General features: G+C 44.0%; 2 protein-coding genes and 2 non-coding genes across 4 annotated transcripts; all 4 read right to left on the reverse strand.

The window, feature by feature from the left end:
* Positions 1–28,076: 28,076 nt before the first annotated feature.
* RASL11A (RAS like family 11 member A) lies at positions 28,077–30,515 on the reverse strand. Its single transcript, XM_061170754.1, has 4 exons — positions 30,315–30,515; positions 29,888–29,944; positions 29,710–29,789; positions 28,077–28,774 (listed from the first exon to the last, which is right to left on the reverse strand). Exons 1-4 carry the CDS (start codon positions 30,436–30,438, stop codon positions 28,307–28,309), a joined length of 729 nt encoding a protein of 242 aa, XP_061026737.1. The 5' UTR covers positions 30,439–30,515; the 3' UTR covers positions 28,077–28,306.
* Positions 30,516–41,840: 11,325 nt separating this feature from the next.
* RPL21 (ribosomal protein L21) lies at positions 41,841–44,086 on the reverse strand. The gene is made up of 5 exons (XM_061170996.1): positions 44,002–44,086; positions 43,637–43,698; positions 42,756–42,868; positions 42,078–42,228; positions 41,841–41,967 (listed from the first exon to the last, which is right to left on the reverse strand). The coding sequence occupies exons 1-5, from the start codon at positions 44,066–44,068 to the stop codon at positions 41,878–41,880; spliced, it is 483 nt and encodes a 160-aa protein (XP_061026979.1). The 5' UTR covers positions 44,069–44,086; the 3' UTR covers positions 41,841–41,877.
* Positions 42,585–42,711, reverse strand: LOC133076721 (small nucleolar RNA SNORA27). The gene has a single exon (XR_009697607.1). It is a non-coding gene; the product is annotated as a small nucleolar RNA SNORA27 (small nucleolar RNA).
* On the reverse strand, positions 42,974–43,044 carry LOC133076715 (small nucleolar RNA SNORD102). The gene has a single exon (XR_009697602.1). It is a non-coding gene; the product is annotated as a small nucleolar RNA SNORD102 (small nucleolar RNA).
* Positions 44,087–68,885: the final 24,799 nt, after the last annotated feature.

Raw genomic sequence — 68,885 nt, forward strand, 5'->3', positions numbered from 1 at the left:
TTATGTTATTATTTAAATAAATATTTCAATAAGACTAAAAAGAAAAGATAAATTCACTCCTGGAGTTTCTTCATGAGAGAGGAGAGGATAGAAAAACATAGGTTAAGGAGCTTTTAGTACTTATTTAAAGTTGAATGGGAATATATGTAATATGTACTTGAAGATGTGACTTCTTCTAAAACTTCAACTAAACTGATGTGATTACTAGGTTTCTACCTGTTTACGATGGTGATGATGTTACTTTGGCTAAGGAAAGTGATCACTATCTAAATTCTCCTCCTCCCAGAAAGTCTAACTCAAATTGTTTCTCCTGCACAAAGTCTTTCTAAACTAACGCAACCTATGCCGATTGTTCCCTCTCCCAGATTTCCACCTGCTCTTGTCCTGTTTCACCCTGTGAATCCTTAGTCACCTACTAGATTATTTAAATAGCTTGCACTTTTGCACCCTCTTCCCCCAAAGCCAGGATTGGGTTTGATTGGGATGCCCAGCCCTGATTCTCCCAGCATATCTGTTCCTATCTCACATATCCATCCATACTGTGAGTGCTTTGAGGGCAGAGGCCATGGCTAAGCACCTTAGTATTTCCAGTGCCCTGCATAGGGCCTGGTCCATAAATATTTGACAAGTGAGCAATCACTTTCCTCCCATCCCTACTATGGTCCAGCACACAAGGCAAAGGCATGGAAGAGTTTCCCCTTTAAAGTTTCCTTGTTGAATGGATCAAGTTACCTGGAATCAGGAGATTTGAGTGATAAAATCTCTCTTTCTGTCTCTGCCTCTTCTCATTTTCTCTTCACCCTTGGAACTCAGCCATCATATTGGCATGAATCTCAGGCCACACAGAGAGGCCACAAGTACAGTCTCCAGCAGATGGCCATAGCCAAAACGCCAGTCAACAGCCAGCATCAACCACCAGACGTGTGTATAAGTGAGCTTTCAGACGATCAGCCTTTGTCTTTCAGCTGAGACCCCAGACATGCCCACTATTCCCTGTCCAAATTCCTGACCCACAGAATCTGTGAGCATAATAAATAGTTGTTTTATGGCACCACTTTCTGGGGAAATAGGATACACAGCCACACTAAATGGAACATTTTATTTGCTTTTCATCCTTCTCTACTTCTCTACTTCTCATCCTTCTCTACTTCATCTAAAAATAGGAGTACCTCAGGTAGGATTACCAAATAAGTTACAGGATGTCCAATAAAATCTGAATTTCAGATAAACAGCAAATGATTTTTTAAATTATAAGTATGTCCCAAATTTTTCATGGAACATACCCAAAAAAAGTATTTATTGTTTATCTGAAATTCAAATTTAACTGGGCATCTTCTATTTTATTCGCTAAATCTAGTAACCCTAACCTCAAGTTTCCACCTTAGATCCTTCTCTATCTACACTCACTACTTAAGTGAGTTTATCCAGTCCAGTCCACATCCTGACAACTCTCAAATTTATATTTCCATTCACAACTCTGCACTAGCCTCACACTGAGACATCCAGCTCCCTACTTGATAATTGCGCTTTCGTAAGCTCATAGGCATCTCAACCTAACAGAATTGTTGATTGCAACCTCTACCCGCCCACCCAGTCTTCAGCCACTCTATCTTCCTCATCTCAGTGAAAGACACCGATATCAACCCAGGTGTTCAAGCCCTGAGCTGAGAGTCAGCCTTGATTCCTCCCTGTCATGGACTCTGTACCCAATCAATCAACATATTTCCAACCTGTCTGTGTCTCCATATGTCCACTACATCCCCTCTGGATCAAGCCCCTCTGGATTCCCTCTGGATCAAGCCATACTCTTCTCTCTCTTGAATAACTTTCCTGGCTACTAAGTGACCTTCCTGTTTCCCTCTTGCTTCTCTGTAACTCTCCAGAATGCAATCTGTACACAGTAGCCAGAAAGATCTTTTAAAAGACAGATCATGTAACTCACCTACTTGTAACTCTCCAATTGACCCTCACTGCACTAAAAATAAAATGCAAATATCCTCCAAGACCCTTCCTGATGTAGTTTGTATATCACTCTTTCAGCAGTTCACTGACCTTTCTGCTCCTCAAACATGCTAAGCTTCTTCCTCCCTTAAGACCCTTGGAATGTTAAAGGTCTGCCTAAAGGTCTGCCCATGGCCACTCACCCTTGTTATTTGTACCTCAGATCTCACATCACTTCCTCATTAGGCCTCCTCCCCCGCCTCCCCTGACTCACTCCCCTCTGGTGGCCGTCTGCCTGAGGTATTTCCACACCGATGCAACCCCTCCTATGCCCCCTTTCTGTTTTGCCTGAACATCCTTTACTGTCTTTTCACTTTCGACCTTTCTTCTTTGAAAATAGCACAGAGCCAGATTCTGTTAATTTCTCATTAGTATTAATTTGTTAATCTGCTCATTAGTATATAATTTAATATATGGTTTAACTGCCCGCATTTATTGCGATAGCTCATTACAGGGAGTTATTTCTACCAGATAAATCTTAGTTTTCTATCTATCATGCATTTTTCATGCTTCTTTTTGCTCATTTCCTACCTGCTGTGTATTTTTTTATTCTCTTAGTTTCTTCTTTTAGTTTGAAAATTAAACACTTTATTATCTTAGAGGTTACCATTAAAACTCTAAACTGTGTGTACTCAACAAAAACCTGGAATTAATATATTACTCTTCCCAGAGAACAAAGCAAGACTCTCATAATCCTTGCATGCTACACACCACCAGTCATGCTAATAATGTGTATTTTTTTTTTTTTTTTTTTGGCTGCATTGGGTCTTTGTTGCTACGCACGGGCTTTCTCTAGTTGCTGCGAGCAGGGGCTACTCTTCGTTGCAGTGCGCGGGCTTCTCATTGCGGTGGTCTCTCTTGTTGCAGAGCATGGGCTCTAGGCGTGCGGGCTTCAGTAGTTGTGGCACGCAGGCTCCGTAGTTGTGGCTCGTGGGCTCTAGAACACAGGCTCAGTAGTTGTGGCACATGGGCTTAGTTGCTCCGCGGCATGTGGGATCTTCCTGGACCAGGGCTCCAACCCGTATCCCCTGCATTGGCAGGCGGATTCGTAACCACTGGGCCACCACGGAAGCCCATGATGTGTATTATTTAATTCCAACTTATTAAAATCCCTTGAATTTGCTTTCTTGTGTTTTACAGCTAGTGCTACTTTGGATTTTCCAACATGCTGACTAGTTTCTTTGCTTGTCTTCACTTTTTGTCTCCAACTCATTCCTTCCGGTCCTGTTTTCTTCTGCTGAAAAATATCCTTCAGTCGCTCTTCCAGTGAGGTTTTGTGAGAGGTAAGCTCTCTTGGTCTCTATGACTAAAATGTTTTTATTGCACCTTAGATCTTGGGTATAATTTGTGGGTAAGGAATTCTTTTCCCTCAGCAGTTTGGAGGTGTCATTCAGGTAGCTGCTGTCATCTGTTACTGCCAAGTCCACTGTCAGTCAAAGTATCATTGCTTTTTAGGCACATGACTTTCTAGTGGTTTTGAAGATTTTCTCTAGGCTGCTGATGTTCTGTTGTTCTATTCTGCTGTGTCTGTGTGAGGACATATTTGTATCTATTCTGCTTAAGATTTGGTGTGTCCCTTCAATCTAAATGCTCACCTTTTGTTTTTCTTTTTATTACTGTGACTCTATCCTACATTCAAAGGAGTGCATGGACTGTACATGTACAGATGTAAGCGCAGTAAAATAAACACCTGTGAATCCACCAACGAACTTAGGAGACAGAGCTTCACCAATGTCTCAGAAGCCCTTGTGTGCCCTACCCTGACCACACTCCCTTCCTCCCTCCAAGAGGCACCTGTACACCTAACTTTTATATCAATAATTCCCTTGTTTTTCTTGAAAGGTCTACCACAATTGTATGAGTTTCTACCCAACACGTTGTTTAATTTTGCCTATTATTCCACTCTATATTACTAGAATCATATATTCTCTGTACTTCTGTGACTTACTGTTGTCATTCAGCATTATGCTTTTTGAGATACATTCTTGTTAATACATGCAGCTGTAGTTCACTTATTTTAAATTACTGTAGAGTATTCCATTATATAAATATACCAGGAAATAAATATTTATGGAGTGAACAGATATGTGAATAAATAAATTTACCATTACACACAGCCCCATTCTGACGACTGAATTTTGCTCTGAACATCAATTTTTGAAGGAGGCAAAGATTTCTTAAACAAAACACAAGAACTTTGATAATAAAGGAAAAAAATGAGTTGAGCTGGAAAATAGTAAAATGAAGACACCTACTCATCAAAAGACATTATTAGCAGAGTAAAAATAGAACCTGCATATTGGAAGAAGCATTTGCAATACATGCTCAACAAAGGACTCACATTTTGAATAGGGAAAAAAAAAAAAACTCCTTCAAATTGATAAGAAAAAGAATATTCAGTAGAAATAATGAACAAAAGACTTGAATGGAACTTGACAAAAGGGGGTATCCAAATGGCCAATAAACATCTGAAAAGTACTCAACTTCATTAGTCACCAGGGAAATGCAAACTAAGAAGATAATGTGATGCCATAATACACCTACCAAAACAGCTAAAATGAAAAACACTAAATATTGCAAGGATATAGCGCAACTCAGACTCCCACATACTTCTGGTGGGGCTGTAAATTTGCAAAACCATTTTGGAAAACCGAACATAAACTGAATGAAAGCTTAACATATGTTTACTCTACAATCCAGCGATTCTACTACTAGGTAGAGACTCAACAAAAATGTAAACTTATTACTTTCAATGCAATCTTAATCAGAGTGCCAGAAGGTTATTTTGTGGTATCAACAAACCAATTCTAAAGTTTATATGGAGAGGCAAAAGACCTAGAATAGCTGACACGATGTTTAAGGAGAACAACAAAATTGGAGGATTGACACTATCCAGCTTTAAGACTTACTATAAAGCTACAGTAATCAAAATACTGTGCTATTGGTGAAAGGACAGACAAATAGATCAGTGGAACAAAATGGAGAGCCCAGAGACCCACACAACTATAGTCAACTGACCTTTGAAAAAGGAGCAAAGGCAATTCAATGGAGAAAAGATAGTCTTTTCAACAAATGGTGCTGGAACAACTGGACATCCACATGTAAAACAAACAAACAAACAAAGAATCTAAACCCAGACCTTATACCCTTCACAAAAATTATCTCAAAATGGATCATATACCTAAATGTAAAATGCGAAACTATGAAACTTCTAGAAGATAGCAAAGGAGAGAATCTAGATGACCTTGGGTTTGGCAGTGACTTACAATAGATACAACACCAAAGGCATAATCCATGAAAGAAAAGAATTGGTAAATTGAACTTCATTAAAATTTAAAACTTCTGCTCTATGAAAGATGAGAGGATAAGCCATAAACTTGGAGGAAATAATTGCAAAACACATGTCTAATAAAGAACTGATATCCAAAGTATGCAAAGAACTCTTAAAACTAAATGATAAGAAAACAAAAAACCTGAATTTAAATTGAGCAGAAGGGAATTCCCTGGAGGTCCAGTGATTAGCACTTGGCACTTTTGCTGCCAGGGGCCCGGGTTTGATCCCTGGTGGGGGAACTATCCCACAAGCCACGCGGCTGGCCAAAAAAAAATTGAGCAAAAGATCTGCACGGACACCTCACCAAAGAAGATATATAGATGGCAAATAAACATACCAAAATACGATCAACATCACAGTCATTAGGGACTTGCAAATTAAAACAACAATGAAATATCACTGCATACTATTAGAATGCCTAAAACCTAAACCACTGACAACACCAAATGCTCGCGAGGATGTGGAGCAACAGGAACTCTCACTCATTGCCGATGAGAATGCAAAATGGTAACAGCAACTTTGGAAGACAGTTTGGTGATTTCCTATAAAACTAAACATACTCTACTACAAGATCCAGCGATTTCACTCTTTGGTATTTACTCAAAGGAGTTGAAAACTACGTCCACACAAAAACCTGCACACAGATGCTTATAGCAGCTTTATTCATAATTGCCAAAACTTAGAAGCAACCAAGATGCCCCTCAGTAGGTGAATGAATAAACTGTGGTCCATCCAGACATTTATTCAGCGATAAAAAGAAATGAGCTATCAGCCATGAAAAGATATGGAGGAACCTTAAATGCATATTGTTAAGTAAAAGAAGCCAATGTGATACTCTGGAAAAGGCAAAACTCTAGAGACAGTGTTGCCAGGGGTTAGGAGGGAGTGAGGGACAAACAAGCAGAGCATGGAGATTTTTAAAGCAGTGAAACTATTCTGTATGATACTATAATGATGGATATGTGTCATTATACTTTCTTAAAATACCCATAGAATGTACAACACCAAGAGTGAACCCTAACGTAATGGGCTTTGGCTGATAACAGGGACATGTAACATCATCATCATCATAACAAATGTACCACTCAGTGCAAGACGTGATCCTGGGGAGGCTCTGTGGGCTGGGGGGGGGGAGGCAGGAAGCACATGGGAACTCTCTGTACTTTCTGCTCAACTTTACTGTGAACCTCTAACTGCTCTAAAAATAAACGTTATAGTATATGAGCCTATAAAACTGTTCAAGTAGATGAGCCTGTAAAAACTGTTCAAGTATATGAGTCTGTAAAACTTCATTTGTTTAAATCATCCGCGATGATTTATCCTTATCCCAAGATTGACCTGGAAAATTGCCTTAAATTGGTGTTATCCTCTTGTAAACCTCCAAAAAGACCCTACAGACTACAGCTTTTTGTGAGTGATAAATGGGAAAAGGCAGACCTTCCTGCCCAGCCTGTGTTTAAGATGAACAATGAATGATAAAAAATGATAACATGGAGTGATAAAAAGGGAAATCATTTTGTTAAGGAAGATCTTGGGTGCAGTGGCAGATCTGACAGCTAGAACTACTGCTATGCAATTCAGTTCTCATTCGTTTCTAAATTTCTTTCCCTTTTTTTTTTCTCTCTCTCTCCCTGCAAGATGTTTAAAAGCGTTCCAATAGCAACAAAAAGGCTTTTAAATAATTCAAGCGTAATGCTACTTGTGCCTCTTTGAGAGTCATCCCATTGTCATCTGTGTCTGTCTTCGTTACCTCTGGAAAGACAAACATCATTCAGGGACCAGACCCAGGCTCAGTAAGCTCCAAAGAGGAACAGCCACATGCCTGAAGTTATCAGAGAAAGAAAATGCAGAGAGGGGGCCTAACACTGGCCACCAGTGTATAGATTTGAGGTTTGAATCTACTACTCACTTCCCTGGCATTTCCCCAAGCTGGCCCTTTGAATAAATGCTAAGTCCAGATAAATGTCAGCTAACGTGCTACCCATGCCCGATGGCCACATGAGATTCAGTAAGCACTGTTAACCAGGAGACAAAAGAGAAGCATCCTTTCTATCCAAAATCACTTTTTAAAACAATTATAATTTTGTCATCAACCTGCCAAGCATTGATATTTTTGATATGTCTTTTAAAGTTATTTAGGATTTAGAGCTAATTGTAACGAAAATCTCACAAATACTTGGATAATAAATTCCAACAATCATCTGTATTTTCTTTGCCTAAACCTGGTTTTCCCCTGATGAATGAATAGAACGCATCTTTCTGACTCACCTACGACCCCGCAGGGGCCAAAGCTTGCCCCAGCTCTGGTTAATATCCTGACTCAGTGATCACACTGCAGCCAAAATGACTGGAAATGCACAAATGATCTAAAAAAACACTTTAGTGGCCTCCCATTTTGTGCTCTTACAGCAGCGCCCTTGTAAGCCCTGCAAGAAGTAGGTTGAAGTGGGTGTTTGGTAGCCAACAACGGCATCTGCCCCATGAGGGATGCAACAGGACAGAAGGCAGAGACTTCCTACAAGTCTCTTGGCTTAGTATTGCAGAAGCCCAGGCTTTTAAAGGCTTCTAGAGGATTCCATAGACAGACATAATGCCATCGTCAGAAGCATGCATGTTGTATCTTTATAATGAGAAGAGGATTTGGGGTGTACAAAAGATCTTTTGCAGAAGTTGGGAAGTGGTGAAAATCGGGCTTTCCTTTATTCCTAGGTCAGAGCGAGAGTCTCTTGGGCTGGAAGAGGGTAGAGGGGAGCCCGGCTGCAGACCCGGAGGGGAAAGGCCAGGCCATCTTCAGGAAGAGCACTCTCCAGCCTGGCCAGACGCTCCAGAGGCCTGGCCGGCCAGGCTGTCCACAATGATGACCATCTCAGCAGTAACCAGCAAGGACGGGTCATTGGTGATCAGGTGACCCCAGCCCTCAACTCCCTTTTATCTTCCCGTCCCTGTCGGCAAAACCACACAATGCCTAACATGCAGCTAACATTCAGAGGTATGTTTTGAATGAATAAAGAAAAAGAAACACTCTGCCACAGTGAGTTTTTATAATGGACACTTTTCTACCAAATTACCTTAAACTTCTTTGTCTCATCTGATACACAAACACAAATCTCTACTAATAAATACAAACTGGCCCACTTAGTAATTTCCTCTGTTCTCCTGCAGGTTTCAGATCCAGCGCTGTAGCTAAAACCATCTTCTAAGAGGCTCTGGCCCTATCCTGTTAAGTAACGTTATATTTAAGCAGATGTATTTTATAATGGTTTTAAAACCAAGTGTTTTCTGCGCACACGAAGAGAAAAAGACATTCGACCTTAATTATCGGGGCTCCGGGTCCCAGGGTCTGGTCAGCAGAGGGGGATGGAGCAGAGAAAACCCCCCTCCACCCCCGCCCCGCGACATGTGGCTGGAGTGTCGGCGGGTCCCCCGCGACCACCCCGGCTCCGACACTGGCAGCTACCGGTGGGCAGTTACGGGGTTTTAGCCCCGTTAACAGGCTGGAGGAAAGATGCACCACGCCCGTCACAGGTCTGCCCTGACCCAGTGTCTCCACAGATGACTACCCTGCTCTCTTCCCTGTCACAGCCTCGCCTGCTGCTCTGCCCTCCGGTGCTGCGCGGTCATTTAAGGCGATTAGCAGGGCATCTGACCCACCCGGAAGATCACAGCGAGTATTGTCAGCCAGAAGCCCCATCAGCACTGCCAGCAGCTCCCGCTCTACTGGGAGGGCTTGTGATTCATTAGGGAGGATGTCCAGCCTGCCTTAAGGAACTGGGAGTTTGTGTGTTTGCTCTGCTTCCCGTTGCACAGAAAACAGGGGCCGTGCCCTGCTGCCCTAGCCCCCAGACCCCACCTGGCACACAGGCAGGCCTTCCCTTCCCTAGAAGAGGAGGCCCAGTGCTTCACCACTGCACTCGTGTTACTACCCGAGTCATCATTTGGTCCATCCCGCTTCTCCCTCCAATATGAGGACAGAAAAAGTGATGTCAGGCTGCAGCCCAGAGAGCCTTCCTCGGAAGGGGCAAGGGGTGGGCAGTGTTCCTTCCCAACCCCTCCCAGTCAAGCAGTCCTCACACTCCTCCCCATCAGTCACAGATTCCTTCCGGAATTCCTCCAGGCTGGGGCAAGACCCAGCAGTGTTCCCCAAGCAGGGGTGCTAAGAAACTACAGGGCTTATTTAAAAGGCCAAACCCTAAGCTCCCAAGAATGGCTGTGCCTTCCTGGGACTTCCTCGGCGGTCCAGTGGTTAGGACTCCGTGCTTCCACTGCAGGGGGCATAGGTTCGACCCCTCGTTGGGGAACTAAGATCCCATGTGCTTCGAGGTGCAGGAAAAAAAAAAAAAAAGGTTGTGCCTTCCTGAGGTAGAGACAGCTAGCTGCCACCCAATACCCCTTCTATTTTTCCTTAGTGACAGAAGTGCAGTATCACGAGGGGTGCCAAAGACACCCAGAGTAAAGACTACATTTCCCAGCTTCCCTTCTAGCTATGTGTGTCCATGTGACTAGTGAGATACAAATGCAAGTACTGGGTAGGACTCTGGGAAGATTAATAAATGAAAGCTAGGTCATCTGGGATGCTGCTTCCTGCTGCCTGTAACTTAGATAGCTGGTGCTCCAGCAGTCATCCCGGACCACAAGGAGGACCCTGAGGATGAGAGCTACACACTAGCTAGAAGGGCAGAGAGATGACAGATTCCTCGGTCTCAGACGGCCATGGAACTACCATGCCAGCCCAACGTAGCCTACCCTGGACTTTTTTTTTTTAATTAACAGACTTTGTTTTTGAACAGTTTTACGTTTACAGAAAAACTGAGAGGAAAGTTCAGAGAGCCACACCCCCAATGGTTTCCTTTACTCTTAACATCTTGCATTGGTGTGGTATATTTGTCGGCATCAATGAACTGATACTGGTAACATTATTATTAACTAAAGTCCACAGTTTACATCAGGATTCATTCTTTATGTTGTACATACTGTAAGTTTTGACAAATGATAATGACAGGTATCCACCATTACAGCATCATACACAATGGTTTCACCACCCTAAAAATTCCCTGTGCTCTACCTATTTATCCCTCCCTCCCCCACCCCCTGGTATCCATGACAACCACTGATCTTTTTACTGTCTCCATAGTTTTGCCTTTTCCAGAATGCCATATGCTTAGTATCATACAGTATGGAGCCTTTTCAGACTGGCTTCTTTCACTTAGCAATATGTGTATGAGTTTCCTCTGTACCTTTTTTTGTGGCTTGAAAGCTCATTTTTTTAAATTGCTGAATAATATTCCATTGTCTGGATGTACCACAGTTTATTTATCCATTTACCTACTTGAAGATATTGGGTTGCTTCCAAGTTTGGGGATTTCTTTAATATGAGAGGAAACTTCTTTTTTATTTAAGCCACTGTCATTTTGGAGTTTCTATTACCTGTAGCCGCAAGTACTCCTAACTGACATGCTTCCCTTCAAGAAAGACTGTCAACAAGGCCAACTGAGCCTCTATCTACCCTCCCAGCTGGGTCCTCCCCCTGGTGTGCTGTGTCTTCTGCTGCCCCAGCTCTGCCTGGGGGAGGAGGGAGGAAATGGATAAACTCAGAATCCCAGGTCAATAGAAACTTATAGGGAGGGAGTTTTGTGGGGAGGGGACTTCGCAAAAATCCCGTGATGAAACAGCAGGTTCTGCTTACCTCTCCTGGGGCAAGGGCTTCACTAAATCACAACCAGGACAAAAAATGACTGATTTTCGGGCTTCCCTGGTGGCGCAGTGGTTAAGAACCTGCCTGCCAACACAGGGGACACGGGTTCAAACCCTGGTCCAGGAAGATCCCACATGCCGCGGAGCAGCTAAGCCCGTGCGCCACCACTACTGAGCCCGCATGCCACAAGTACTGAGCCCGCGTGCCACAACTACTGAAGCCCGTGCGCCTAGAGTCCGTGCTCCGCAACAAGAGAAGCCACCGCAATGAGAAGCCCGCTCGCCGCAACTAGAGAAAGCCCGTGTGCAGCAACAAAGACCCAATGCAGCCAAAAATAAATAAATAAAATAAATAAATCTATAAAAAAAAAAAAAAAAGATGCTCTCTCTGCCTTTACCCTCTCTCAGGTCAGCCTGCATAGGTTCAGCTCATCAGCCTCCAGGGTGGGGTCTGTCCATACCCCTGTTGTCTGCAGTGGGAGACAGCGGCAGACAAGGTAGGAGAGCACACACGTGCGCGCGCGCGCGCACACACACACACACACACACACACACACACTCACACGCTTTGGAGTTCCTGCTTCTGTGCTGTGCTGATGCCTCGGTGTCCATCAGCTGCTTTTGCTGCCCTTCAACATCGTTTTCAACTCTGCTGCGATCCACAGCCTTCACTGGACCTCAGCGCCAATTACAATTCATTTTCAGCTATGTTTGTGGTACATTTTGTGTAATACTTCCCTTTGTGTGACGTGTTTTGCTGCTATTTTCCCCAGACACTTTTAGCACTGTTGAAATTGCTCCTTTGTGAAACTAAATAGCCAAAATTAAATTACTTGAGGTGCTCCTCCCACAGGCACTGATCTGGGGCTGAAGAAGATGTTTTGCCCATGTATCACTGTGTGTCTTGTCAGTTTGCACCGGAACAGTGACACCCTGACCCAAACCAGCTGGGAGCTTGTACACAACATTTCGTTTCATGCACTTTACTGAATCCTAACATGGGTCACTAAATGCCCCTTGGCAATCCAATGGGAAGACTGTCTACTGGGTCAAAGTCCTCAAGGGACTGAGTCAAGAGGTATGACTATTCCTTGGGTGAATTTAGTTTGTTCAAAAGGCTGTTTGAACATTGTTAACACTTGAACATTTTGGAACTGCTTACCCAGCAGAGTAAAAAGAAGAACCCAATTCTATAACTGTACAAAAAATACTACCCGCAGGGCCTACAATAAGATCTTTGGTTTGAATTCAAATTCAAAATTTAGCCTCAATAGCTGTGTTTTTCTTGCTAAACTACTTGACATTGTCAAATGAATCCATATTCCAGGGGGAAAAGACTCAAATCAAGCTTGGTCTGAATGAAACATATTTGAAATAACTGGAAAGTAGTGCAAGGGGTTAGTTACCTTTGGGTGTAGAGGGGATGCAAACTAGGTGAATAGGGACCGAACGAAGTGAAGATTTTCACTTTATGCCTTTTTATAGTTTAAAAAAAATTCTGAACCTTAGGAAAATATACCTATTCCAAAAAATAAAAACTGGAAAACTCTGCTACCTCAGGTATATTGGCTTTATCCATCCATGCAGAAAGTTCTGTAAAGGGTCCCAGTGAGAGAGGGAGAGTAAGACCCCGAAGCTGGCTTGTGGACCCGGGAAGAGGTGTCCCTGAGGTGCAAATGGCAGAAACCAGCACCTGCTGTGATGTGAGGTCAGCAAAACCATGCCCTGCGTTCTTAGATGGCAGTCATGCCTGTTAAAGTGTTCATGTGTTTAAACTTTGTTTAATGTTGAAACCTGCCATCATATAAAGGAGACTCTCCTGGAAAAGGAATCCGAATGAATGATGCTTGTGAACATTAGGAAGTGGCTCAGCTACTACCTCAGTCGTTCATTGGTTTTCACATGTGTCCATCTTCTCATTCTGCAAATGGACTACAAACTAGGGTGGTCCTCAAGAACATGAAGAGGAACCTGGTGGCAGTTCCCAGTGGAGAAAGGAACATACTGCTTCAAACTACCAACCCTACTCTACATTGAAAATAATACAAAACTTGCAATATTTAAAAGAGTCTGTGGAGAATGATACAAAAATCACAAAAACTAGAATTTGGGGTTTTGTGTGTGTGTGTTCACGGGACTTGAACACAACTGCATCAGGGAGGTGAACTGGTGCATATATTGACAATTCTGCTTTTCAAAAAAAGTAACGGGAGATAATCTCTCTGGAACGATATACAAGGAACAGGTAAAAGAGGGTTGGCTTCAGGGGAGTGGCTAGAGACTCAGAGCCAGGAGAGAGATTTACCTTTCACCTTGTATCCAAGGGAAACCTGATACAAACTTGATTTCAAAAGAAACAGGAGGAGGAAGTAAGTCTGCTAGCAAAACAAAAACAACCGTTGCTAAAGAAGAGCCGAACTGTGGCTGCCAGGTGCTGCTGTTGACACCCCGCCTGCCCTGGCACTCTAGCCATCCTTGACTTCCAGGACAGTGCACTCCTCTGGCTCCCCCTAAGCCTCTGATGTTCCTCCTCGGCCCTGCCGTGGGCTGCTCCTCTTCACCCACCCCTGGTTCCCCCAGCTCTGCCACCGACCCTGATGCCATCCTCGGTTACCCTCCCTCTGGTCCTCCCAGTGCACACCTCATTTTGGACAAACGCATTCACTCCCAAATCTCTTCCCAAGCTTCAAAAGGTGCATCCAAGTGCCCCAGTATGTCAGCTCATACACCCTGCAGGCCTCTCAGTTTCAACGTTGACACCTCCCAACGCATCTAAAAGCCAAGGGAAGACTCCGGAGGCCTCACGGAGGAAGCCCTCTGTGGGGGGCTGTGCTGGGTTGGATTAAGGCAGGAACCTGTGTCCTCTTCCATCCTGTACCTCCAGCAGCTTGTACCTGGTCACCATCCCCACAACCAGTGGTCCAGGAACGCTACTACCCGGGGTCCATGGCTGGTGAGGACGCACAGCATGGAACGTGCCTGCTTAACTCTACATCCAAGCTGCTTTTCACACTCCAGGTCCCCAGCCACACGGAGACCTGTCCCCTCCGGTGAGGGCCAATCTGTGCGGAGGACAACCAGAGAACCATCGGCACCTGTTCCCGCGAGCTTGACAAAACCTCTTCAACACACCGACAGTGTCTGACACACAAAAAGGAGGAGCGGGCGGAACGTTAAGAGGCACTTGGCCTGTTCTGAACCTCGAGGAAATCGGCCTGAATCACCGTCCTCGTCAGCTGAGCCTTCCAGCAGCATCGGAAGAGTCTGTCCTCAGCCCAGGGCCAGCCTTCCAGGGAGCCAGAGGAAGCTGGCAGCTCGGGCCACCGTGTCCACTGTGCTGGGGACGAGGGACCCAGGAGCCCGATGCCGGCGGGAAGGCCGGCAGCCCAGGAGCTCCGGCCAGCGCCCGAGTCCGGACACGGAGCCCTTGCTGCTTCCCCGGGGCCCCCGCGCTCTCCCCTCCAACAAGTGGGCAGGGCGGCAAGCAGCCAGCCTCCCAGCCTGCGTGCTCCCACCACAGACACGGCTCACGAGGGGCGGCATGGCTTCGCGGCTAAGGCAGTCCAGTCTGCAGCCCGACAGCCTAGGCCTGAATTCCGAGTCTGCCTCTTAGCAGCCAGACAAACCGGGGCAAGCTACTGAACTTCCCTGTGCCTCAGTCTTCTCATCTGTAAAGTGGGGGTGATGAGAACAGGATTTACCTCAGAAGGGTGTGAGGTGTTAATGTCACCGGCAAAGCCCATTCACAATTCCGGAGGAATAAAGACAGAATCTGGGTAATAAAATAAAGTCTAACCTTTTTCTTCTTTTCCTCTGTGCTGAGTCTAGCGTCACTGGCTCACAGGCGGGCCACGTGCAGAGGCCTCGCACCCGGCCCTGCACTCCAGAGTTCCCGATGCGTAACGGCTACGCCGACAGCTCAGTTCCGGGCTGCGCGCAGACACCTCACGTGACACTCAATCCAAGATGGCGGCGGCGGGCCGCGTGCAGAGAGGCTGCAAGGGCACTGGAGCGGGAGCGGCACAGCTGCGCCTGCGCCCGAGAAGAACCCCGCCCCCTTCCCCGGCTGCCAGACCCTATAAAGCAGCCCCGCCCATCGCGTTAGGGGAGAGCGGGGAGAGCATGTGCTCTAGAGCGGAGCACGCAACTCCCTGTTTTTTAATCAAAGAATAAAGCTTTCCTTTGCTTCTGCCCTAAATTCAGTCTTGTTCTATTGGCACAAGTGACACCAAGCAGGAGGACCCTTGCCGGGACCTGACTTGAAAGGGTTGGTAACGGTGCACATAAAGCGTTACTGAAAACTGTGCCTAGTTCTATAGAGCATATAAGTATGCATATAAATATACTACATATGCTATGATATACTATTATCATCAATATTATATCACCAGATAAGCCAACTGAATGCTGGTGACGGGACAGCTGATGGCACGAAGCTCTTAACGTTTGCACAAGCCAGCATGTGGAGGAGAGAGAGCGCAGGAGCGGTGAGTAAAACAAGGCTTCTGTCCCCGTGCTACCACATCCAAGTTATGTAGGCAAAGCACGTAATCTCTCTGAGCCTCAGTTTCCTCCTATAAGTGGAAATAACAGCTTCACTGCCTAATTCACAGGGCTCCTTTGATGGCTGAATGAGATAGCATCCGTGAAAAATGTGCAAAGTCTCCAGAAAGCTACGCCAAAGCAAAGGGCAATTACCAATACGAAATTCCTTTGCTTCTAGGGATCTACCATGTGGGCGGCGGGTCGATGACCCAGGAGCCCAGCTCCCTCAGTCTTGAGGCTCCTGCTCCCTTCATCTCCCGACCCGGGGTCAACATGGGAGGGATGGAACAAGCCAGCCAAGACCTCAGCCAAGCCTCATCCGAGATCCCATGGATGGCAGAGAACATTCAACCAGCCAAGAAGTGTAGGGGGCGGGGGTGGAGGCAGGAGGTGGCCCGGCTCCAGTGACATGGACCACGCAGGGTAGGGTCTCACAGGATCTGAGAAGCTCGGTTTTGCCTCTGCCACAATCATGTGACACTTGGGCTCTCAACAGTCTTCGGGAAGAACATACAAACAACCTTTACCCTTAATGCTTCCATTTAAAGGACTATTTACAAACATCAGACTTATGGTTCCCTAATAAACTCAGCATCAGCAAGATCACATCCTCATCAGGACCAAGTGGTCTCGTGAAGCCATATCCATATACCTCCTCCCAGCACAAACAGAATAAGAACACGTAAAATTCAAATTAACTTAATCTAATCTCTGACAACCATCAGCTGTCCTGTGACCTGGATGTCCCCCCAGCCCACTTGTGCTGTAATATTCTGTGACTCTAATCAGTGTCACTAAGAGCAACAGAGGCAATGAACAGTTCGTTCTTTCCTTCATTTACTCACTCACTTAACAGTGTCCATCAAGCACCTACTACGCGCTCGGCGCCCAGGGTGGAGGCGTGAAGATGTCAGAGGAGGCTCCATGGAGGAAGTGACATTTGCGTTTGCTCTTGCAGACAGGCTAAGAGCTTGATGGGCAGGAGTTCCAGGTGCAAGAAACACACGAATGCGGGCCAGGAAACAGGACAAACCGACCATGTTTAGGGTCGATGTGTAGATAAGGTCTTCTAGGAATCGAGAGAGGATCGTGTCCGGGAAACTCGGGCTGCCAGTCTAGATAAGTAGGTAAGACCCGACAATGCCTGACGGGGGAGGACCCCACCTCACCACCTGCCCCTCACCTCCAACAGGCTTGAAGTCAGCCTGCAGAGATCAAGGAGGACGCAGAAGGACCGGAGGAAGGCATAGCATCCTTCCTTCCGGGAAAGGATGGAGGGAGGGAGGAAACAGTGACGTTGACAGGCTGCTTTGATGAGAGTTAGCACAAGTGTTCCTCCACTTGGAATGTTGTGTAGCCCTGGATCCTTACCATCATTCTAGTGGGTGTTCAGATTGGCATGTCAGTGTGAGAAAAGTGACGTGACTGCTTATTTTTGAGCATCTAAATCTGTAACCACTTGAATGACTTTACTTGTAAACCATTCACGGGATGAGTATTATTACTCACACAGATACTTCTTCTCAAGGCTGGGATGGCTGGGAGCCAAGAGAAGCTGACCCTGGGGCCTGTGATGGGCCTCTGAGACCCAAGTGAGTGTCTATGGCAAAAGCCCCCGCGTCCCACCCCCAAGTGCCCCTAAAACAGAATCACAAGTGAGCACGTTGGCTTCCTAAAGTGCACTGGGGATGGGGACGATGAAGAGAGGGGTCTGTGGCTGCTGAACTGTCCTCTCCGTGGGGAGTTGTGAGGACCGATGGGGTTCTAACTGTCCTAACCATTCAATGCAGCCGGATCATTCAAGTGACCAGGGCCTTTCTGTCTAAAATTGTCAGTAAGGCGCCTCCTTCTTGCTTGTTCATGGGACTCAGTGTTTTCAGTGCACCCAAGAAACAGTAAAGGGAATCTTGTGAAGTGTTCATTTTTTTTTTACCTTCTGGAGCATGAAATTGAAAAAAAAAGAGTGCTCTGCTTTGTGCCAAAGTAATGATGAGGCACCACCTCCTCAGAAAGATCCAGCGAAGCTGTTCAGGTAGGTTGTGTTGAGAATTTGAAATGCTACTTGAAGTATATTATTTTCTAAAAGTTCCTTTGCCAATAAATGCTGGGCTTTGGATGGAAGAATCTAAAAATATTAGAGCTGGATTAAAGGAGACGGACAAGACATGATAGTTGAATAACATTATGTGACTGGATCTTCTGCCAGAGGGAAAACATGCCATAAAGAACGTGACTGGACTCTACCCGGTACTCTGTGGTGCCCTAAATTGGAAGGAAATCCAAGAAAGAGGGGATATATGTATACGTATGGCTGATACACTTTGCTGTACAGTAGAAACTAACACAATTGTAAAGCAACTATACTCCAATAAAAATTAATTTTAAAAAATAATAAAAAAACAGAAATGATAAAAATAAATAAATAAGGTTTTTGACTCTAAAAATTCCACTGTTATAACTTAGATAAATCTAATACTTCCTTTTCCTGAAGAAGACAGTAACTGGGTGAGAAAAGGGGAAATGAAACTCCATAAACAGGTCTAGAATGCCATCCACCACACTCTGAGAAGGGCCTGGGATTGGGAATAGTGATCAAGAGGAACTTTAGTTATATCTGTACCGGTTGAAGTTTTGTAATGAGAACATCTTTTTGTATTACATGTGTGAATAAAAATAAATTAAAAAAAAAAAAGAACATGACTGGATACTAACTAGACCCTGGTCAAAATCACGATGAGATACCTCTGCACTGTTGGTTCACAAAACTCCTCGGAGCTTCCCAGGTGAAATCAGAAGAGGCAGACCACCGCAGATTGGCAGGTAGCAAGTTCAATAAGCAAGGGGACTTACTTACGTGGCTTGTCTTGGGCGGCTGCAAGATGAGTCGATCTCCACCCCGCCCTCCGGAATCTTAAAAGTTTATCCAGAGGCCTTAACTGGGCTCAGTCACATACACAGTCCAGATGGTCTCAACACCACGTCACTGTCTCAAGGCTGCATCCTGGGGCAGCTCCTGGGGGGCGGGGAAGGCAAGCTGAGGGCACATTCTGAGGACAGGGGATAGGGTGAAGGACCTCAAGCTGCTGGAGTCCAGCTGTCGGGGCAAACCAGAGGTCACATCTTCTTGGCGACTTCCTCCAACACTCCACCCCCGGTGACCGGCTCTCACAAGCTCACACACCCCCCTCTTCCACAACGTGATCTGTGTGGTCAGCTAGGGGTCTCACTAGCAGGCAGGTGGTCTCTTTGGAGGTGATCTGGTTGCACTGGAGGAGACGTCACAGCATCAGTACAGACACATTCAAGAGAAAGCAGGGATTAAGACAATCATTCCCCATGTCAGTGACAGCGCTTTCCACAGACAGCCTTGTGATCTGAGCCATTGATTTACTAAGTCTCCTCTGCCAGGGGGCGTGGGTCACTTGGGGCATCACTTGTGTGCTCGTGTGATTTAATAGAGATGCTACATTAGCGGACTCAGCGGGTAGGAACACACAGCCTTCTCTTTGGACAATGGCACAGGTATCTCTTTGTGTCCAAGGCCATTCTATTTTTGAGGGCAGCTTTTCTCATCAGAGACATTCCGTGTTCAGTAAGGATGGGCTTTGACAGCTGTCATTCAAGGCTTTCACGTCTGCTAAACCCGTATCCTAATTCAAGAATTGAATATAAGCACTTCCCTGGTGGCGCAGTAGTTAAGAATCCACCTGCCAATGCAGGGAACATGAGTTCGAGCCCTGGTCCAGGAAGATCCCACATGCCGTGGAGCAACTAAGCCCATGCGCCACAACTACTGAACCTGTGCTCTAGAGCCTGCGAGCCACAACTACTGAGCCCATGTGCCACAACTACTGAAGCCCGCGCGCCTAGAGCCTGTGACCGGCGACAAGAGAAGCTGCTGCAATGAGAAGCCCGAGCACCACAATGAAGAGTGGCCCCCGCTCGCCGCAACTAGAGAAAGCCCACACGCAGCAACGAAGACCCAACGCAGCCAAAAATAATAAATAAAATAAATAAATTTATATATATTAAAAAAAGAATGGAACACAGAGTCATAGTCCCTTCTGCTCTGCCGTGCCTGGCAGCAAGGTGTGTAGGGGGTGGGGCCCCAGCTCTGGGTGCAGAAAGATTCAGCTTGAATGTGGGCTCAGCTATTTACTAACTCACTACAACCAGGGGGCTTACACAACAGAAGTGGATTGTCTCCCTGTTCCGGAGGGTAGACTGTGAGATCAAGTTGATGGCCGGGCCAAACAGCCTCTGAAGATTCTAGGCAGGAATCTGTTCCAGACCTCTCTCCAGCTTCTGGAGTTCCTTGGCTTGTGGGCCCATCACCCCAATCTCTGCCTTCTTCTTGTGGCTTTCTCCTTTCTTCACATCGCCTTCCTGCTGTGCATGTCCGTCCGGGTCCAGATTTCCCCTTTCTGTAAGGACATAGTTCTATTGGATTAGGGCGTGCCCTAGTGACCTCATCTTAACTCGATTATCTCGGTAAAGACCCTGTTTCCAAATAAGGTCACATTCTGAGGTTCTGGGGCTCAGGAGTCCAATATAACTTTTTTCTTTTTCTTTTTTTTTTTTGTTTGGCCATGCTGTGCGTCATGCGGGATCTTAGTTCCCTGACCAGGGATCGAACCCGCGCCCACTGCAGTGGAAGCGTGGAGTCTTAACCACTGGACCACCAGGGAAGTCCCTGACATATTTTTTGAAGGAACACATTCAACCCATAACACTAACTCTCTTTACTAACAGAATTTGGGTGTTTACTGACTGTCTTAGAGCCCCGGTTTCCCCCATGTCAGATATGTATTGATTCTTAGGGTTTCGTATTTAAGGAGCCCCAGGATTTGCCATGGCCTGCCTTTGCCATTGTCTCGCTTACCTTTGAAGGTGGAAGCCCCTCTGCATCACTCAATCATCATTCAATGTATGTAGTGGCCTTTGCCACTGCTCGGTGTGAGAACCCCCTTCCAAAGTCTGGAGTGAGCCTTCGCCTTACAGGTCTCGGGTAGGAGGCAGGGACCACCTACCACTGCAGATGCTGAAAATGCCAGCTGTTTACTTTCTTGGTCTCCCTTGTAGCTGTGCAGCCGCAGCTGGTGCTCTAGCTCACCCAGTGACTGAGTTAGCTCAAAAGCCTTTTAATAAACCTCCCCCCCCCCTTTTTTTTTTAACTAAATCAGCCAGTCTTTTCTATTGCTTGTAAATGAAAGCCTGGATGGATACACCATGCAATATTCAAGGTCAGATGCTTCATTAGGAGAATGGTAGCAGCTTCCAGAGGGTGCACGCAGTGGGATGATTGGCATGGGAAGCAAGACAGTACAGTGGTTTTCAAATCAGAAAGACTTGGACTTAACTCTCAACTGTGCTGCTTTACCCGCTGAGAGGCTATAAGAAAGTTAATGAACCTCTCTGAGCCTCATTATCCTTATCTGTCGAATGGTGATGATAATAATGAGCTACTTCATAGAATCATTGGGGGGATTAAACGAGCAAGTGCACCTAAGTCTTACTGTACGTTGTGGTTAAGTTTATGTGACAACTTGACTGGGCGATGGGGTATCCAAACATTATTCTGGATGTGTCTGGGAGGGTGTTTCTACGTGAGATTAACATGTGATTCAGTAAACTGAGTAAAGTAGATTGCCCTCCCTAATGTGGGTGGGTCTCATCCAATCAGTCGAAGGCCTGAACAGACGAGAAAGGCTGACCCTTCCTTGAGTAAGAGGCCTCACTGCCTCGAGCTGGGACGTCCATCTTTTCCTGCCTCTTGGGCTCAAGCTGACATACTTGCTCTTGGATGTTGAGACTGCAGTTTTCAGATCAGACCCACACCATCAGCTCTCCCGGGTCTCCAATCTGCTGATGGCAGATCTTGGAACTTCTCAGCCTTCACTATCACGTGAGCCAATTCCTGGTAATAATAATAATAATCATTATTATTATCTTTACCTTGTTGGTTCTATTTTTCTAGAGAACGCTAACGCACTGTAATACACGGAACAACAGCGCATATTCAGTAATTACAGTAGCTATTTGTTGTTGTTGTCAGTTTTATTACTATGTTGTTGTTGTCAGTTTTATTACTATGTTACAAAGATGTAACCAGCACACAGATCCCACCAACGGCCCCTCAAACACTGGGGCAGCAGCTTCCTATTTTCTCCATCTGGAGAAATTCATTGGCCTTTCTTTTTAAACCCTGAACCTGTTTCCTCTCTCTTCCCCCCCAGTCCCCCCTCCCCAGTACTGAGTTGGGGTGGGGAGGCCCTTTTTGCCCCCAGGGTGCGCTGTGAATTTCTGCTTCTGGCATATTCCGGCTCTGCATAAGCTGTTCACTCCCAGACCCCCCTGGAAGGTGACCTTCACCATGGCCCCCTCCTCCCCTGCAAGGTGCTAACCTCCACCTCCAGGAGAAAAGAAAACACATGCATCACCGGGGCTGCCAGGAGGCGGCTCCTCCAAGTGCTATTCAGAGAACAGTGCGAGGAGAGAATGCATCCCTGGGGCCCACAGATGTTGATAATGCCCATCACCCCATCCCCTGCCCACTGCCCCAACCCCACAATGGCCTTCAGAGTGGCGGCTCAAGGAGAGAGCCCTCGGAGAGAAGGACAGCCCCGCCAGGTGGTACTGAGGAGACCTGGATGAAGCACCAGCCTCACCAGCTGCAGCACCAGGCCAACTGCAGGGGCTCCCGCCCCCTCCTCGTGTGGCACACCCCCACCTCCACCCCCACCCCCCCATTCAGGTCTGACTTCCCTGGGTAAACAGGAAGCCTGGGGTGGAGTCCCGACTGGGACCTTGCTCAAAGCTTTGAAACAGGAGACAGCAGCCTCGGTGCCTCTCCAGGAGCTCCTTGTAAAGCAGATTCCTCCTCCAGGGCTCAAATACGTAGCAACAGAACCCCTTGGATCCCCCCATAGCTGTTAGTGGGCGTGAAGGCCTGGCCAGAGAGGCAGCCCTGAACAGAAGGGAATTCTTTCTTCTTCCTCGAGCCAGGCCTCCTAGTTTCCTGGCTTATGTGACCTTAGGCCATTGTGTGACCTCTCTGAGGCTCAGTTTCCTCATCTGAAAGATGGGTGTGATAATAATTGTACCCAAAGGGTTATGGAGAAAATTAAGGTGTCAGCACATGGTAAAGGATCAATAATTGTTATTGATTATTGGTATTATTACTGAAGGAATAACCGTTCTCTTGCAAATCTTCTTTTTCCCAGATGTGAAATGGGAAAAAAAAAATCACATCTTTTAAAGCAAGTACTATTCCTTTTAGCACATACAAGCAAGCTCAAGAAGCACGTTTTATTTTCCTAAAGCAGCTTCATAATGTGCTAGTGTACATTTATATAAACAATGGTAATAAGACAATTACAACTAACTGAGTACCTCGTATGTGTCAGGCTCTGCCAACAGTTCTGCTTGATGGGTGGTATTACCTCCATTTTAAGATTAGGAAACTTACATTTCACTTTGCACAAGGTCACATGGAATCAACGACAAAGCGGAATGTGAACCTGATCCCACCCTGGAACCCACCTGTGCCGCCATCATAAAGCTGGTTAGTAACTGTTCATTGGCAGGAGCTCCTGAATCTTCTTTTCCAGAGTTACAAATCCATGTGAGTGGACTTCCCTGGTGGCGCAGTGGTTAAGAATCCACCTTACAATGCAGGGGACACGGGTTCGAGCCCTGGTCTGCGAAGATCCCACATGCCGCGGAGCAACTAAGCCCGTGCGCCACAACTACTGAGCCTGCACTCTGGAGCCCACGAGCCACAACTACTGAAGCCCACGTGCCACAACTACTGAAGGCCCCGCGCCTAGAGCCCGTGCTCTGCAACAAGAGGAGCCACCGCAATGAGAAGCCCACGCACCGCAACGAAGAGTAGCCCCCGCTCACCGCAACTAGAGAAAGCCCGCGCGCAGCAACGAAGACCCAACGCAGCCAAAAATAAATAAATTAATTAATTAAAAACAAAAAAAAACCCCAACAAATCCATGTGAGTGTTTCCAGGCAGAATCTGTCAGGCAAAATCTGTTTATATAAGTAAGCCTTGCCATTAACAATGTTCTTCCCTTTTTTTTGTTTTTTTTTGGCCACGCAGCCGGGCCTGCAGGATCTTAGTTCCCCAACCAGGGATCGAACCCGTGCCCCCTGCCGTGGAAGTGCGGAGTCTTAAACGCTGGACCGCCAGGGAAGTCCCTGTTCTTCTGATTGAAATAGAGAATGCTGGTAAGAAATGGCAGTAAGTGTTTTACAATTGTAACGCATTAGTCCTCACGAACATAAAACGATGCTCAGAGGAAATCATGCTTTACAATTTGCGAAGGAAGGCAGGCCATTTCCTCCCACGGCCTTTGGGGTATTTGCCTCCGCTCCTGCTCAGCTCTGTGATCTGCACTCTCCGCTAATTTTGTCAACACCGCCACATCTGGGTCAGCGTCTTATTTCACCTCTCAGCCCCCCAGAGTCCCACCCGCAAGGCGGTCCCCAGATCTTTTGCTGGATTGAGTTCCCAGAGGAGGAATGTCATCCAGACACCACACCCTTCAGCACAGGGCCTTGCCTGAAGCAGGTTCTCAATAACCTTTAGGTAATTTGAAATCATGTGTGTCATTGCAGAGGTGCTCTGCACAAAGAGATGAGGGAAATCGAAAGTGATGATACTTGGGAGTTTGGGGATTAGCAGATGCAAACTATTATGTAGAGAATGGATAAACAACAAGGTCATATTCTAGAGCACAGGGAACTATATTCAATATCCTGTGATAAACCATAATGGAAAAGAATATAAAAAAAGAATGTATATATATGTATAACTGAATCACTTTGCTGGACAGCAGAAATGAACACAACATGTAAATCAACTAGACTTCAATAAAATAAATTTTTTAAAAAAGGGGTGATACCTATTTTGTTCAAGTAGCCATGCTATGGAGAACATTCTCTTTCCAATTCACCAAGAGGAAAAGAGCCACCTCTGACAGTTTGATCGAGGGCGCCCAGAATATCTTTTGGGGGATGCTGTCATGTGTGGGAGAGTCTCACAGGTGCTATGGAGCTGAATTGGAGGAGGACACGTCTGGCCCTAACAAAGTTAATTTTCTACTGGGACGGAGGTACCCAAGGGCATCCAAACATGAGAGATGACAATGTTTCTTCTGGGTTCAGCACATTTCTACTCTATGCCGAGATGTCCGCTATCACAACCCAATCATCACTTACATCAGTTCACTCTTCCTTGAGCTCTGGCTACGTTAATGGTGTTTGGAAGATAACTGTTTGGGGATTTTTTCCCCCTATATCACATCTTTCTTATTGAGTGTCAGAGTAGCTTGAGACGAATTTTAACAAAGTCTTTCAAAATATCCCTCCTTTTGGAGACAGATCAAATGGTAAGAATAAATTATTAATCACACAAAGTATCTTCCCACTGTAAATTTGAATTGGTAACTTTGCGTAATGAGAAGTTAAAGTTGCAACACGTACAAGGGAAAAAAGCTACTCGAGCCCCACATTCATGACTAAACAGTCATCTGGTCTTTCCTATTTGCTCTTTTGTTCACTGCCACCTTCCATGCTATTTATTTTAATCCATTTCTTTAAATGGATATTAATAAACTTCAGAACTTCCCTTCACCTCAACACGAGCAAAACAAATTTATTTCCTTCTGTTCTAATTGATTTATTTTTCCATCATTCAAGTTTGCTTTTCATAGGTCACGTGTGAAGTACAGCATGACTGCAGGATGTACAGCTGAGCCATTTGGATCCCGTCCATTCTCCTAGAACCTCACCGATAGGCACATGAATTAAATCATTCTGCAGTCGGAGGGCAGAATTAAAGCCGAGCCCTGACCAGAAGAAGAATGGGTGGTGCCAATGGAGAGAGACTCAGGAATTTCAAGACAGAGTGAGGATGGCCGGGGGCGGGGGGGGCGGTGAAGAGAGACCAAGGATGCTATAGTTCCTCCCCCCTTGTGAGGATGGAGGTGACCCTCACACTGATGATGACACCTTGGCGGTAAGGCAAACCTACCAAATGAAAATGCATAGACTGTCCTGTCCACAGCCACCTAAGTTTTCAATGTTCTGCCTAATGTTTCAGGAGTTCTGCCCCCGTCAGCAATATAATGACACCCAGGGCTCTGAAGGCTCTGTCCTCCTGGTTCTGGAGGGAAGAACCTGGCTCAGGGCCCAGCTGCCTCTCTAAGGGCTTCCTCGGGGCCCAGTCAAGCCCAAATCCTCAGATCCACTTCCCGACACAGAAATCTGACAACGTTCCCCCCGTAATCGTCTCCTGATAGCTCCAGTCTCCCCTCTTCTATGTCCAGCGCTGCTATCTCAGGAGCCTTACAGGCATTCTCCAAGCACCTGACCCTCAAGAGACCCCGCTGCCATCAGGAGAGACACTGAGGTCCCCACGAGACCCAGAGGCCAGGTGCTGTGCAGGGCCGGATCTGGGGACCAGAGAAGAGAGGAAGCTCTGTGGCCCTGGAAGTCAGTTTTTTGTGATGCTGAGGACAGGAGAACCACTTTCTGCCCGAGCCCCTGAGGCTGCTCCTCCCTCTGGAACTGCCCCATGACTCATCCTTTGACCCCACTGGTCCACACTGCGCTGGATCCTGGCAAGCGCAAGGGCTCTTCCTGTCCCCAAGCTCGCTCACGTGGAACAGGATCCTGGCTGCCTTGGGACGTCTTCTGTGCTGTTCTTTAGCTTTTACATTATGATTGACCTTTTCCTCATGGGATGTTTGATCTCAGCTCCTTGAGGGCAGAAGAGCCCCGGCACCGGTGCCACCTGGGCACGCTATGGCCATGGCAGCAGTTAGGAGGACCCGTTGCTCTCATGTCCACGCCTCAGTGTTAAGATGGGTGGTAGGAAGCAGGAACGGCTGATGATCGGAAGAACTCCTTTTGTGCTGAGAGTATGCAAAGAACAAGGAGAATTAGGCACGTTTTAAAACATAATGGAATCCAAAACAATCCCCCTGAAACAACAAAAAAAGATAATGGATTCCAAAATATACTTTTTTTCTTATTTGGATACACCTTTAGATGTGAATTATCTAATGTTATTAATCCTTTATGGCATTTTGCCTAGACATCCCCCAACTATAGGGAAGGGTGGTGTTAACATCACAGGTCTGGACACAGTCAAGGGTAATGGTCTGCAGTGGCCAGAAGCTGCACGTGTCACTTCCTGTCACTGCTAATAAAGAACCTTCAACTACTGAGAACACCTGTCCTCGTTCTGCAGAAGTGGCAAGTTGTTTCATTGTAATCTGCCATGGTTGTCCTTGGCACCAAAAACAATGTAGTCACTCATTTATTCATCGAATATTTACTGAAAACCTACCAGTCTATGTGCAAGCACTGGGCTAGAAGCTTGGAATACAAAGTCATAAAATGCAACGACTGCCCTCAAGCAGTGCTCCTTCCAATGGGGGTGACAAATAGCCTCATGAAAAGGTTGGGTTATAACACAAATGCTACAGGAATAGAGGAAGACTCAGAGAAGGCACCCCCAGGAGTTGAATGTAGCATGTGACTTGGGACTTGAAAGATCTTTTAGGTGGAGAGTAGGACAAAATATTCAAGGGAGTAGTTCGTGCCAAGGCAGGGAGGCATGAAAGTACCTGGTGAAGAGTGAGAAAGTCAGAGCGTTCTGTTGGAATGGATTGTCAGCTGTGTGTGTTTGTTTGTGTATGTGTGTGTGCATGCATGTGCATGTGTTTTGGAAGGAGGGGATGATGAGTGTGGAGAGGTGGCAAATAATCTTGATTCCATGCCTCATTTTATCCAGCAGATAAGGGGAAACTAGCTGAGTTTTTTCAGTCATGGAAATAAGACGATCAGGGTTGGTTTTAGTAAGGTTGTCCTGGTGTGACGAAAGATTTAGAGCCAAGAAACCAGAGCCTCGCCCACACGCTTGCTTGCCCATCCAGGCAAGAGCTGTAAAAGCCTGGATTAAGGCAAAGTGATGCTTTAGAGAAAAATAGGAGAGAGAATTGACAGACTGGGTGTGCCATTGGTTAGGGTAAAGGAGACAGAGAGGGATGGAGAATTTTAGGGCAACTCCAGGGAGGGTGCACTTACTGACAATGGGAATGCTGGAAGGGGGGTTGTTTTTTAAATACTGGTGGAGAGGATAAACTCCCATTTGCACCAATAAATAATAATGTTATTCATGTCGTAATTTTTTAGCATCTGTGCACAATGAACCCCTTCCGCTGAAAATCACATGGTGTCAGTTTCATGCCTGGGACAAAGTGCCCTAATTAAAGACATCCTGCAGTTACTCAAATCCCTTTCCTCCTCCAGACTGTCCTTTCTCCCACACCAGATTCCCTCTGCATCAACCCCTCCCTGCAGGAGCCACCAATCAGAGTTCAGACTGGGGGTAAGCTTGGAGCAGTTCTGGGCTCTGGTGCAAGTATGATTTCTATAAAAAGACATTTAAAAACAAGGAGCAATGTTGCCATTTGCCTTTAATGGAAAAGTGGCTAGCAGTTACAGTTTTAAAAAAATCTTTTATTAAAAAAAAAAAACTATCCAACTTCTAGGCAATCACCGTTTGAATTTTCAGAAATACACATACACTTGAAAACCAATAGTTTGTATAAAAATAAACTCTGAATGTGTGATTAAAAAGGGTGACCCCCCCAGTCTTCTCAGTTGCATGAATGCGTGATAAAAAGGGGACGAGTCCGTCCAGTGGAGATGGGTCTACCCCAGGGCGGAGGGGGCCTTGGCCTTGGAGGAGAGAGCCTGCTTGAAGCGCCTCTTCAGGTCCTGCATGTTGGGAGAACGCGGCCGGGGGATGATGGAGGCTCTTCTCCTCTCCCCACCGAGGCTGTGCAGCTTGCTCACTTCTTTGCAGAGATGCTGAAACACATCACAGACATCTTCGTAGTTTTCACTGGTGGAAATTTCCAGGAACAGGCTGCCCAGCTCATTGGCCAGTTGGATGCCGTCACGGGTCTGCACCTGTCGGGCGTGCAGAAGGTCCCCCTTGTTGCCCACGATGATGACGGGGGCTTTAGAGTCGGGGTGGACCTTCCGGATGTGCTGGTACAGGGGGCGGATGGAAAGGTAGCTGTCATAGTCCGTGATGGAATAGACCAGCAGGAAGCCCTCTGCCCACTGCACGCACTTGGACAGGGAGTCGACCGCCTGGCTGAGGCTGTCTTGGACCTGAAAAGAGCAAAGTGAGCCCGGATCAAGGACGCCCTCGGTGGGAGAAACTGGAAAGAACATCAAAGCCACCCTTGAAAAAAACGTTTGAAAAAGAAATCACTAAATATAGTTTCAGATGCTACCCAGCTTCTGCAGAAGGAAGCTTTTGATATGGAAAGAGCCAATTCTCAGGCAAGCTCCCTGCCTGGGCTATTTTATTAGCTGTTACCGACACATTACTTTTAACCCCCTTGCTTGGCAGGTAGCCTGTGATTGAAGCAGTCTGTGATGACTTCAATGAGAACTTCAACTCAGGATGGCGCAATTTTTAGGGAACTAACTCAGAATAAACAGAACTTTGAAAATAAGCCAAGATAAATATCTATTCCCCAACCCATAAATATATTTTTAGCATGTCCTTCTTGAGAATGTTACAGAAACAAATTCCTTCCTTCTGTTCTTCCACAAGACCTTTCCTCCCTAGAAGGGAGAGCAATTAGTAACTTGTTAATCAAGTTACATTCCTGACTGCTTGCCATGGGGTTATCTGATTGGAATTACTGCGAGGAACAGCGAGAAACAGGAGCACTTCAGCGGTCCTCGCTAGGGGAGAAGACCCTCCCCAGAATCCCACCCCCACAGTTTTGTTCCGGGTTCCAAGGCTGAGCTGCTTCTCACAGAAGTGGTGAGACCCGTGTAACCGGCGATGCCCCGGCCAGGGCTGCGAAGAGAAGTTAAGCATCTCTTCCCCTTTCCGAGGTGGCAGACAGGAGAAGGCGGCCTCTATAACCACCCACCCTCCCCGCCCCCCATCGTGGACGGTTTCTAACACCCCGACGACTGGCCCCACCCGGGGACGGCACACCCCTCCGTCTGAACGCGTAACAGGCGCGCTTATACACCTGGCTCGGGCCTCTGGAAGCGGAGGAGCCGCCTGCTCTTGCAGTCCTTACCTGGAGGCCCCCGGGAGTGTCCTGGATCTGCAGGGAGAGCTGGTCTCCCTCCACGCACACGAGCCGCGAGTACAACTTGCCTGGAGAAAGAAGGAGAGCTGAGTTTTAAATTCTCACACTCTCCTCAGGAAAAAGAAAATCAGAGCACGCAGCCTCAACAGAACGAAACGAACCTAACCTGTGTTCGGCTCATAATCGCCAATGAACCTCTTGGTCAGGAAGCGCACAATCATTGCTGAAAAGGAAAGAGGAAAATCAGCCGAAGGGCTAGGACGAGACCGTCAAACCGGGACCGTCTCGGGGAAATGGGGGCGTGACGGGCCGCAGTACCGCGGATGCTGCCTGCATCCTCAGGCCCCGCAGGGCCAAGGGTGCGGCCGCGGCCTCCGCGGGTTTTGGGGCGGGTGCGGCCGGGGGTGTGCTACGCGCCGCACCGGCACCCATTCTCCAACAGGTGCCCGCCGGCGAGGGCCCAGGAGTGCAAGGTCCGGGGAAGCGGCGGGAAAGCAGGCTGGCGGGGGGAGGCCGGCAGCGGCCTGGAAGCGTCCGGGCCCCCCTGCGCCCTCCCTTCCGCCGGCAGCCCCCGCTTTCCCCCGGGCGCTCACCGCTCTTGCCCACGCGGCCGGCGCCCAGCACGGCCAGTTTGATGTCCCTGGGCAGGAGGTAGTCGGAGGACGACTCGGGGATGGGCGCGAGCAGAAAGTGTCCGGACATGGTGGGCGCCCGCATGGAGCGCGCGGTCGAGCGCGGGGACACCGGTGCGCGGGGACCTCAGACGCCGGCGCGGCAGACCGGGCCGGCGGCTTTTAAAGGGCTGGGCGCGCTGGGTGCCCCGCGGCCGCCTCCGGCTCCTCCTCTTCCCGCCCCCTCCCGCAGCGGCGCGGAGGGGGCGGAGCCGGAGAGCCCAGAGCACCGTCACAGCGGCGCGCGCGGCCGCTTGACGCTCTCTGCCGGGCCCTGGAGATCCGGCCTCCGCTGTGCCTGCGTAGCCCTGGCGGCCCCCTCCATCCTGCAGAGGCGAGACCGGGTCACTAGACCAGAGATCAGAATTATGAGCTGGGGGACGAAAGCAAGGAAAAATGCAATCGGTCGGATGTTTCTGCAACAATGGGAAGGATAAATTCCTGTCGAATGTTGCCCTTTTTATTTTTGAAAGGTGCTGAGGGGTGACATTATTAGGAAAAAGAGCCCTGACTTAGTATCAGTATAAGGGAGTTGCAGACACTGTGACCTTGCTCCAGATTTGTGAAGGCCCCTTGGGGACAGTCATTGTCTACAGCTCAGCCTCCGAACCCAGCCCCGGGCTGCTGGTGCTGGCTGAGCTGACTCATTAGCGAACACTCAATAAACTAATTGAGAGCTCGGCTCCGGACTAATTCTCCATCAAACACCGTCCTATTACTTGAGTCACGCCTTCGCTTCATCATTCAAGTACTTATTTCTAGGTGTAAAGCGGAGTTTAGGGTGGGCGTGGAAGTGGGAGGAAGAGGACACAAAAGCAAAATCCGGCCAGTCTTGGGTTTCGGGAGCCCACAGTGGCAAGGTAAAAAAGGCTTGGGATTCTGTCCTTGCAGGTTAGACCTTCAGGCCTCTGCCTCCTGTGCTCCAGCCTCACAGGTCCAATTGCCTCTTAGACAGCCCCACCCTCACTCACCCCTTTCTCCATCTTGGTTGTATCAGTTAGCTTTTGCTGCCTGACAAACTGCACGAAACTTACTGCCTTGAAACCGCAATCCCTCACGGTTGCTCACCAGTCTATAGGTCAGTGCAGTGGTTATCCTAATCCAGGCCCGGCTCAGCTGACGTTGGCCGCAGGCTTTCACTCTTCCATGCAGCCGTAGAGACCTGGCGGCAGCGGGCTAGGGGCGATGGGGGCGGGGGTGGGGGCTGGCTGGTGGCTCCAGATTGGTGTCCTCAGGCAGCTGGCCGGCTGCCCGCTGCGATGGTGGGAGGGGCAGTGGCTGAGCCACATGTTTCTCCTCACCCAGAAGGCGGGCCAGGATCATGGTGGCTGGGCAGAGTTCCAAGAGCGTGAGTGGAAGTGTAACAGGCCTCCTGAGACCTAGGCTCCGGGGGGCAACCCATCACCCCTGCTGCCTTCTGTTGGCCAAAGCAAGTCGTGGTGCCAGCCCACATTCCAGGGGCAGGAAGTGCACTCCACTCCTTGGTGAAGAGAGCTGCAAAGCCACATTTGAAAGGGCTGGGATGCAGAGAGGGGTAGGAAAAGAGGTCCGTTTTGGCAGTCGACCACACTGGTGAGTGTGCTAATGTGCCTCCATCCGCCCAGAAGCCCAAGCCAGCGACCTGTGTGCCAGATCCCTGAACACTCGTACCCAGCCCTCGGTTCTGGCCCCTAAGAGGCCTCGACTCTAACCCCTCTCGCTTCCACATGGATTAATCACCAAGTTCCATCATTTCTTCTGCCTCCATTTCTTGGTATCTCATCCTCTCCATCCCTCCTGCTCTCTCTGGTTCTCACTTGAAGAACCCTGAAGCAGACCAGGAGGAGTGGGTGACTGGTTTCCTTGCCCCTCGCTCGGGGGAGCCTCCTCTGGTCACTGCTGCCATCCCCACCCCTGTATCCCAGTTACTCTCAGGGCACCCTTAAGGCAGCACTGATCCCAACTGTCATTACTTTCTGGTGGAATATTTATTTCATGTCTCTCTCCCAGAAGGCAGGGCCTCTAGCTTGTGTCTTTAGTGCCCAGCACATAGTGGCAGCTGGGGCTCGTGAGGTCTTTAATAAATGTTAGTACACTGACAGATTTTCTGAATGAATGGTGTCTTCACTGTGTGAACTGGAGAAGACGGAAGTCACATGTGTAACCATTATCCCAATACCTAGGTTTTGAGAGCAATCGGCTCTCAGGAGAAAGTGTTCCAGGGAATGTCCTGAGCTGAACTGCCTTATTACAGCTGTACTGTCCTTTGGTTCAGCACAAGGCAGTCCCCTTCTGTTCAACTTCAGTTTGACTGGAAAGACTTGAAGCCCGGAACCGCCTTTCCTGACTGGGGAAAAGTCACCATAAAGACAGTTACTATTTACAGAACAACCTTGAAACGATTAGGTTCCAGGGGTCCTTGAGCAGTTCAGTGACAGGGGCCTGGGTTGTTGCCTTTCAGATTCTCTTGGCCTCTCCTTCTTGAACACAAAATGGCTCCTGCTTCACTAAACATCAAGTACTCATCCAAACAGGAAGGGAGGGAGGGACCCTCTTCGTCTCTTTTTATTATGAAATACAATAATTCTCAGAAGAACCCATCAGACTCTCTTACATCTCAGTGGCCAGAACTGAGAAGCTGGGAACGAGTGTATTCATGTACCTAGCGGAGAATACCAGGGTTGCCAGGACTAGCTTGAATCAGTTCCTCCCTGGAGGCCACACACATTGCTACCCTGTTAGAAATCCAGCAACAGAAGAGGCAGCAGTCAATGGGATCTGTCCAAACACCCTTCACTTTCCTGAAGTTAAAATGCAGAACTTAACAAGGGAAAAGGGAGCCCTTTCTTGGCTGAATCATGGGCTTATCTCCTCACCTCCTTCCCTTACATTCCCTGTCAGGTATAAGATCATTTTAGGTTAAGGTCGCCCCATAAGTAAGATTCCTAAGACTGTTCTCTGCCTGGTGACAGCTATGTTCTGTTTTGCACGTACAGTGCACCTTTGCTCAGAACTCAAAATGTTATTCATTCTCCTTGGAAGCTCTTTGCATTTGCAAATACCCAAGATCATCCGTGGCCTTTTATGCGGATACTATGTTACTGACTGTAGAATTATAAACAGCTGTGCCTAAATTGTTGCTGCCTGTCCTCTATTTCATTTGGGATTCCTTTGTATCCAGTTATGTAAAATTGTGGTGCAAGCAGTATGACACAGGCATGCTGAAGTGGTTTTAAAAAGATAATAGAAAAAAAATAAATAATATAAAAAGATAATAGAAATGTGTAGGCAGATATGAATACACAAATCCGTGGGTGTTTAGAATGACTGTGAAGGGTAGAATTTAGTAATATGCAAATAATATCAGGCTTGGAAAGCTATTAACCCTTCACCAGCCAAAGAAGCTTGATTTCTAGCCCTCCGGCAAAACTTTGCCAGGGGTCCTCCCCTACTTCAAGAATGTCTCTCCTACCACCATCCATCACCCAATATCAACTACCTTTCCTGTCTACCCTAAATCCTTGAGGCTGGAGACTCAGACTTTGCCTTCAAGTACTTTCCCCAGTATAAAAATTACGCCTCTCTCCTCTACCAGCTCCCTACTTTAATTCAGCAGCCAAATGATTGAAAATCTACTCTCTGCGAGGCTGTTAAGCGCTGGTACAGAACATAAACGACAGCTTTCTATTATCATTTACTGAGAGGACAACAACGTATAAGATTTGCCTGACTTCACAAACATCCCCATAGTGAAGTTAATTAAAATAATTATCGTTTATCTATCACTGTTGAGTTTACCAAAAAAATTCTCAATTAACTCTTCCTTAATCTTAATCCTGTGAAATGGGTAAAATATCTCCTAAACTGAGGTTTGGACAAGTTTAGTCACTTATTCAAAGTCATAGAGCCATTCAATAGTGGGCATCTCAACCCCCCTGATTTCAAATCTTGGCACTGTGGAGAGCAGGATGGAGAACACTGGTCATGTAAGTGCAATGACAAAGCAGATGGGCTCAGAACTCCAATACAGCTGCAACAATTTAATCTGAATGGGTTTATTTCTGGGTTCTCAACTCTGTTCCACTGATCTCTGTGTCTGTTTTTATACCAATACTATATTGTTTTGATAATTATAGCTTTGTAGTATACTTTGACATCAGGGAGCATGATACCTCCAGCTTTGTCTTTCTCAAGATTGCTTTGCAATTTAGGATCTTTTGTGGTTCTGCATATATTTTAGAACTATTTGTTCTAATTCTGTGAAAATTGCCACTGGAATTTCGATAGGGATTGCACTGAATCTGTAGATTGCTTTGGGTAGTATGGCCATTTTAACAATATTAATTCTTCCAATCCATGAGTATGGAATATCTTTCCATTTATTTGCATCTTCTTCAAGTTCATTGATCAACGTCTTACAGCTTTCAGTGTACAGGTCTTTCACCTCCTTGGTTGAATTAAAGTTTTGTTTTTTTTAAATGTGATTGTAAATGGGATTTTCTTAAATTTTCTTTATGATAGCTTGTTACTAGTGTAAAAACACTACAGATTTCTGTATATTGATTTTGCATCCTGAAACTTTACTGAATTCATTTATTAGTTCTAACAGTTTTTAATGGAGTCTTTAAGGTTTTCTATGTATAGTACCATGTCACCTGCAAACAGTGACAGTTTTACTTCTTACTTTCCAATTTGAATGTCTTTTTTTTTCCTACACATATATGGACAATTAATTTACGACAAAGGAGCCAATAACATACAATGGAGAAAGGACAGTTTTGTCAATAAATGGTGTTGGGATAACTGGACAGCCACAACATGCAAAAGAAGGAAACTAGACCACTATCTTACACCATAGACAAAAACTGACTCAAAATGGATTAGTGACTTGAATGTAAGACCTGAAACCATAAGAATCCTAGAAAACATAGGCAATAACCTTGACATCAATGTTTTTGTGGATCTGACTGCAAAGGCAAGGGAGACAAAAGCAAAAATAAACAAATGGGACTATATCAAACTACAAAGCTTCTGCACAGCAAAAGACACCAAAACAGAAAGGCAGAGATACAAACTACTATGTATATGAAGACATATTTTACAGCACAGGTAATTATAGCTATTATTTTGTAATAACTTTTCTTTTGGCTGTGCCATGCAGCATGTGGGATCTTCTTAGTTCCCTGACCAGGAATCGAACCTGAGCCCCCTGCAGTGGGAGTGTGGAGTCTTAACCACTGGACCACCAGGGAAGTCCCTGTAATAACGTTTAATGGAGTATAATCTATAAAAATGTTGAATCACTATGCTGTACACTTAATATTATAAATCAGCTATACTTAAAAACACACACACACACACACACACAAAGGCAACCCACTGAATGGGAGGAGATATTTGCTAATCATATATCCAGTACGGGGCTAATATCCAAATGTATAAAGAACTAATACAACAACAAAAAATCCAATTATAAAATGGGCAGGGGATCTGAGTAAACATTTTTCCAAAGACATTCAGATGGCCAACAGGCACATGAAAAGATGTTCAACATCAGTAATCATCAGGGAAATGCAAACCAATCACAATGCGATATCACCTCACACCTGTTAGAATGGCTATTATCAAAAACATAAGAAATAAATGTTGGTAGGGTGTGGAGAAAAAGTAACTCCTGTGCACTGGTGGGAATGTAAATTGATGCAGCCACTATGGAAACAGTATGGAGGTTCCTCAAAAAACAGTAGAACTACCGTATGACCCAGCTACTCGGCTTCTGGGTATTTACCTAAAGAATACAAAAACACTAATTTGAAAAGACATATGCACCCTTATAGTCATTGTAGCATTATTTACAATAGCCAAGATATGGAAGTGTCCACAGACAGATGAATGAAGCTGTGACATATATAATAGACTACTCAGCTGTAAAAAAATTGAAATCTTGCCATTTGTGACATGGATGGACCTCAAGGGCATAATGCCAAGTGAAGTAAGTCAGACAGAAAAAGACAAATTCCAAATAATTTCACTCATATGTGGAATCTTATAAAACAAAAGCAAACTCATGGATACAGAGAACAAGACTGGTAGTTACCAGAGGGGAAGAAGGTTGGGAAGTAGGTGAAAAGGGTGAAGGGAGTCAAATGTACGCTGACGGATGTAACTGTACCTTTCTTTGGTGATCACTTTGTAGTGTACACAAGATGTTGATTTATAATGCTGTACACCTGAAACTTGTTAGAAATCTGAAGTGGGGGGGTGGGTAATCAGGAAAAGCTACAGGGAGAAACGACTGGTCCCTGAGCATATTTGACAGATGGAAACACAAGGGTAGACAGAGATCTTATGTAGTTGAGGGAACAGCACGAGCAAAAGCAGGAAGGCAGGAAATATACGGCAAGCAGTCTCAAAGATTAGTATATAGTAGATGACTCAAAGGTTGGGGAGCAGACTGTGTGGATGGCAATGAATGCCTCAGTAAGGAATCATCTGGAGGCTATGGAACGCCACTGAACTGTTCTTGAGGCAGCCCCTAGTATATGCAAGTGCCAGAGCTAGAAGCATCCGAAGGACAGGAGATGGTCTCTGCTCTCAAGGATCTTCAAACTGTTCACTTACTCATCTGCCATGAGCAATTAATCTGAACTCTGTTCTTTCTCAGGAGCAAAAATCCAATCACATCTTCACTTGGGCTAAGCCATCATCTCATTCTGTAGACAGCAGAGTACCCCGTGGCATTTCTTTTCCAATCCAAATGATTTCCACAAATTGCACTCTTGCTAGGAAAGTTTCGAGAGGATTCTCTGTGCCTTTCCCATTAGGGGCTTTGAGAGATGGCCCATCAGTTGCTCCTCACCACTCACCTTTGCTATTGGAAAAGAATCACAATACAGAACCTTGGACTGCTTATTCACATCTCTACACACTTTCTCCACCTCAGCAGCAACAGCTGCAGGTGCTGCCTCACTGTTATTATTTATAACCAAGCAATTTGTCTAAGATTCTATGAAGGTTTCTTGCTTGAATACCAATTTTTTCCTTTAAGTGGGGCTGGGATGAATATGCTATGAACACTATCTCAAATCAAATTCAGCTTAAAATTCTCTTGTGCTCAAAAAATAAGATAAACCTAACTTCTTATATTTTAGCAACGCTTACTGCTAAATGTTAGCCAGTGTTTATATTTAGAATCTTTCCCATCCTAGTGCAGAGAAAAATGCAAATCTACCCTGATGGGAGTACAGAAGATACAGGAAACTGGGGGGCTTTTTGGCCACAACGTTCAGAAGAAAATTTCAGTGTGATACAGTTTATTCAGCCCTTCGGATCGGGTTCAACTGAACATGAACAGGCCTTAAGAGATACTTGGCTAGATCAGAAGAGAAAGTTCAAGAAGCCACGCAGCCTCATTCCCAACCATGGCTCTTATTAACTTAAGAACAGGGTGAAAAGTTTTATAGTTAGAATATTTTTCTTCATTCTCATTGGTTAAGTGTGAGAAAAGGGAATTGTACAGTAAGGGATTAATTTATAAATTCACACTTTGTGATGGTTACTCATTAAAGGACCTGCATTTCAAGGCAGGCATGTAATTTTATCAGAAAACACACATTAGTCAAATCTCAAGGGTTTCAATTTAGTTCATCTCTCCGCTAATAAAACCTTCCAAGCTCATCTGTGTAATAGTTGCACCAAATGGAGGTGCCCAAGAGGGAGTTGGAAATACACATGTAGAGCTTCAGAGAAAGTGAGCTCTGAAATTGAGTCTCAAGACATAGATTTAGTGGTTCTCAAACCGGAGCATGCATCTCCATCACCCAGAGAGCTTGTTGTAAGTGCTGCCCACGCCCCTCCCCGGAATTTCTGATCCAGTAGGTCTGCATTTTTAACAAGTTCCCAGATGCTGATGCTGCGAGCTGGGAAACTATACTTGAAGAACCACTGGCTTAGATCACCCAGAAAGAACTTAGGAGTGACAGATGTACAACATCAAGGAAAATCCAGAGTAAGGGGGACGAAGGAGTCAGACAGGCAGAGGAACCTGGCTAAAGTGTGATGGCAGAAGCCTCGGAAAGAGAAAAAAGGTGTTGGCTCTGACAAATACCAGGGAGATAAAGCCAAATTGGAAAAGGTCTCTAAATTTAATTAGCAGGTGTTTGGTAACCTTTAGGAGTAGTTTCATTAGAGTGGTGTAGGCGGAAGCCATATTTGCAGTGGGAGGCTGGGAATTTAAGCTACAAAAGAATGAGGAAGACAAACGAAAAGCTGCTTGCTTAATTTGCTGGCTTTCAGTAGTCTGTAAGCTGAAGCCAAGGAAGCAGTACATGGAAAGGGTCAAGCAAACAAGAGAAACCACGAAAAATCAGTGAAAACAAGGGCCCTGTAAACATCAACTTTCCCCTTTACTGTCCTTTTACACTTCTTGAAGCCTTATTTTGCCTTGATTTAAATAGGATTTCCGATTGTACTGCTCCTCCTAGATTGTAACTTCCTTAATGGGGTTTGACCTCCAAATATCTCGTAACTTACTGAATCTGACTTTGGGACTGGAAGTGGTAGATTAGGTCAGAAAAGTAGGTAGAGGGCAGATGATATAGGGCTTTGAACGTGCGAATAAAGGCACTTCAGTATTTAGAGGTCAGAAAGACAGTAAGGTCCAGCAAAGACTGCAGTGGAGGTAAAAGGAAACCAGGTTAAGTGTTCCAGAAGCTAAGGAAAGCCAAATTCAATAACCCAACATTTTCTCCCACCAGATTAGCAAAGACTACATTATAATAATCAATGCTGAAGAGAGTGCCAAGACAGCATTTTCACTCACTCACGGAGGGCTAACTGGTACAACCCTTTAGGAAAGCAATCAAAATGAACCAAGAATCCGGAAAGCACAATTTAAACTCAGTATTGTGCATGTGAGAAAACCCATCTTTAAAAATCCAAAAAAGCTTTATGCATGTTCACATAGTATTGCCATTGATAGTATTTTAGAAAACTGCTGCACCATACACCAGATGAAGAGTTCACGTTTTCTGACTACCTGCCCTACGAGTAACTCCCCTTAGCCAGTCTTGTTTGCAGCCCTTCCTTTTCCCAACGTCCAGCCTCACCAGCCCTCCTGAATTGAGATATCTTACATCACCATTTCCTTTTTGACAAGTCACAATTGTACTTCCTTTCACTTAGTCATAGTTAAACACAGAATCAGACTCAAAGCACGCAAGGGACCTCTAGGAATCATTTAGTCCAATCCCTACTTGCAGACGATACCCTCATTTTACAGAAGCAGCAACAGAAAGCCAGGTTAACATGACTGTCTGGAGAATGAACAAAGAAATGTTTGAGGTCTCTTGATTTTTCCACATGAAGGATTTAATAACCCCAATTACTCCTGAGCAAAATGGTTGGTTAGCCCTCAAAATTCAGAAACACTATAGTTTTATAAAGTACATAGGAAAATAAAACTGAACATAAAGTAAGAAATGTCTTAAAAAAAAAAAAAAAAAAAAAGCACTGCTTTTCTCACTAAAGAGCATTTACTGAGTGTGTATTATGTGCCAGGCACTAGAAGTGCAAAATATAAGGCACAGTCCCTAACCTCAGGTCTAGTGAGGAAGGCAGAAGTTTTTAAAAACTATAAACACTGTGGGAAGCAAACACACAAAAATATGGGGGATTTTATTCCACCAACCCAAACCAGAAGTAATCTCTGATTCCAAGCACTTTCATTCCTCTCCTTAAAATGCTTTAATCAGGGATGGTTCACCTATGACTCAAGGTGAGTGAACGACAAGCAAGAATTCCATCAAACAAACAAAGTGTAGGTATTTCGGGCAAAGGCAAGTGCGTGTGCAAAACTGGGGCAACAAAGAGCAGTTCCATTAACACAATTTTCCTAATAGCTAAAGCCATCACGTAGGAAAACAGAAATAAAGAGAAAAACAATTTAGTAGGAACCAGACTAGTTACACATACCTTGAAAACTAAACCATGAGTTACAGAGACACACAGGTTAAGCAATATGCAATATAGTAGGAGGCTCAATAAACATGATGCCTTGAAGCTGCTTTAATAGTTTAAAGGAGAAATCAAAATGTGCCTAAAGGGGCAGGAATGAAGAAATGTCTATGAAAGATATTCATGAAACAGAATTTTAAAATATGCATAGTGACTTCAACCTGGTGCATAAGTGGTACCATCAACTTAAGATGGAAAAACATAGAACAGGAATGCCAACTGACGCAATTTATAAGGTTTTCCTTGTTTTCTGTGGTGGTGCTGGTAAACAATTTCTTTTGACCAACACAGTCATGTTTAAACATAACCCTCTACCACTAGATGTGAATCTTTAAGAGCAATTAATAACCACCATTTACTGAGTTAGGTTAGGAATCCAAGATTCAAAGCCAGGTTTGCTGGATTCCAAAGCAGCCCTATTACCATCACACAACACTAGATGAAACTGAAGGCCACTAACATTGGGTTTTTACCTATTCACAGTGTTTACTAAAATTATAAATAGGTTCTTGTCCTCAAGTCTAATAGTGGGGAGAGAATAGCAAGTGAGTAGTCAAGGTTTTCATTTTAAATAAGCTTGCTACAGGTATTATCACAGAATACTGAAGGATGAGATGTGATCAATTCCCTACTGGATGTTTACCACATCCAATTAAAAATATCCAGGAAGTAACAAAACCTAAAATGTGTTCCAACTAGACAAAGTAGCTTTAAAATATTCCTATTAATATGAAGCAATATAGAACTGATCACTAAAATCCGATTATGCAGCCAGATTGCCTGGGTTTGAATCTTTGCCCAACACTATGCACCTGTAACCTCGGGCAAGTTACTTGTGCCTCAGCTTCCTTTCATGTAAAATGGGCAAAATAAAACTTATTCCAAGTTTTTTATGAGTACATTATGTAAAGTGCTTAGAATGCCACATATTAGATGCTATACAAATACTTACCCAGTTTAAATAAAAAAGGTATTCTAGTTTTTAACACTTCTCTGAGCCCTGCTGCACGAAAGGTCTAAACTCAGAACTAACATGTAACTCACAAAGGACCAGGAAGGGGCTTTAAACCATGTATTTTTAAATAGGAGGCTTCAAAGTTAAGTTCCCGATCCTCAAAACACAGCTACTTAATTTATGATGCAATTATGAGTATCAACTTTTCCTGAGCTTAACTATAATGCAACAGATAACTTTCATTCATTTTAAATCCTTTGTTCATAGGAATTTAGAGACTATTTTCAAACTAATACAAGTATTTTATAAGTAATATCTAGCAGTTTATTAACCAGTGGAGTATACTGCACAACAAACTGCCTCACATCTTTCAGGAAGAAAAACCACTAAATTTGGAAAGTAAAAAGATGTCACCCACTGAATTTGGACACAATTAAAATGTGCTTTAAATGTTTGTTTGGGGAAGGGGGTCACACACTTCTACCCAATTAAGAGAAACATTTACACAGTCCAGGTCTTTTATTTTTTTTACACCCATCATGCCATGAATTCATAGGGAATGGGCTCCAACAGTTCAGGCTCCTTTCCATTGGTTCTCACGAAGTGTGCTTCTCTGGGTGGAGCAGGCTATTAAAAAAAGGTGAGGGAATAATTATGAAAAGTACTGTAACTCAATTTCAAAGTGCTCCCAGAACTGAAAACGTACGTAATACCAAGAAACCCTGCCAAGCACTCACCTGGCGCTTCAGCTGAACCCAAGTACCTTTCTCTTTGGCTTCCTTCTTTTTCTGATCATTTTCCTTCACCCGTTTCAGGAAGCTGTCTCGGCTCTTAGAGTGCTTAATATGCTCGATACGCACATTAATTCTCTTGGCAAGAATCTTGCCCCTGGAGAGAGAAGACACTCTTAAGTGCATCAAAAACACAGCTAAAATTCAGAAAATTCTTTCGACAGTTTCATTTATTAATTAAACCATGAACATTTTTTTACCCACAGATAGGATAAATCAACAAGGTGATGGCAAATCTATAATCATTTATTAAATCTTACTGAATGGGGCCTTGAGGCAAACATCCCCACTTTTAAGCTCTCTTCTGATGAGGTGACAGACTCTGAAATACCAAATAATTTAAGCAAAACCAGACCGCTAATAAAATTTACAACTTATTAAACTTTTTACACTGTGAAAACCAGAACGGCTTAGCTAACAAACCCCACAAGACTTTCCAGTAAGTTTATTACAATTTGTTTCCTCTGACAGGTTACAAGACAAACACCCAGTTTGCTTGAGTTTTAAAAGGGTATTTCCTTTGCCCCACTTGAATGACCAATAAAGACATAAGTCCAACTGGCAAAGTGAAAGGGGGGTGTGAGGGAATACTAAGTAGGCACAAAGAACTATGACATTACTTACTTAACTTGTTTGTTTACAATGATGCCAACAGCATGCTGGGTAACATTGTAGACTCTCCCAGTTTTGCCATGGTAACATTTGTGGGGCATTCCTTTTTGAACAGTGCCCATTCCCTGTTAAGAAAGGAGATAAATGTTATGCCAGCAATTTCCCCTTCCTTTTAAATCCAAAGTAACTGAGATATTCCAAGATTTTTTTTCTTTAGATGGCAACCCAAAAGCTTTCAGAGCCGGTGAAATGTCATTTTCACGTTGCTTTAAGCAATCAAAAAGACAATCATCATTAAGCTCTAGAGTGCCAGGACACATTTAAATACAAATTCACATGATTTCCCCCCCTTAATTTTTCCACTAGCTGTTAAAAACAAGTAATGAGAAAATTCTTAGACTCGAGAATAGCACTTTAAAAACTCTTGTTTATGAAAGTAATATTAAAATAGCCATTCTAGGGACTTCCCTGGTGGCGCAGTGGTTACGAATCCGCCTGCCAATGCAGGGGACACGGGTTCGAGCCCTTATCCGGGAAGATCCCACATGCCGCAGAGCAACTAAGCCCGTGCGCCACAACTACTGAAGACTGCGCGCCTAGAGCCCAAGCTCTGCAACAAGAGAAGCCACCGCAATAAGAAGGCCGTGCACTGCAACGAATACTCGACAACAAAGACACAATGCAGCCAAAAATAAATAAATTTATTACAAAAATAAAAATATAACATAAAATAGCTATTCTATACTCTCACGAGCTCTTTTTCAGGAAATGGATTTTCCCCCGATTAGGAAGATAAAAAGATGCAATACACCCTATTCAGATTTTAATATTAAACACAACTTTTCTAACTTCTAATGTTACTCTGTAGTTATTTCCCCAATTTTATAACTTACCTTGATATCTACAATATCACCTTTCTTGTAGATTCGCATGTATGTGGCCAAAGGAACAACTCCTGCAAAAAAAACAAAAAACCCCAATACAGTCAATATCAAGATTAAAAAGTCAAGAGTAAGATAAATATATAACCTTACTAGCTTTCAACACACACTACTTTTCGGCAGTTACATGTACTTTAAAATCTTGCTAGTCGACAATTTAAGAACCACTATATAAAATTCATGCTTTTTATTTATTACAAATAAGTTAGGTAAATGCTAATTAATGCCATTTATTAAGAACACATTATATGAACCACAACACATATAAAACACAACTGTATGCCACGCTTGCTCCCAAGGAGGGTGGATCTACTCACCATGTTTTCTAAAAGGCCTAGAGAACATGTAGCGGGTGCCCCTCCTCTTTCCCTTTGTGTTGGTCATTTTGGCGAATTACTGAAACCAGAAAGTATCAAACAGTCAAATACAACTGCAAAATTGACATTTGCCCCTTTAGCCAAAAAATGTGTAATTACAAATGCACTAAGTTCAGTAGCAACACCAGAATTAGGCAACTATCTAAAAAGCTGGCTCACGAATCAATAGCTCTTACAAACGGTTAAGAAACAGTAATTTCACCAAGATTTCTGCCAAAACTGCCTAAAACTCCTAAGAAGCAGAACTGGATTTTAGAACCCAAACCAGTATTTTCCCTATTAGAATGTAACAACACAACAGGACTTCCGCCACACTACATCTGTAGAACCCAGCTTAGACTGCCAAGAACACTGGAATTACGAACTAGAAGGCAGTTTATTGTTGCAAAGCACGACAAAACTCAGTTTTGCATTTTTACATAATGGATTAAACCCCTTTTCTTATCAACCTATGGATTTCTCTAATACGGTACCTATTAACTGTCAAAAATGTCTAACTCACTTCATGTATCTAATTACTCAGTTGTTTACCAGAAAATGTGAGGTAGAAGGCTTTATAATCACTGACCTGATTTTGACATAGGTTTTGCCACTTACCTGCTGGGAGACCAACATTTAAACCCTGATCCTCATATGTAAACTGGTTTTAATACTTTTATAATCAACTAAGGTAATGTCTGCAAAACATTGAGCAATTCCTAGCACATGCAAAGCACTTACTAGTAAACAGTACCTTATCATTGCCTAAGAATTCACGTATAGGCTACTGAGTTGAACCTTTCACTTTGTTTCCCAAAAGGTCAAAATAATGGCTTTAATTGCCTCAGATCATCCAAGGGCAGAACTACCATTGCTGACTCCTCCTACCACAAGGCAAAATACACCAAAGACCAGCTTAGGTTGTCGACGGTGTTCTAATGTAAGTCAACCTCTCTATTACCACATCTTAACCTTAAAGAAAAGTGACTCCTAAGTACCTTTTTCATGTAACTTGTGTGGCAAGGAGACCGAAGAATGTTTCAGCTAACCCATCAAAGCCAAACCACTGTTACAACGAATGCACACTTCACTTTAAATGGTGAGAAGAATCTATCAAGTACAAGTACTGTTTTAATTCTCAAGTCTACATTTGCATTAAGTTCATATAAACTCCCGTTAAGTTCATAAACAAGGAGACATGCTCTGCAGGTCAACTCACTTTATGGAGAGACAAAGTGACAGAATCAGTAATTTAAATTTTTTTTTAAAATAAATTTATTTTTTAAATGTTTGGCCGCGTTGGGTCTTCGTTGCGGTGCGCGGGCTTCTCATTGCGGTGGCTTCTCTTGCGGAGCACGGGCTCCCGGTGCACGGGCTTCAGTAGTTGCGGCTCGTGGGCTCTAGAGCGCAGGCTCAGTAGTTGTAGCTCACGGTCTCTAGAGCGCAGGCTCAGTAGTTGTGGCGCATGGGCTTAGCTGCTTCATGGCATGTGGGATCTTCCTGGACCAGGGCTTGAACCCGTGTCCCGTGCACTGGCAGGCGGATTCTCAACCACTGCGCCACCAGGGAAGCCCTGGAAGTCCTTTCTGACTCCAGAGCCCACGCTCCTTCCACTAGACCAATTTTTCCGAGTTCGAAATCCATCAGGACCCAATACACATATTATCGAGTGAGTTTTTTAAAACAATACTTAACGTCTCAAGCAATGACGATTTAGAGTCTGTAATACTACCAAAAATGGGACCCATTACGGGGGCGCAACCCGCAGTTTCCTCAACTCTGGCAGCTGGCTGCTACAAACTAGACACAAAGATGCAAAACTAAGACTAAGGGGTTATTCAGTCAACTTTCCCCCTAAACGCCTAAATCAGACACAGCTATTCAGGAATCCCTTCGCTCAACACTTGCTGCCCTGGCATGAACAAAACAATACCCGTGGCAAACAAAGTATTTTCCTTTTCTCCAATTGCGGTCCCGGGCCAGAATTAAGACAACCGGAAATCTCCCACGTCAACGACGAATGGGCTGGGCTTCTTCATCCAGGGCGACTCAGGGGCACCTCTGCAGTTCTCCGACCACGACCCCCGACTTCCTCACACACACACCCAGGTCTCAAGAGAGATTAAACCCGGCGCCTGGTTCTCAACCCGCTCCTACTGCCCCGAAGCTCCTACCCCAGAGCATTACAGTTTAGATCCCACAACAGGGGTTAAGATGCCACACTGAAAACGTTGGAAAAGCAAGCGGCCACGCGGCGCCAGAGCCAATCCGAGAAAGCCCAGGAGAGACGGGCTGAAGCCGCGGGGGCTATGGAAGGAAGAATTCCTTTCCCGATGGACCAGAATCGCCTCACCCTGGTGCCTCGGCCTCGTTTTTCCAGAGCCTGTCCCCCCGCAGACCCAAGGCATCGCAGCCTGGTCCCCGGCCCCGCGCCCGCCGCGCCAAGTCTGGACGGACACAGCTCCACCGCCCAGGCCAGCGGGCCCCAGGCCGGCTAGATAATCTCCCTAGGGCTCCAATGCACGGCCTCAGCGGCCACAGGGTTGGGACTCACGCCTGAGGGACAGGGGGAGGAACAGGAGGCTCCAAGAGCCACGCGCGGGCAGTACCTGGAAGATGGCGGTTCCGGCCGAAAAGAAGGAGGCGGCGCCGCGCGCGCGCCTTAGAAGGGCCTGCGGGCTGCCCGCGGCGCTGCCTGAGAAAACGCCGGCCGACAGCCACTCTTTCCTGGGTAAGGGTGTCGTCCCTGAGAACCAGAAGAACCTGTGAGGATATTTTCCTTTCTTGCGAAAAAGAGGTTACCGACCGACACAAGCTGACACTGGGATCTTGCCAGACAGCCCGGAAAGGGGCCTTCAAGGGCGTCAAACAGGCGCAGACGTCGCGAGCGTGCTGACGTCAGCCCTTGCGTCCGACGCCACGCGGGAAGTGGGCGTGTACCTGCGTCCTCGGGCATCGAAGCGATCTGGTCCAATGTTGTCTGGGCTCTTTTCTGTGCTCCGAACTGTAGGTTGTGGGAATGGTTACGTGGGCACAAAAGCGGAATTATGGTGAAGAAAGCATGTTGTACAGTTTATATGTCTTTCAAACGTTTTTCCCCTCAATGCGTCAAAACACTACGCACCTGCTGGTAGGTACGTACCCCTGTTACAACCACTTTGCGAAGCAATTTGGCAAAATCTAGTGAAACCGAAAATACGCAAATACCGAATTCCAGCATTCCGCTCCTAACTGCTTATCTTATGGGAACTTTGCTGTGTAGACAAGGATATCCACAACAGCACTAGGAATAGAAGCAAAAAGTTGGAGACGTCCACCAATAAGAGCATAAACCCATTATGGGGTATTCATACGGTGGAATATTATATGCCAGTAAGTCAAGAGTGAGCCAGCAAATGTGATGAAGCAAAAAGAGGGAGATGTGGAACAAACATAATAGGACAATTTATACACGTAAAATTTTAAAACATGCAAAACAATACTATATATTGCTTAGGCATACATGCATATGTAGTGAAAGTAGTCAAGAAATACAAGGGAATGAAAATCAAATGTAGAAACATGGTTTTGTCTGGTAGGGAGGGGACTGTAAAGAAAGGGGTATACAGGAGGCTTTAACTATTTTGACTAATTTTAAGCTGGTTATTGAGTACATGGGAGGTGATTATTTATCACTATACTTTTAATAAATATTTTCTAAATTTATTTTTAATTAATATTAATAAATATTAATATTAATAAGTATTAATAGTTTTTAAACGGTAGTTTTAGATTTAGCAAAAAAATTCTTTTTAGAAAAATGGTACAGAGAATTTCCATATACTTGGCACCAGTTTACCCTATTGTGAACATCTTAACATTAGTATGCTACAGTTTCAATTAGTGAAACAATATGGTACATTTTAAAAAATTAATTAATTTATTTTTGGCTGTGTTGAGTCTTCGTTGCTGCACACGGGTTTTCTGTAGTTGCGGCGAGTGGGGACTACTCTTCGTTGTGGTGCTCGGGCTTTTCATTGTGGCAGCTTCTCTTGTTGCAGAGCACAGGCTCTAGGCATGTGGGCTTCAGTAGTTGCAGCACACGGGCTCAGTAGTTGTGGCTCATGGGCTCTAGAGTGCAGGCTCAGTAGTTACGGCGCATGGGCTTAGTTGCTCCGTGGCACGTGGGATCTTCCTGGACCAGGCTAGAACCAGTATCCCCTGCATTGGCAGGAGGATTCTTAACCACTGTGCCACCAGGGAAATCCCATTTGGATGATTTTTGACTAATGTAAATATATAGCCTTGCAACCAATATCCCCAATCAAGATCTAGAATATTGCCGTTCCCATTAACAATTCCCTGTGCTTCGTCCCAGCTAATCCCCTCCCCAACTAGAACAATCCAACATTCTGATTTCTATAACCATAGATTAGTTTTGCCTATTCTTAAATTTCATATAAATGGTACTGTACAGTATGTACACTTTTTGTCTGGCTCTTTTTTTTCAGCTTGGTGTTTTTAAGATTCAGTCATGTTGTTGCTTTTACCAATAGTTTATTTTATTTTTTATTGCTAAGTAGTATTCTACTATATGAATATACCACAATTTATTTATACATTCTCCTCTTGATGGAAATTTGGGTTTTTTTCCCCTCAGTTTTATGCTACTATGAAAAAAGCTGCCATAAATATTTTTGTGAATATGTTTTCTGTTCTTCTGGGTGATACCTAGAGCATTGCTTGATCATAAGGTATCTCTAACTTCATAGAAAATTGCCAAATGGTTTTCCAAAGTGAACCTCTATTTTTATTTATTTACCATTTTCCTCTGAAGAGAGTAAGGCATTATTTTTACTACAGGCTTTTAAAGTAGGTTTGTGTCATTAGTTCCATTGTACAGATCTGAAAACCAAAGTGGTTTCCTAAGCGTCTAAAGGTCAATTTACCTCCAGTTTGAGATCATTAATGTAAAAAAGAATAAGAAAAGGATTGAAACTTAAGGAAATGTGAAGTAAATTAAATGTAGAAAGTAGGAAAACTCAAAATTCATTCAATATTTATAAGCATCTAGATTAAATAAGGTACTGAAGTGCATGATGAGACTATAAAAATGAATAAAACATGATCCTTGCCCTCAAGGACTCCACAGAGAGCTTGGTGGAAGCGGAAGATGCTAGACTACTCTAAGTGGAAAAGCAGACGACATGGAGTTGAGCAGTGTGGGTGTTCTGTGGGTGATCCACTGCGCCTAGATTAGAGGAAGGCATGGGAGAGAAGAATCCCTGGATGAAAAACGAAGCTTCACAGAGGAGGTGGAACTTGATGAAGGAGTCCCACTTTGACCAGAGAACAAGTAGTAAGGTTATTTTAGGCAGAAAGTATTTTTGCATATGTAAAGGCATACAGATGGATAACAACTTTAAAAACTCAGAGAAATGAAAGCCATCCAATAGCCTTAGAAAATAAGGTCAACAAATGAACGGGAATGTGACATTAAAATGAAGCCAATTTATGATTTTGCACCAGGCTTGAGTAAACTAAGAGAAACCCATAACTTTCAGTCATTAAAGTAAGTTCACATCTCTGTTTCCATTTTGTATTTTTCCCTGTAGAAGCAGATTAACAAAGTATACGTTTTGTTTTATTTTGGTTTTCAGGAGACATTGGCAGTTTAACTCCAGCAGGGCACATTTTCTAAGCTAGGAGGAAAACATGGATCTGTCCTCTTACGTGTGAGGCTCTAGTTGGAAACTCTGAGTATCAATCAACTCCATTGGATTTGCCCTTTGTCTTGGTGAATTGGCAGGAGGACAATTTCAAATAAGAACCAATTAGGATTTTCTAGTGTAGAAAATACATAATGAAAACAAGACGAAAAGACAACCCTCAGAATGGGAGAAAATATTTGCAAATGAAGCAACTGACAAAGGATTAATCGCCAAAATTTACAAGCAGCTTATGCAGCTCAATAGCAAAAGAACAACCCAATCCAAAAATGGGCAGAAGACCTAAAGAGACATTTCTCCAAAGAAGATATACAGATTGCCAACAAACACATGAAAGAATGCTCAACATCGCTAATCATTAGAGAAATGAAAATCAAAACTACAATGAGGTATCACCTCATACCAGTCAGAATGGCCATCATCAAAAAATCTACAAACAATAAATGCTGGAGAGGGTGTGGAGAAAAGGGAACCCTCTTGCACTGTTGGTGGGAATGTAAATTGATACAGCCACTATGGAGAACAGTATGGAGGTTCCTTAAAAAGCTAAAAATAGAACTACCATACGACCCAGCAATCCCACTCCTGGGCATATACCCTGAGAAAACCATAATTCAAAAACAGTCATGTACCACAATGTTCATTGCAGCTCTATTTACAATAGCCAGGACATGGAAGCAACCTAAGTGGCCATCGACAGATGAATGGATAAAGATGTGGCACATGTATACAATGGAATATTACTCAGCCATAAAAAGAAACGAAATTGAGTTATTTGTAGTGAGGTGGATGGACCTAGAATCTGTCATACAGAGTGAAGTAAATCAGAAAGAGAAAAACAAATACCGTATGTTAACACATATATACGGAATCTAAACAAACAAAAAAATGGTTATGAAGAACCTAGGGGCAGGACAGAAATAAAGACGCAGATGTAGAGAATGGATTTGAGGACACGGGGAGTGGGAAGGGTAAGCTGGGAGGAAGTGTGAGAGTGGCATGGACATATATACACTACCAAATGGGAGATCAGCTCCGTGCTTTGTGACCACCTAGAGGGGTGGGATAAGGAGGGTGGGAGGGAGGCACAGAGGGAGTAGATATGGGGATATATGTAAATGTATAGCTGATTCACTACGTTATAAAGCAGGAACTAACACACCATTGTAAAGCAATTATACTCCAATAAAGATGTTAAAAAAAAGAAAAAAAGAGAAAAAAATACATTAGACCCTTGGCATGTAGACTCAATCCTAAGCAAAAATAGCTGAAGTTGGGGTGAGTTCAGAAATTAAATTGTTACAGAAAAAAAAAAAAAAGTATATAATGAGAATTTTGTCTCCAGGAAAATGTCACTGTAATGATAGCCAAAGTAATGAGGCAGAAATACTATGAATAACTGAAAAACATACGGTGAAGAATAATTACACAAAATAATTTTTTTTCCATGAAAATTTTAATTTGAGATCTTGAGAAGCAGAAAAAAATGAAGGTAAACTTTTTTTTAAATCAAGTAAGACAAAGATTATACCCTTCCAGAACTTGATTCTCTACATGAAAACAGGCATAAACAAGCTTGTGACCATGTGATTAGACATTCAAACTGAATCTCATCCCCATAACTCAGATCCTCATTATCTGCATCCAGATTTTTCTGTTCCCAAATCCTGTTTCTTGCTCCAGCTTCTAATGTCTTCAACTGCCCTAGACTTTAAGGCCAGAGCAACATGAGGAAGAACCTAATCAAATATCAGGAGTATTCAGACAGAAAAAGTATTGAAGTGAGAGTTGGGAAAGACATTGCAGTGATTTATGGAGACCTAGTTATGTTTAGACAGTAAGGCACAACTTGGAAATGTGTGACAGACAAATTTCACGTCTGTTGTTAGCCCTGTTTGATTCATTATGGCTACCTGGACCTGAGTTGAGAAATTTCTTTTTTTTTTTTTTAATGACCTTATTCAGTGCTCAAACAGTAAACAGAATATCAAGTTTGCATTTCACTTAAAATTTCAAGAATCTAAGTTGAAAATCAACTGATCGTCTATCTTTCAAGGTCCAAGCGTCATTCATATGGAAAATTAGAACTCACTGGTTCAAAGACAAAAGAGTTGTCTTAAAAAGGCTCAAAAGGTTTCTTGGATAATAAATGGGTCTTACAAAATACATTTTATTTTTTTATTTTTTTTCACATCTTTATTGGAGTATAGTTGCTTTACAATGGTGCATTAGTTTCTGCTTTATAACAAAGTGAATCAGCTATACATATACATATATCCCCATGTCCCCTCCCTCTTTCATCTCCCTCCCACCCTCCCTATCCCACCACTCTAGGTAGACACAAAGCACCGAGCTGATCTCCCTGTGCTATGAGGCTGCTTCCCACTACCTATCTATTTTACAACAAAATACATTTTGATGAGCTAAGTGTAAATGAATCAGACACAGTGGATTAAGTCATCCTTAAATTTGTTTTACTTATTTATTTATTTTAAAAATTTTACACCTTGACTCCCTTCACCCATTTCTCCCACCCTTCACCCCTCCCCCCACTTCTAGCAACCACCAGTCTGTTCTCTATATCTAAGACCTTGTCTTTTTTTTTTTTTTTAGATTCCATGTATAAGAGAGATCAGACAGTATTTGTCTTTCTCTGTCTGACTTGTTTCACTTAGCTTAATGCCCTCAAGTTCCATCCATGTTGTCACAAATGGTAAGATCTCTTTCTTTTTTATGGCTGAGTAATATTCCACTACATATGTATATTTATATATATGTGTGTGTGTGTGTGTGTGTGTATCTGTGTGTGTGTGTGTGTGTGTACAAAAAACCCTGAAGATCCATCAAAAAAACTGTTGGAACTAATAGATGAATTCAGTAAAGTTGCAGGATACAAAATCAGTATGTAAAAATCTGTTACATTTCTATACACTAACAACTATCAGAAAGAGAAATTAAGGAAACAATCCCATTTATAATTACATCAAAAAGAATAAATTTAAACACGGAAGTGAAAACCTGTATACTGAAAACTGTAAGACATTAAGGAAAGAAATTGAAGAAGACACAAATAAGTGGAAAGATATTCTGTGCTCATGGATTGGAATGAAATTAATACTGATAAAATGTCCATACTATTCAAAGCAATCTATAGATTCAATGCAATTCCTATCAAAATTGCAATGGCAACTACTGAATTGCCTTGAACTGAAGTTCTTGGATTTTTTTAAAAAATATTTATTTATTTATTTTTTGGCTGCGTTGGGTCTTTGTTGCTGCGCGTGGGCTTTCTCTAGTGGCGGCAAGCGGGGCCTACTCTTCATTGGAGTGCGCGGGCTTCTCATTGCAGTGGCTTCTCTTGTTGCGGAACGTGGGCTCTAGGCACGCTGGCTTCAGTAGTTGTGGTGCATGGGCTCAGTAGTTGTGGCTCACGGGCTCTAGAGCGCAGGCTCAGTAGTTGTGGCACACGGGCTTGGTTGCTCTGCAGCACGTGGAATCTTCCCGGACCAGGGATCAACCCCGTGTCCCCTGCATTGGCAGGTGGATTCTTAACCACTGCGCCACCAGGGAAGTTCAAGTTCTTGGATTTTTAATTTATCCTGTAATTAGGCTAATTTTGCTTCACTGTTATTCTCTCACGTCCTTATATTTCCAGTGAAACTGCTTGTTAGGTCAGATTTGTGGGAAAATCAGATAGGTATGGAACTCGCACTTGATTATGCTTGTTAAAATTTCTCTTGGAGACACTTTGAAAAGAAATCCACAGACGTTTTCTCAAAACAGTCTTTCTGGCTGTCAAATGAAATAGGTGAGCAATTAGGCCTCTGTCCTCTGATTCGATTCAGAATTTTCTGCTGACTGGCACAGTGTCCTGTCTCTACCTTCTGCTGTCATTCAGGTACTTGGCTGTACTCTGATGGAATAAAGAGGAATCTGTGGTTGAAATGTTTTGACTACAGTACTTGCTGACGAAAGACTAAAACCTTTTTAGCCATTAGAAAAATTACTCTGGCTAAAGTTTCATATATGCCAGGAATTCTTGAAATAGACTTTTTTGAAAAGTGACAATAACTTTAACCGTTATAATGAACCACAATGACATCAATATACTTCTGCAAAATAACTGATACAAAATGCTTTTTAAAAGTTTTAGCACTGGGACTTGTAGCTGAAGCAGAAAGTGTTATGTGAATAATCTTTGTCAGACATTGTTTTAATGCTGCTAATTTTCACAAAGCTTTCACATTTTGTAAATGCAATTCCATTGCCAATTATTTTCTTCAAACTAGTTTTCATGAATCTGTGATACTTAAAAGTTGGTTTCTGTAGTATTTGAAAGCTGATTTACATGCATGAAATTGGTAAGGTTCAATTTAAATAATTTGCTAGAATTCTATTTAATTTTAGTTGATCTAGGAGAAGATATTTGAAACTGGAGGGTAAACTGGATAGGGAACTTCTGGGGTTAGTGGTCTGATTTCTTTGGCACAATGGATTTCAGAAAATTTAAATGTAAGCGTCATAAAGGTAAGGACTTAGTCACTATTGGCATACTACTTTGTATCCAGTGCTTAGCCAGTAGTAAATGCTCAAAAAATATTTGGAAATAGAGATGGAAAAGATGGAAATGGATGGAAGCAACAAGATGGCCCAATTGGATTTTAATAGTATTAATGGAGTTTTAAGAAAACTCGTTCACAGTTGCAGAGTCTTATAGTAACAGAATGAATTGGGGTTTAGGGTCCACTTGAGATTGGTAATGACTCCAACTTTGTCTGCTGCCCAGCTGACTGGTTTCCTCAGCAGTACTCAGGGCATTCATTCACTCATGGAGCATGCATTCACTGAGCACCTATTATGTGACAGGCACTGATCTAACGCTGGAGATACAGAGGAATAAAACAGACAAAAATCCCTGTGCTCTTGAAGTTTACATTCTAGTGATGAAAGACAGATCATAAATAATATACCATTTACATGATTATGTTACGATATACACATTATGACAGATGGAGACAAGTGCTGTGGAGAAAAAAAAAAATCAAGCAGGAAAGGGGAATGATGAGACATTACTATTTAAAATAGGGTGATCAGAGAAGACCTCACTGAGAAGGAGCAAAGATCTGAAGAAAGTGAGGAAGGAAGCCATGCAGATGCCTGAGAGAAGAGCCTTTCAAGCAAAGAGAGCAGCAAGTGCAAAGATTCTGTGGACAAAGAGTGTCTGTGGATGTCAGTGTCAGACATGCTTAAGCAATGCTGGGGGTGGGGTGTTGGCAATGGGCTGGACCAAAGAGGAGGGGAGATGGCATGGAACGCGGTGAGAGGTAGTGGGGGACCTCTAGGCGTTGTATGTACTTTGGTTTGAACTCTGAGTGAGGTAGGTGGGAAGGCATTAGAGAATTTTGAAGAGGAGTGACATCTGACTTACTTTTGTAAAAGATTACTCTGAGGTTAGTGTTAAGATTAAACAGAAGGTCACTGAAGGCAGAAATATAAAATTCAGAACTAAAAGGTAGAGACTTCAATACCCCATCTCAATAATGGATAGCACAATCAAACAGAAAATTAGCAAGGCTATATCAGCCAGCTAGACCTGACTGGCATCTATAGAATATTCAAACAGCAATAGCAGAATAGACATCTCAAGTGCACATGGAACATTCTCCAGGATAGACCATATAGTAGGCCATAAAACAACTCTCAAAAAATTCAAAATAACTGAAATCATACAAAATATGTTCTCAAACCACAATGGAAACATAAGGGAAAAATTTGGAAATCACAAATGTGTGGAAATTAAATGATACACTATAAGTTACCAGTGGATCAAAGAAGAAATCATAATAGAAATTAGAAAATACTTTGAGGGACTTCTCTGGTGGTCCAGTGGTTAAGACTCCACGCTCCCAATACAGAGGGCTGGGGTTCGATCCCTGGTCAGGGAACTAGATCCCGCATGCTGCAACTAAAAGATCCCGCATGCTGCAACAAAGATCCCACGTGCTGCAACTAAGACCCGGTGCAGCCAAATAAGTAAATAAATAAATTTTTTTTTTTTAATTTTATTTATTTATTTATTTATGGCTGTGTTGGGTCTTCGTTTCTGTGCGAGGGCTTTCTCCAGTTGTGGCAAGTGGGGACCACTCTTCATCGCAGTGCGCGGGCCTCTCACTATCGCGGCCTCTCTTGTTGTGGAGCACAGGCTCCAGACACGCAGGCTCAGTAATTGTGGCTCACGGGCCCAGCTGCTCCGCGGCATGTGGGATCTTCTGGGACCAGGGCTCGAACCCGTGTCCCCTGCATTGGCAGGCGGATTCTTAACCACTGCGCCACCAGGGAAGCCCCCAATAAATATGTTTTTTAAAAAAAGAAAATACTTTGAGATGAATGAAAATGAAATATACCAAAATTTAAGGGATGCAATGAGAGCAGTACTTACAGGAAAAAAGTTGCTCCACTTCATTAGTAATTAAGGAAATGCAAACAGAGACTATAATGACATACCACATAAACCCCATTGAATTGGCTAAAACTAAGTCTTATAATCACAAGTCTCAAAGATCAGTAGAAACTCTTACACACTGCTGGTGGGATGATAAATATACACAACTGCTTGGACACAATTTGATAATACCTTGCTAGTTGAATGTTCACATTCCCTATAACTCAGCAATTCTACTAGTATGTACCCTACAACCGCTTCTGCACATGCACACAAGGAGCCATCCATAAGGACATTCATAGCAAGATAGAAACAGTATTTCTACCTTCTTCCCTGCATGCATTGAATAGATGCAAAGTCTACCTCTCTGGATGAAGTCACCTAGAATTTTAGTTATATGCATAACTCCTTAGGGAAGTGCTTAAAAATTAACAAAGAAGATTTTTGTAGAACTACTCACTCTTTTTTTATTCTGGATAATTTTAACCTATCATCAGATTGGCAAGTCACCTCTAATAAAATATAAACTGAAGATAGATTTTTTTTCTTCATTGTCTAAGCTATTTAATTTTGTTCTCCTTTGCTATTGTCTAGTTCCAAAAGGAGCAGCTTAGTGTGAAATTTGTGGGAAGGATGCTACTCAGAGTTTAATGTCATTATGTAGTAACCCAATGAAAATCCAGCAGAAAGAATGTAGGTGTTTCTAGAAAATGCTAAAAATTATTTGAAAAATGAAGTCATAGACATAATTTCTCTAAAATGGAACATTCAATCATAGAGTTGGAGGTTGAATAAATGAATGGATGATTGAATGAAAGGTTGTTTCAAAATGCATCATTAATGAATTGGAAATAATCAACTGTGTCACTTGGTCCTAAAAACATTCCTCTAAGGAACTATTAGCATTATATGGCAGACTTTAAAAAAAAAAAAAAAAAAAAAAAATGATACCCAAGCCCCAGGTGAATTGAATCAGAATCTCTAGGAGAGGGGATTAGACATTAGTATTTCTTAAAAGCCCCCGGGTGAGTCTAAACTGTAACAGGTTGTGAACCACAGAGCTACAGCCTTGTATGACTTCAAAGTGAGATCCAAGGACAACGTCACCTGGACCGTTGTTCTCATTCAGAATCTTTAACCCCACCCAGACCTGCTGAATCACTCTGCAGTTTAATAAAGTCGCCAGATGATATGCAACAGTATTAAAGTTTGAGAAGATCTGGGGAGTCGGAATTGCCTTCCATCCTCCATGCTATTCTGCTACATCTTGCATCAGGAGGTTGGGGACAGATCTTTAAGATTCTGTTCCCACTTTAACCTGAAAATGAGTGTGGGGGTGGGTGAAATAGGTGAAGGTGGTCAAAAGGTGCAAACTTCCAGGTCTAAAATAGATAAATCCTGGGACTTCCCTGGCGGTCCAGTGGTTAAGACTCCACGCTTCCACTGCAGGGGGCACGGGTTCGATCCCTGGTTGGGGAACTAAGATCCTGCATGCTGCATGGTGTGGCCACAATCAATCAATCAATCCTGGGATGTACTGTACATCACAGTGACTATAGTTAATAACACTGTATGTATATTTGAAAGTTGCTAAGAGAGTAGATCTTAAAAGTTCTCATGCATGAGGAGCCCCAAATAGCTGAGGGTCAGACTCTGTTTCAACTTCCAATTGAATGGAACTATGTGTTCCCTGCAGAAATATCCTTCCTAGGCCACAAGCCCAAGGTCAGACAGGAAGCAGGTCTTCTCACTATGACATAGGGAGAAGGGCCACTAGTCATAGTGAGAAGGGCCACTCGTATCCCCCCACCTTGGTTCCCAGACCACTGCAGTCCGGTTATGGGGGCAGTGGCACCAAATGCTGGCTGCTGGTTTGGGGAGCTGACTGCATCCACTAGGCAGGTACCCACCTTGCAGGGTCTTGGCTTCCAGCTGTCACCATATCTGTCTTCAGCAGGCGCCTCTATTAAGCAATCTCTTTCTAGGGAATGAAGCATGTGATAAAGCCAGTGAATTCCATGGTCAAGCTCCCACTGGCAAATGACAGCCTCTGAAAATGCATCCTCTTTGGGGAGGAGATGCTGAGTTGCAACACTGTGGTGATAGATAAGACATTCTCTAAGTTCAGGAATGTTGGTGCTGGCAGAAGTCCTGGGGGCAGGGAAGGAAAATCCATGATGGGAGCAAAGATCTGTCTCTCTGAGGCTGGTTCTGGCCCCTCCGTGATGGGGGGGTCTCCGGCTGGTCCCCTTGGGGAGCGGTGCCATTTTAGGGTCTCAGTGTTGATCAGCTGCTGGCAGATTGGACATTCAGCCTCGTCAGGAGCCAGACCAGCGCTGGTGAGAGAGTATGCCACTGGCCTGTGCACAGCTTCCACCCCCGCCTTGTGTGTCCTTTGCTCATGGGCCCATAGAGCGGGCACGTGGGTGGCGAGGAAGAGACTTACGCATATCCACAGGGTGGACCATCTTGACCACCTGATTATCGCTCTGGGCTGCGTTGTACCCCCTAAATCCATGTGTTGAAACCCTAACCCCCGTGTGTCTGTATTTGGAGACAGGGCCTTAAGGAGATAATTAAAGTTAAAGGAGGTCATACGGGTGGAGCACCAATCCAATAGGACTGTTGCCCTTAGAAGAAGAGGACGATTATATGTTCACTATTGCTTAGTAAAGCTGGAAAAAAATTTTAATAAACAAAAATGAGGAACAAAGGGAAAAAAAGACCAAGAGACATCAAAAAGCCCTCCATGCATGTTCAGAGGAGAGGCCAGGTGAGGACAGAGAGAAGGCCACCTTCTATAAATCAGGAAGAGAGGCCTCACCAGAAACCAGTCCTGATGGCACCTTGATCTTGGACTTTGAGCCTCCACAACTGTGGGAAGATAAATGGTTGTTGTTTAAGCCTCCCAGTCTGTGGAATTGTATTCTGGCAGCCTGTGTACGTTCTGTGCACATTCCAAAAAGTCCAGCCACACGTCTCTCCCCAAGCTCTCCTGTCACTAAACAGACAATTTATTTTTTCCAAGTCCCCAATCAACGTGGTGAACATGTTACCACTGGCCATGAATTGGATGGATGGCATTCCTCAGACCTCCTTCCCTTCCATACAGAATAAACCAGAAGGAATGCCTGGAGTTCCGCCCACTGGGGGGACCGCCTCCCCCTCCCTACTTTCAGGCCATCCCTGCGCAGGGCTGAAGCTCAGTGGCTCATCCCTGCTGTCTGGTTCCACCCTACCGTGTGCATCCATTAATAAATCCAACCCCGCTTTTCCTCCTCTGTATGTGGCTGCAGGGAACTCGCCATCAGGCCATCGGCGTGTGTTGAGAGGCAGTCAAGCAGTAGGAAGAGGTACCATGGAGCCTGGACTGACTGATTTGTGGTTTCCAGACCTGCAGAGCTTGGTCTCAAGGTATCATTCACACTTTACAACGATGCTGCTGGGCATGTCCCAGGTGTGATGGGCAGTTTAAATCACATAGTCCTTTGTGACCCAGGGTCAAATGTTCAGTCGCTATGGGCCTCTCCAACAGTCCAGGAGCTGCTTTTCAACTGAAAGACTAGTTGTCAGCGGTTGACTTTACTTGGGTCCCCTTGGGCTTGCCAGGAGCCCCCGATAGCATCTCCGTCTGCCTCGGATCCTTCCACGCCACTGGGTCTGCTGCTCAGACTGCTTGTCACGCAGCCTGGATTTGTTTCTGAACCTTTCATACCCTGTGCCCACTCAAAACCAGTAGCCTTGTGAGAGACCGAGTAATTAGGTCAGAGCGGCACACAGAAAAATATGGTTTAGTTTGCCTCTAAACTCACTACATGTTGTGTCTCCTGTGTGGTGCATGGGGCGAGATGCAGCAGCTGTCTCTCCCGTGTAGCAGGAGACACCCCAACATGCCCCAGACCACTGGGCCCCTGGAACCATCAGTGATGTCGCAGCCCTGGACTTCCCAGAGGGTTATCTCCCAACTTCTTGAAGTTCATGTGTTACCAACGCACCTAAGGCGCTTGCCACCTCCTGCTCCCCAAATCAAATTAGCATAATGCCATCAGTGTAATGGACCAGCGTGATGTCCTATAGAATATCAAGACAAACAAGCTCCCTCCAGATTATATTACGATAGCAGGATTTGATTTAGCTCTAAGGCAGGACAGTTAAGATATAGTGCTATCCTTGACACATGAAGGCAAACTACTTTTAATTTTTTTTTTTTTTGCTGATAGAGAAAGGGCATAGTGAAAGCATTTTCCAGATAATTAGGTGCATACTAGGTGTCCGAAAGTGTTGCCTTTCAAGCAGCCAACCCACAGCAACCCTGCTGAGAGAAAGCCAGGGTAATAAATATGCCAACCGGTCTCCAATCTCCTGCTGGTGCCTCCAATTACCCAAGTCCAACTGAAAGCCAATCCTACAGGTCAGCCCGTGGGACACAAGGCAGAGTGGAGAAGGTGGAGATTGGGTCAGAGATGCAAATGGAAACCAGCCACCATACTGGAACATGACATAGCACACACCAGATAAATGAACGAATAATTGGATCCTGCTCCAATGTTAAGGGAGGGGTCCTTTCTCAAGAATAGAATTTAGGGGTCACATCACTGGGTAGGAAGCTTTCTGGATCGAACCGATTAAAGTTAGACTGCCAGGACAGGATGCACTTTCTGACTATTTAATATACAATGGAGTCAGAGATCTTACATGCTAGCAAGTGCAGGATTTGAGATTTTGAAAATTCTAGTGTCCTCTGCTGATACACCACTGTTTCAACAGTCTCCTTAATGAGGTTGAGTTTTATCACAACCTAATTCCTCCCACTTTCCGCTCAAGTTGGGGCACATTCTTCCTTCTGGAGATTAGCAGGAGGTACAGGGTATTAAGATATTGGCGCCTATGAACCTTGAGGACATTATGCTAAGTGAAATAAGCCAGTCACAAAAAGACAAGTACTGCATGATTCCAGTGAGATGAGGTACCTAGGGTAGTCAAACTCACAGAGACAGAAAGTAGAATGGCAGTTGCCATGGGTTAGGGGGAGAGGAAAAGGGGAGATATTATTTAATGGGTACAGAGTTTCAGTTTTGCAAGATGAAAAGAGTTCTGGAGAAGGATGGAGGAAACAGTTGCACAAGAATGTGAATGTACTTAATGCCACTGACCTGTACACTTAAAAATGGTTAAGATGTTAAATTGTATGTCATGTGTATTTTGCTACGGTTTTAAAAATTGGGGGAAAAAAGACATTGGTCTTTTTTGAAACAAAACACAGGAAAGGAACCATCTTAGGACAGGCGGGCAGCTCTCAGAGGCAGCTTGTTTGGGCCCATCCTGTCCCATGAGACATAAAGACACGTGTAGATAGATCCCTTAGGTGCTGGCCACCCTCGCCTACAGGGATTACACATTTTCACATGCTGTTCCTTCAGGCTAGAGTGCGGTTCCTCCTTCCTTTCTGTTCTGGCCACACCCCTCCTCTTGTACCAACAGAAAACCTGATCATCCTTCAGATCTCAGCTTAAACACCCTTTTCCTTTGCAGGCCTTTTCTCACCTGGTCAGGGAATCCCTCCTGTAACACTGTGCTAATGCCATGAGTTGTCTGTTCAGCTACTCAAGATCATAAACCCCACGAGAAAAGGGACCGTGTCTGTCTTCTTCCCACTTGTAAGCCCAGAGCCGAGTAGATCCCAGGGAAATGGGAAAGGATGTAGGAAAACAGTGGAAAAACATGGGGCACTTGAGAACAAGAAAGCACCATCCTCGGACAAGACATTTTAGAAGATTTATAGCAGATAGAAAGTGGATAGAAAGTGGATCATAGCAGAACAAAATGATAACTCCAGACCACCACGGAAGTAGTGGCTGTTTTTCCTGGCAGAGCCCTGGAGAAATTCCAGGACTTGGAGTCAGCAAGTTGGGAGAGAAGGAGTGATGACTTGAAGGGCCATCTGTAGACTGGCTCAGACAGTTAGTCCCTCCCCTCCATGAAATATTTGGGGCAGCACCACTTGCTGGGGCCGCAGCCCTGGGAGTCCTGACTCCGACAGTGTAAAAGCTGTGTCTGCGGAGATCCCACGTGAAGGGATGGGGGCAGCAGACTGAGGCAGAGCAGGGTCTAAGACTCGGGACCCCCATACGGAGCCCCAGGTGAAGGTCTCCACTATCAGAGGGGATTCCTTTTGGTTCTCACAATTCCGAGCCTGCCTGTGAAGGGGACGGACCCATTTACACAGACTTCTTAGCCACCCCCCGGTTCTGTTGGGGATGGAGGGTGGGAGCGGGGTGGGGGAGAGGCCTTTCAGGTAAATGGGTCTATAGCTATTTGCAAAGGAAACGCATGTAAGTTGCCTGTAAAAATCAATGTATCCCATCATTCCTAAGCCAAGCCATGTCAATCAAAGGTCGTAAGACATTTAAAAGCAACTAATGCTGTGAAAGACCAATTTGAACAAGTAGAACACATCGTTTCAGAGAGTGGGAGACAAGAAACAAAACTTTAAAAAAGAACTTTCTAATCTAAACTCCAAAAGATAGACTATTTATCCATTGAAAAGAAGAATAGGAACAGATGGCCATGAAAAAAGAGCCCTGAGAAAATTCAAAATTCTCAAAAATTAAAAACATGATTGCTAAAATGAAAACTCAAAAGTAGAAAGTCTGAATGAAGTAAAAGATCAAACAGTGATCCAGAAGATACGGACAGAGAGATATTCCAAAATATGGAGCAAAAATGAGGGAAAGTTAAGAAACATAGAGGATTCGGTATCTATCTAATAGGAGTTTTGGAAGGAGAGAACAGTGAATGAAAAGAAAGTGTTTAAAGAAATAACTAAAGATAATTTCCCTGAACTGAAAAAAACTCAAGTGTTCAGATGGAAAAAGTTGACTAGTACCAAAGGCAAGGAATTAAATACACACACACACACACACACACACACACACACACACACACAGACGTATTTTGATTAAGGTTCAGAATGCCAAGTTTAAAAAGAAAAACGCTAAATTTTGCAGTGAGGAAAGAAAAGAAGTCTCTCATAGGAAATAAGGAATAAATTAGAATCAGAAATATCTAAAGTGACATCGTTTGCTAAAACATAGGGGAGCAACGACCCCCAAACCTAAAACTACATCCAATCAAACAAGCAAATGTGAGGATAAGATTAAAATGTTAAGCACTCACAAAGTTTATCTCTACATATTCCCTTTCTGGAAAAATTAATCAAGGATGTGCTCCTCCCAAAGGGAGAAGGAATCCAAGAAAGAGGGAGGTGTGAATCCCAGAAGCCCAGGAACCAGCCTAGGAAATCATTGAAAAGAACCACAGGGGGTCACGTGTGTAACAGGCCTGGAAAGCTGTCAGTTCAGATTAAAACAGGAAGTAAAAGGCCTCCAAGAAGATGTCTTTAGGAAGAAAATAGATTTCATTACACACATTGAATATTTAGGAACCTGGAAATACTTAACGACAAAGTGAAGATATTTCAATAACTACATATAAACACGCACACATACACACAAAAGGAAACTAGAAACTGGGGAAAACAAAACAAATGCTGTACAAGATAGTCATGATCCGAACAGGAAGCTAACTAAAATGTGATTTTGAGCTATACAGAGAATTTAGAAAAGTCTTTAATCATGGCACAGGTGTCATGACACAGTATACTTTTCCTTTTCTGTGGGTTCAGTCACATCGCTTGTTTTTGCACTGAACCTCTATACAGAGCACAAAAGACTTAATTATAGTTGTAGGACAGAATGAAGATGTAAGAGCAATGGCGAACTTGAACAGAAATAGGGAGTGGGAGAGAAGCAGAAAGACCTGCAGATCCATGGTGACCTCACCTCACAGGGTGGCCGCCTCTTACAGAGCTTAGGAGAGCTCGGAGGGAAACCCCTTCCCCCTGCGGAGTGGGATCTAGAGAAGGGAAAGGGAAAGGGGGGAAGGGTCTTTTGTACCCCAGCGCCTGGCTTCAGCAGTGACCATGGCTTTGGTCTTTAGCCTCAGGTGGAACTTTCTGTCCTCATCACCATAGGAGTCAGATTCTCAGCCACCACTGCTTGTTTTGAGACCCACAGCCCAGGTCCCACTCGGCTCTTGCCGTTTCTTTTCTCTTTCTTGTCCTCATGAGTAATTGTCTTATTTCCGAGCCATGTTCTATCTTTTTTTAAAAAAATTTTCTCTGTGTATATTTCGTTTGGCATTGCTTACTGTTTTCACAGAGGATGAAATGCACCTTGCTGTACCATCTTGACTGGAAAGCCATTGTATTACTACTATAATTCTTAAAATGATATCTTAAAACATGGAAAATCCATTCCTCTCTCCTTGTAGGATCTAATTTGCAAGATACTGACATTGTGTAGTTATTGGTTTTTATACACATGCAAAACCAGAGCTTATCTTTCAGATCAACACAGTATCCCTTTTCTGAACTCCGAAACAGAGTTATTCCATGAGGGAAACCGAGGCACGGGAGAGGGTACCGTTGATGTTCAAGTGGTTCACCCGCCCTCAACCTGTGCCCCGCCCCTCCTGCCCCCAACCCCGCCTTCGGGGAGGAGCATATGCCAATATCTCAGAGTTTGAAGAGGTCCGTGTATAATCTCCACCTGCGGTGTGTTAACAGCCGCCCGCCCGGTCAGCACATTTCTCCTTACAGGTCACCCTAAGTCACTTCTGCTTCTTCCCTTCTCTCCAGTCTCAGCGGAGATGAACAGCTGGCCCTCCTCTGTCTTCTCCTCCTCTCCTCTCTCCTCTGGGGCAGAGTCCTTTGGGTAGCAGGAGATCATTATTTAGTCACCCTCTAGCCGTTTCTTTCCCTGGCTGGCTCACACCCCTTCCTTAAAGGTCTGTCCTAGGTCTTATTCTGAGCGGTTAGTCATCTGGTGGCTTTTCTTCGAAATCCTTCCTAGGCGCTTTTCCTCGCTAAGCGCCGAGGTCGGAATGGATTGGATACTCTTCTGGTAAGCATTTCCAGGAGGGCTGAGACCGTAATCCTTTTCATAATTCTTAGGATTAAAACATAAAACACAATGAAGCAAACCACTGACAACTGTGCCCTAACAAATAAGGAAGCAAATACATAAAGTTGGGGGGTTGCCCTCATTCCTCTTAAATATTATCATTCTGTTTCCTGCTCTGAGCCAGTCTGTTATCTGCTGGGCTGTTTTCCTCCCAGTGTCCATTCTCTCCTTTGTTTGTGCTCAAACCCCCAGTTATTGGCTGGATACATGACCACTCAGAGTAAAGACTATTTCCTAGGCTCCCTCGCAACTTGATGGGACTCTGAGACCAAGTTCTGACCAATGGAATGTTAATGGAAGTGTTGGATGCAACAACTGACAAATATTTTTAAAGGGTAAGGGCAGGCCCTTTCCCCCCCGTTCTCCTTCTCACTGCCTGGAAAAGGAGACCAGATGGTAAGGATCCCTCCAGGGGCCATGAGGCAGCTCTCTGTGGATGGAGAGCAATACAAAGAAAGGCCCCGGATCCAGATAATCACGTACCGATTAGAGCAGCCCTGGGCTGCCTACCTTCTGGCTTATTTAGTGTGTGAGAGAAATTAACTTCTGCTTTCCTAAACTGCTGGTGTGTATGTGTGTGTGGGGGGGGGAGGGTATTTTTTTATTTCATGCAGCTAAACCTGATTAAGCGGCCCTTAGAATGTGTTTATATATGTTTCGTTTTGTTTTGTTTCACTTGTAGAGGATGATACCGACAGAGGATATCCAGCTGGTTGTATTTTTCTCTCCTCTGTGTATGAACAGCTCAAGTGTACCAAATGCTTACTATATACCAGGTATTTGGTATGCCTTGTTTCATTTAATCCTGACATAAACCTAGGATGCTATTCTTATTTTCACTTTAAATGAGAGTACACTGACACCCGGAGGTTAAATAACCATGCTCAAGGTCACATCCCACAGCCTGACCCTACAGCCCACCCTCCTGGCATATAAGCATTGATTCTGTTCCCCAAGGACCTACCGAAAAGGTGTTCATAAGAGTTACCATGTGTTGAGTCCTTGCTCCATGCAGGCATTGTGCTGGGACAGAGCGCAAATTCTAGAAAGGCTGGAGTGAATTGGCATAGGGGAAGCAGAGCAGGCAAGGTAGCTAGGGGCTCAAATTGTGTGTTTCTAAATTCAGAGCGCCTTTCAGCAGTGCTGTATAGTGTGATTTTCCTCTTTCCACTGATGTATTTTGAAATTGTGATTGATAGATGCATTCTTTTTGAAGCTCAGTAATCCAGGATTCTTTCTTGTACTTTCGTCTAAATTATTCTCTTAAATTGCTTCACCTGGACTTTCCCTTTGTTTTATGTTGAGAATATTGATGTCATAAAAATCTTCTTCATCACATGCTGATATTAATTCTGGAAAGTAGTTACTCTGAGGTACATCTTATCTTACTGACTCACATCCAAACTCATTATGAGACAATAGAATATGAAGTATGATAAAAATACAGTAATTTATCAGCTATGACCTGGAGATATTATACATGACTTAAGCTACAAATAAAGTCAAATGAAAGATTCGTTAGTGTCACTTTCATAAACTAACAGACTAACATTAAAAAATCATCCCCTTTTAGACTAACAACCTTTGGAAAATTCAATACTCAGTATAGTCAATAAACTATTGATTGATGATACATGAAAATAATCGTTCTTATTTATTCTCCTTTAGGTATTCTTGAGCAGGAGAAAACTCTTCACTTCCAGTTTGAACAATTAGTAAGGTGAACTTTCAGTCCAAATTAAACTATCCTTCCTGGTGAAATTCTTTCATAAATTTTTACGCTCCTTTCTGGCTTCTTGAGTAATCAACCTCACCATCTTTTTAATTGAGAATTATAGATAAAAGCATGACTCAGAGCTTAATATAAATCCTACACATTGTAACTTTGAACCAATATTGCAAATTAGATTCTCTGAGCCATTTTTTTTTTCATGTTGATGCACTATAATGACGCAAATAATATCAGTTCAGGATATAAGAACTACTTTTCATAGGAAAATTGGTTATAGGGCTTTGAACTACCCAACCAGTTCTTGAATATGGAAGCAGTATCGTTTCTGTAGTACCATGCAATTGTAAGAAGAGATGGTGAAGCATAAAAACAACTTAAAAAGAGACAAACTCTATAGTTTTGATCACTATTAAAAAATAAAATAAAAATTCTATATTGCAAAAATGTGGCATTCAAAAAAAAGCAAACTACAAATTTGTAAAAATAAATATTTAAGACAAAAATATAGAGAGCTCACACAAATAACTTAAAAAACCATAGGACACCAACAGAAGCGTGGGCAAAGACTTCGGATACATAATTCACAAAAGAAGAGTTACCAATAGCTAATGAACTTAAGAAAGTTACTCTTGAAAACAAAGAGATGCAAATTAAAATGCACAGTGATTTTTAAATATCTCATATAAGCAAATATTTTAAAATAATGCACCATTAAATAGAAGTGGTTGGAGTGGACAGCCTTGCTCTGTTCCTGATCTTAGGGGGAAAGGATTTGGTCTGAAACCATTAACTGTGACACTAGTTGTACATTTTTCAGATGCTTTTTTTTTTTTTTTCAATTTTTAAAAGAATTTTTATTGGAGTATAGTTGCTTTACAATATTGTGTTAGTTTCTACTGTACCTCAGATGCTCTTGATCGGGTTGAGAAATCTTCTTTTTATTCCAAAATTCCCTTTTGTTCTCTATTTTGACAATAATGCTCAAGGTTGGCAACAATGCAACAAGACACACACGATACTCTGCTGTGGGAGTGTAAGTCTGCACACTCTCTAGAAATCAAGTTAGCAATATGTATCAAATATTTTGTGCCATATTTTATGTCAGTCCTTTTGTTCTATGCAGTTGACCTAAGAAAGTCATCTGATATATGGTTAAAGATTTGTTTACAAAGATATTCATTGGGATGTTATTCACAATAGTGGCAAATTGAAACTAACATAAGGTCAGTATTGGAGGATGGTTAGGATAATTATGGCCAAACATAAAAGAGAATAATATGCAACCACTCAATTTCAATTTACAGAGGCTTTTTAATGCCATGCAAAAATGCTTGCAAGTGGGGCAAAAGTATGATAAAGACCAGATCTGGCCCAGGAACTTGGTTTCAGAGTCAAGGAGGTGCGATGAATGGATTTGAAGTGACAGGGCTCTGAGATCCTGATCAGGGACATGATGTGGGGACCAGAGATTGCGTGAAGACCCAAAGTAGGGTCACAAAACCATAACTCTGCATTCAGTGGGGGAAGAGGTAGAACGCAATGCAGGGAAAAAGAAACAGTCATCAGCGAGGAAAGGCAGAACGTGGAGGCGACAGAGACCACACTGCTTTAATACGGAAAGCAGAATGTTCTCCTCCGTAAGTCCGCCCATCCTCAGCACCAGAGTGAGATCCAGCACTCCAGAGCAGACTCTTTTCAAACTGCAGACGAAAAAGACTGGAAGGAAATACACCAAAACGTTAACCGTGATTTTTGTCTGAATGGTGGACTATGGATGATTCTAATTTCTTCATGCTTTTACATGTTTTCAAAGTTTTATGACAGAGAAGTATTTTTAAGAATTTCCGACCATAGAAAATCAGCTTTTTAATTCCCTGTGCCAAGTTCAGAAACATACTGTAATGGGACAAAATAACTAAAAGATGGCAAGACTTCAGGGT

The sequence above is a fragment of the Eubalaena glacialis genome, chromosome 16 (assembly GCF_028564815.1).
Source record: "Eubalaena glacialis isolate mEubGla1 chromosome 16, mEubGla1.1.hap2.+ XY, whole genome shotgun sequence".
NCBI lineage: Eukaryota > Metazoa > Chordata > Mammalia > Artiodactyla > Balaenidae > Eubalaena > Eubalaena glacialis.

Excerpts from the sequence above, each read along its gene's own strand:
- RASL11A (XM_061170754.1), bottom strand. The coding sequence starts at position 30,438 with ATGCGGGCGCCCACCATGTCCGGACACTTTCTGCTCGCGCCCATCCCC. Across the intron at positions 29,790-29,887 it reads CGATTATGAGCCGAACACAG|GCAAGTTGTACTCGCGGCTC; the intron begins GTTAGGTTCGTT and ends TTCTTTCTCCAG. Across the intron at positions 28,775-29,709 it reads ACACTCCCGGGGGCCTCCAG|GTCCAAGACAGCCTCAGCCA; the intron begins GTAAGGACTGCA and ends TGCTCTTTTCAG.
- RPL21 (XM_061170996.1), bottom strand. The coding sequence starts at position 44,068 with ATGACCAACACAAAGGGAAAGAGGAGGGGCACCCGCTACATGTTCTCT. Across the intron at positions 43,699-44,001 it reads TAGGCCTTTTAGAAAACATG|GAGTTGTTCCTTTGGCCACA; the intron begins GTGAGTAGATCC and ends TTTTTTTTGCAG. Across the intron at positions 42,869-43,636 it reads GTGATATTGTAGATATCAAG|GGAATGGGCACTGTTCAAAA; the intron begins GTAAGTTATAAA and ends CTTTCTTAACAG.